The 72,089-nt window shown below is 47.2% G+C and overlaps 1 protein-coding gene and 1 long non-coding RNA gene across 14 annotated transcripts; one reads left to right on the plus strand and one right to left on the minus strand.

The window, feature by feature from the left end:
- The first annotated feature begins 37,846 nt into the window (after positions 1-37,846).
- Positions 37,847-51,246, plus strand: LOC123135852 (uncharacterized). Of its 13 annotated transcripts, none has more exons than XR_006466288.1 (7): positions 37,847-38,911; positions 40,585-40,679; positions 40,839-41,070; positions 41,190-41,282; positions 41,442-43,184; positions 43,688-43,789; positions 49,640-51,246. It is a non-coding gene; the product is annotated as an uncharacterized lncRNA (long non-coding RNA). The 13 variants fall into 13 exon arrangements; XR_006466285.1 differs by lacking the exon at positions 41,190-41,282 and having other exon boundaries at positions 41,283-42,107; positions 43,087-43,184; positions 49,640-51,245; XR_006466290.1 differs by lacking the exon at positions 41,190-41,282 and having other exon boundaries at positions 41,283-42,107; positions 43,087-43,184; positions 43,695-43,789; positions 49,640-51,245.
- LOC123135850 (probable LRR receptor-like serine/threonine-protein kinase At3g47570) lies at positions 43,499-46,964 on the minus strand. Its single transcript, XM_044555082.1, has 2 exons — positions 44,217-46,964; positions 43,499-44,133 (listed from the first exon to the last, which is right to left on the minus strand). Exons 1-2 carry the CDS (start codon positions 46,960-46,962, stop codon positions 43,718-43,720), a joined length of 3,162 nt encoding a protein of 1,053 aa, XP_044411017.1. The 5' UTR covers positions 46,963-46,964; the 3' UTR covers positions 43,499-43,717.
- Positions 51,247-72,089: the final 20,843 nt, after the last annotated feature.

The raw sequence follows: 72,089 nt of genomic DNA on the forward strand, positions 1-72,089 counted from the left end.
ATGCAAAAACACAGAAAAGAACACAAGAGAACTTCATCTAGAGATGGTCGGCGACAAAGTCACCTATGTTAGAGTATATTGACTTAGGAGTCAAGTGAGATCACTTGATCATAGGTCATACTCATTGTTTAAGCTCAAAATGGGATTACCATTTTTCGTTTAAGCATCTTGATGTATTCACATCTTGTCGAGTTGCTTTAGCTCATGACTCGGAGTAAAGCTTCTCTAAGATGGAATAACATACCTTGGTTGGTGGTGTTGATCATGTAGTTGAACTTGTGTGGGTTGCTCTAGGTTGATGTAGCCAAGAGTTGGGAGCACCACTTGAAATTTGAGTCCATCTACCTACATGGGTTAGTTCTTGCAAGGAAGAGCACTTGTGTATCCAAAAATGACAATCATGAAGCTCAACATGGAATTTGTCAAAGGATATGTTTGAATGGTTTCGTGCTTCCTTGTCTTCAACCACCTTTGTATAGAGACTTGGTGATGTAGAGATTGCTCAAGATGTGAGTAGGTTACAATCTCATGGAATTTGATCCAACCAAGTACCTACATGGGTTAGATAACATGCAAGATGCAAATATGTCCAAGATATAAGATGTTCATCATAAGAGAAATATCAAGGATTAGTCATAAGCTCATGTCTTGCATGTATCCAATGGAGTTTCTACTCCAAGTTTGAAGCATCAATGATGTTCAATTCTCCTCTCAACCTGCAAAACACTTTCTCATCAAGAGGTTTAGTGAATATATCCGCTAATTGCTTTTCGGTGCGAACATGCTTAAGATCAATGTCACCCTTAGCAACATGATCTCGAATGAAATGATGACGAACTTCAATATGCTTAGTTCGAGAATGTTGCACAGGATTATGACCAATTTTGATAGCACTTTCATTGTCACAAAGCAATGGAACATGTTTCACATATATCCCATAATCTTTAAGAGTTTGGGTCATCCAAAGTAATTGAGCACAACATGAACCAGCGGCAATGTATTCCGCTTCGGCTGTGGATAAGGATACCGAGTTTTGTTTCTTGGAGGACCAAGACACAAGAGATCTACCAAGAAATTGACAAGTACCCGAAGTGGACTTTCTATCAACCTTGTCTCCGGCATAGTCCGAGTCGGAGTAGCCAACAAGATCGAAAGAGGCCCTCTTGGGATACCAAATGCCAAAATTTGGTGTATGGATTAAGTATCTCACTATCCTTTTCACGGCCTTAAGATGACATTCTTTAGGAGCAGCTTGATATCGTGCACACATGCACACACTTAGCATAATATCAGGACGTGAAGCACATAGATATAACAATGATCCAATCATAGAGCGATAAACCTTTTGATCAACCGGTTCACCATCTTTGGTCAAGTCAAGATGTCCACTAGTAGGCATGGGTGTAGGCATACCTTTGCATTCTTGCATATTGAATTTCTTGAACAAATCCTTAGTGTACTTTGTTTGAGAGACAAAAGTACCTTCCTTAGTTTGCTTGATTTGCAACCCAAGAAAGAATTTGAGTTCACTCATCATAGACATCTCAAACTTCTCCGACATAAGCTTCCCAAACTTTTCACTAAAATGAGGGTTAGTTGAACCAAATATAATATCATCAACATAAATTTGGCATACAAAGAGTTCTCCATTAACCCTTTTAGTAAAAAGTGTAGAATCAATCTTCCCAATTTCAAAGCCTTTTTCTATAAGGAACTTGGTCAAGCATTTATACCACGCTCTAGGAGCTTGTTTAAGACCATAAAGGGCTTTGCGAAGTTTGTAAACATGATTTGGTTTCTTAGGATTGATAAAGCCGGGAGGTTGTTTAACATAAACTTCCTCCTCTATTTCACCATTTAGAAAAGCACTTTTAATGTCCATTTGGTACAAGCTGATATCATGGTGATTAGCATAGGCAAGTAAGATGCGAATGGACTCAAGTCTAGCAACGGGAGCATAAGTCTCACCATAGTCCATACCTTCGACTTGTGTGTAGCCTTGGGCGACGAGACGTGCTTTGTTGTGAACTACTTGTCCGTCATCATCTTGCTTGTTACGAAACACCCATTTGGTACCGATGATGTTGTGGTTGTTGTCGGGCTTCTCAACCAATGTCCAAACTTGGTTCCTCTCAAAGTTGTGTAGCTCTTCATGCATAGCATTTATCCAATCCAGATCTTCCAATGCTTCTTTGACCTTCATAGGTTCAATGCTAGAGATGAAAGAATAGTTTTCACAAAAGTTAGCTAAACGAGTTTTAGAGCGAGTGATTCTCCCGGTTTGAATATCATTGTAGATTTGCTCGATGGGATGGTCTTCAGCAATTCTTGCTCGAACTCGTGAAAGCTTTTGCTTGGATCTTGGTTGAACTTCTTCTTCATATTGTTCTTCTTCTTGGCCTTCTTCATTGTTGGCGTTGTCGTACTCTTCTCGTGGTGGAGAAGAAGGTTGTTGATGTTCATCTTGAAGCACTTCCTCGTTTTCTTCATCTTGGTGTGTCCCACTTGTGGATGCTTTCGTATCAATTCTTGGTTCACCTTGTCGTGATGTAGAAGCTTCCACTTGGACGGACGATGTACTCTCCTTCACCTCCGTTGGACGGACCTTGCCAATAGATAAGTCTTGGATTGCTTCCGAAGGATCTTTGTCTCCTACATCAATTGGCAATTGCTCTACTTGCGAGCCGTTAGATTCATCAAACTTCACATCTACCGTCTCTTCAACCTTTCGAGTGAAATTGTTGTAGACACGATAAGTGTGAGAGCTTGAGCCATAACCTAGTAGGAAACCTTCATGAGACTTAGGAGCAAATTTAGAACGACAATGCTTGTCAAGAATGTAGCACTTTGAGCCGAATACTCGAAAGTATCCAACTTGAGGTTTGTTACTGGTGAGGAGCTCCTATGCCATCTTGCCTAGTAGCTTGTGAAGATACAAGGGATTTGTTGCATGACAAGCTGTCTCAACCGCTTCTGCCCAAAAGTGCTTCGGTGTCTTGTACTCATCAAGCATCATTCTCGCCATTTCGATGAGCGTCCGGTTCTTCCTCTCAACAACTCCATTTTGTTGAGGTGTGTAGGTAGCCGAGAACTCGTGTGAAATACCTTCTTCGTCAAGAAAGGTGTCCACATTTGTGTTCTTGAACTCCATTCCATTGTCGCTGCGAACCTTCTTGATCTTCACTTCAAATTGATTTTGGGCCTTCCTAGCGAAGTTTTTGAAGATCTTTTGGACCTGTGATTTATCATCGAGAAAGAACACCCACGTAAATCTTGAAAAATCATCAACTATAACTAGACCAAAAGAATTTCCACCGAGACTCTTGTAAGAGTTGGGACCAAAAAGATCCATGTGTAGTAGCTCGAGTGGCCTCCTTGTGGTCATGATGTTCTTCACGGGATGCCTTCCTCCAACCAGTTTACCTTCTTGACAAGCACTGCAGAGTCTATCCTTATCAAATATGACATTGTTAACACCAAGGATATGATTTCCTTTAATAAGCTTGTCAAGGTTTCTCATGCCAACGTGACCTAGTCGTCTATGCCATAAGCAACCTTCTGAGGATTTAGCAATGAAGCAAGTTTTAGGTTGAGCCTTTTTAGTGAAATCAACTATGTATAGATCACCTCTACGTATACCGGTAAAGACCATTTTATGATTGTCTCGATGAAACACTTGGCAATCTACTTCAGTAAATAGGACATTGAAACCGAAATCAGCAAGTCTAGATACTGAAAGTAAGTTGTAGCCAAGAGACTCAATGAGCATAACATTCTGAATGGATCTATCATGTGAGATGGCCACCTTACTGAGGCCAACCACATTACCCTTTGAGTTGTCACCGAAAGTGACATACTTTCGAGGACTATCATTTTCAGCAAGCTCGCGAAACATGTCTTTATCTCCGGTCATGTGATCGGTACATCCACTATAAAGAACCCATTCCTTTCCTCCTGCCATATATCCCCGAAGATTTTCCATAAGACCAAAATGTCTCATTGCATCATCAAGATCAAAGTCATCATCATCATCCTCATCATAGTATCCATGTTCAACATCGTCATGTGGTGGATCAATTCCTAGTGAGAGTGATTCATTAGTATGAGTTCGACAATAATCTCCTCTATGAATTCTAGTAGCTCCGGAAATGATATCGCTAATAATTCCAACATTTCCTTTGGCACGCATAAGGTTTGTAAGTTCAAATAGATGATCACCAAACATAGGATCACTAGTATTCATCTTACTCAAAGCAATAGACTTATGAAGAATTTCATCAAGATTTTTCAAAGAATAATCAGGAAATCGTTCCTCAAGAAATTTCCATATAGTGTAGGCACATTCAAGAGTAGGCAGTTTTCCAACCAAGTTTCTAGGCAAGCCTCTAGTAATAAGATTAACAGTTCTAACATTCCTAATCATGTCAATAGACTCATCAAGGGTAGGATGCATAGGATCAACATAAGATGCACAAGGACTAGCAATGTACTTGTCCAAATTATATTGATTGAAAATTACAAGCATCTCATTTTTTTCGCTCATGAAAGTACTCTCCATCAAGAATAGGCACTCTATGTCTAAGACTCCCCAAAGTAGACTCATCCATCTTCCTCCAATGGTGATTAAACCAAGGCAATGGAGACCAAAGCTCTGATACCACTTGTAGGACCTTGAGAAGAGGTGTCTAGAGGGGGGGTGATTAGACACTAAGTACCAAACTTGCAGTTTTTAACATCTTTAAGTTTAAGTGGAGTTTAGGGACAAATTTAACATTCACAACATATATCAAGCAAGCATGCAAAGAGTATATGAGCAGCGGAAAGTAAAGCATGCAACTTGCAAGAATGTAAAGGGAAGGGTTTTGGAGGATTCAAACGCAATTGGAGACACGGATGTTTTTGGCGTGGTTCCGATATGTGGTGCTATCGTACATCCACGTTGATGGAGACTTCAACCCACGAAGGGTAACGGTTGCGCGAGTCCACGGAGGGCTCGACCCAAGAAGGGTCCACAAAGAAGCAACCTTGTCTATCCCACCATGGTCGTCGCCCACGAAGGACTTGCCTCACTAGCGGTAGATCTTCACGAAGTAGGTGATCTCCTTGCCCTTACAAACTCCTTGGTTCAACTCCACAATCTTGTCGGAGGCTCCCAAGTGACACCTAGCCAATCTAGGAGACACCACTCTCCAAGAAGTAAGAAATGGTGCATTGATGATGAACTCCTTGCTCTTGTGCTTCAAATGATAGTCTCCCCAACACTCAACTCTGTCTCATATGATTTGGATCTGGTGGAAAGAAGATTTGAGTGGAAAGCAACTTGGGGAAGGCTAGAGATCAAGATTCGTATGGTAGGAATGGAATATCTTGGCCTCAACACATGAGTAGGTAGTTCTCTCTCAGAAATAGGATACTGGAAGTGTAGGTTCATTCTGATGGCTCTCTCTACGAATGAAGAGGAGGTGGAGGGGTATATATAGCCTGCACACAAAATCTAACCGTTACACACAATTTACCAATCTCGGTGGGACCGAATCAACAAACACGGTCTGACCGATTTAGTAAACCTAGTGACCGTTAGGATTTTCGGTGGGACCGAAATGCAACTCGGTAGGACCGATATGGTTAGGGTTAGGGCATAATGTAATCTCGGTGAGACCGATTACACAAACTCGGTGAGACCGATTTTGGTAATTAGCTAACCAGAGAGTTGGTCAGGCAAACTCGGTGGGACCGATTACTCAGACTCGGTGAGACCGATCTTGGTAATAAGTTAACCAGAGAGTTTGCATTGTAATCTCGGTAGTACCGATTAAACAAACTCGGTGAGACCGATTTTGCAAGAAACTCATTAAGTAACACCTCATCCCTTGTTGATAGTATTGGCTTTTCCTATAGACTCAATGTGATCTTGGATCAAGAAAATGTAAAATGAAGAGTCTTGAGCTTGAAGCTTTAGCCATTCCTATGTCCTTAGCATCTTGAAGGAGTTCCCACATCCTTTAGTCCATGCCACTCCATTGTTGATCTTATCTGAAACATACTAGATAAAAGTGTTACTCCAAGAAGAGATATGTTGTCATTAATTACCGAAACGACCTAGGGAGCACTTGTGCTTTCAGTATATCGCCGGAACGCCCCTACAGGTTCACTGAAAGGATAACTTCCTTTGAGCCAAAAGCCATCCAACTAGTTGCCCGAGAGGCCATAGTTCAACTCCGACACTTATTGCCCAGAGTTAACTGTCGCTCATTCTACTACTACCCCAGCCGTGACGGGTATGGTAGACCACCCCAGGTTGCCAACGGAGATCACGAGACGGATCCTGCATTGCTGCATCTGGTGCGCTATGTAAGTGCACTAGAGGAACTGTTCGATCAAATCACCCTTGATCTGATTGCAGCTCGTGGAGAACTAGTTCACCGAGCCATGGAAAGAAGAGAAGATGAGCCCAACACCGACAACCTAGTCGTGCTGTTCGGACAACCGATCGAGTCCTTGAGGTCTGCCCCAGCCATCGACCAAAATGCTTTGGTGTCCCCAGAAGTGCTTCGTCGCCTTTTAGGAACACGCTCCAACGGGATTGTGGCCAACAACCCCCGCGATGGTTATCATCGCAACCCCGACCCTGCAGTTCCTCAACCCCCTTCCAGCTAACCCCGATGGTGAGACCCGTGGAGAAGCCTCGGCGTCCACAAGGCACGCCCACTTAGATATTAACAAGGTAGACTAAGTCACTCGAGTAGTACCGAGTCTTAGTATGTCCACGCCCTGTAACTGTGTGATCCTAAATCACCATAGTTAAATGTTGTTTGCTTGTGCGCCCCTATTTTAAATAGTAGCCATGCATAAGTATGTTGGTGTGCGATTGTATTTTTAATTCCGGGCGTAGCTACCAAAAACCAACCCCGACGACAACCACAGTAATACGTCGCTTTTGCGAGATATGCGTATCTGTGGCTTTGACCCCGATCTCACAGAGCAGAACCACAAACTAGTTGCCCCTCACCACGATTAATGACTCAGCCTAGATGCTATATAAAAGGCCACCTCGTGACCTTGCCAAGTACCCCAGTACCAGAGACGTTTTCTCAGGACCTTGTCCATTTACTGTTTTCATTATATACATCACTGCTATGTTTATTGTCCCAGCATTTATTTATGTGTTGCAGCTCATGCATTGTACCCTAAGTTTGTGCTATGAGTAAACTATTTGGTTCCAGCTAATAGGAGTAATATTTTCAAAGCAATCCTTAGCAAATCTCGAGGACGAGATTTTTCTTAAGGGGGGTAGTGTTGTAACACCCCAAAAATTTAACCATGATTTATTGATTAAAATTTTGCCTTGGTAAATTAAATTTGTATGTTCTAGATTTATCTTTTGATTTCAGAACCTCTCTTTTCTTTGATATTGTGGAGTTTTTACCCCAAGTGAAAAATTTCCAAAAATATTAATGGACTTGTATACCCTCTCAAGAAAACATTTTTTTTCATTAGTAGATTTATTTGCATAATTGTTTTTCCTGAGCTTTATTCTTTTAAAAATGATGTTTCATAAGTTTTGGAGCCTCTTTTACACTGCAACCATTTCAAATATTTATTTAAAAATTCCACCAAAATTTGGGGATGACATATGAGGTCCCTAAATAACTTTTATGCAAAAACCTCCCTTAATCATTTGGGGATATTGAGTCCTACCTCAAGTTTTCAAATCTGGATCAGTTTGTGGTTTGCACTGCAACCTATTTAAATATATCTTTAAAAATTGCATAAAAATTTGGAGATGTTAGTAGATGCATATAATTCAACTTTGTGCAAAAACCCACTGGTGTTCGTTGAAAAATTTGAGCAAATCGTCCTCTTTTGCTCTCTGGTCCAGTTTGGCATTTTCTACTGCAACCCTATTTTATTTTGCTCTAGTGCCCATGATCTTTCTCCTGCTTATAAACCAGCCTACAAAACCCTTAAGTCCAGGAGAGTGGACCCATTGGAGTATTTTTAGTCCATGCAATGATAGCCTTTAGTTTCTGTCCAGTTTTGGTTTTCTCAAAAACTTGCACTAACCAGTTTCTGGTTTTGCCCAACTAACCTTGCCACCCTCTTTATCATCCAAAGAGACTATGATGTGGAGTTTTTGGCCACTCCAAGAGTTGCCTAGATGCCCTTAGCATTTTGTCAAACACGTTGTGTGCATGGCCAGTTTTGGCTTGATTTTTAGTTTGCATTGTGGACTTGATCCCCTGGCCAAACTACCATGTCCACTAAGCTCCTAGATAACCCTAACCTGGACCTGTTAACCCCAGCCTCTTCCAAGCCCTCTAGCACGCGCTGGCCTTGCATCAAGCACCTGGCGTGCGTGCTCTGGGCGTGGACAGAGCGCGCGTTTTGCACGTGCGTGCGCCTGAGTCGCCGCGTCTCGTTGCCGCCTCCCCACGTTCGTTCTGATTCGTGCCCTCCCCCAGCCAACGCGCCTGACCCCTCCCTCGTCGCAGGGCCGCCCTGGCCCCCTCTTGGCGCCCTACAGCGCCCCACCGCAAGCCGCCACCACTGCTCCGACAGCCTCTGCATTGGACGGCGCCGCCCGAGCCACCCGCACTCGCCAGCTCGCCCCTGGAGCAGTACCCGCTCGTCAGCTAGCCTCTGCCGCCACCCCCAGCCTCGACACATCATGCTGCAAGCTACAGAACGGCGGTTCGCCGTTCTTATCCACTACCGCCGTCGATCCTATCCATGGCCGCCGCGGGAACCGACCTCTCCGGGCTATAAATAGCCCCCCCCCCCCCCGATCATTCCTAAGCTCGTCAGCAGCCTTGTGCAAGTGGTAGGAAGCCCCCTTCTTCTCCAGCTGGGCTGGAGGCCATCATCTCCCCCATCTCCGGCAAGATCGGCCGCCGCCACGCTCCGGTGTCGTGCGTCGCAAGCTGAACCCCACAAGTCCATCTAGTGCCACAATCCTCTCCCCCTCGATCTTGCGGAGCTACCCAGCACCTCAGCCTCGACCGGGAGCCACGGTAGCCCAAACCCCCAATTCTCCCAAAGCCACCGCCTGCCGCAGAGCTCACCGCCGGCGACTCCCTTCACCCCGCCAGCTGTTCGACCACCGGGAGGACCTCCCTGGACCAGCGGATCCATCCCCGCCCTTAGAACCCCGTGGGAAGCCGCCGTTCGCCGGCGTTGATCGCCGGAACCCCGCCACCGCTCGGACAGAGGAGGAGGGAGGCGCGGTGACTGGTCAAACCTGACCAGTGGGCCCAAGGGACCCACTGTCAGCGACCCCGAGCCGATCCACGCTGGAGTAAGTGGAGGCGTAAACCCAGAGTACGTCTCCTACGTGTTTTTATTCGAAACGTTTTTTTTCTTTTTCTGTTTTATTTTTAAAACAGAACTTTGACTAAACTTTGACTGGAGATATCTTTTAAAATAAAACTCCAATTGAGTTGATTCTTTTTCCTACTCTCTCAAATTTCACCTAGTTTATTTTAAGATTTATTTCAAAAATAATTAGCCAAACTTTTTGTACTGTTTTTAAAGTTTGTGTTAATTTGAATATTTTCAAAAATAGGATTTTGAAGAAGAAGGCAACTTTCAAAAAAATGCACCCCACTTGCATACTCTTGAAGGCAAGCATTTTGAACCCTGGCATAATATTTTTGTGTGTTGCTTGATACAGTTACAACACCTCCTTGACATGGAGCATTCGTTATTTTATGTGATGATTCGATCATACGCATGAGTGCATAATGAAGATTATTTGCTATTGGAAATGGATATGCTTGTGATAGTAACCATCCTCGTATGCCTTCCATGCCTACCGGGAGGAAGCCGGGAAAGTCTCTGTCTTGGGTAGACACGAGCTTGTCTCTAGTTCCTCGTCGAGACGGTTGTATCCGGTATGGCATGATGAGGTATGATGAGTGGTGATTCTGTCTGTTGGTTGGAGATATATTTGTTATGTTAATCATGCAGGGAATACTTAGACCTCCTGAGTCGACCATAGATCGAGTCTTGTTCCAGTAACCCCCATGCTTGTTTCGTACTACCACTTGTCCCTGCCGCAAGTAGGGTACAATTTAGTAAGTTGTCAACCCCTTTCTTGGCACACACACCATACAGAGAGGCCATGGTGGAAGATACCGGCTACATCCGGTAGGCATGCCACTTGGTCTAGGGGCATGGGTGTTTTCGGTTGGGACCGAGAGGGGGGCACCCCTTAGTAGCGCGCGGTATAAATTTGATCCCATGCTAATCGAGGTTATAGCCTCCCCACTTAGAGTTTTGCTTGACAAGTGTCGTGGGTGATTCCAGACACCGGTAAGTTAAGCTGGTGTGTGCGGGTCAGGTGTGTTTTCAATTGAAAGACCGTAAATGGAATTAGTCCCGATGGACTAAAGGAATCCGTTACTCGTGGGTAAAGAGTACATCCTCTACAGAGGTTATATCTATTCGAATAGCCATGTCCATGGTTAAGGACTACAGTCTGGGATAGGTCAAGTGTCAGTCTTAGTGTCGGTCTTCGGAGGAAAAACTGCTAAACCAGAACATTGATTATGACCTGTGACACATGATGATTATGATTATTATTATTGTGGGCTAACCATTTATATTATTTGAATTCTTGAGTATCCCTGGGACGGTTCTACCTCCTGGATATTCACTGTGATTATTTATTTATAAGCCCTTTATGCGGTGTCGCTAAGACGCCCGACTGTGGCATGCTTGTCATTTAAATTATTTATAAGCCCTTTATGTGGTGTCGCTCAGACGCCCGACTGTGGCATGCTTGTTATTTAATTATTTATAAGCCCTTTATGTGGTGTCGCTCAGACGCCCGACTGTGGCATGCTTGTTATTTAATTATTTATAAGCCCTTTATGTGGTGTCGCTCAGACGCCCGACTGAGGCATGCTTTAAAGTATTATCCTTTTGAGGCGTCGCTTCAGACACCCGATCGGTGCATTCTATTCCTACTCCATTATTGCATGGTCATGTTGTATATGAATAACCTGCTTGCGTGCATCATGGATTTTATTTTGTGACTGACGTTGTGATCATGAAATATTTCAGAGCATGATTATCATTCATTATGTTATACCTGTGTTCATAATGTTTGCGAGTACATTCAAAAGTACTCACTGGCTTGTCCCTGGCTATTGTCTTGGCCAGATTTCTTGCATGGAGAGGAGCGTTGCAATGACAGCCCAGAACCTACGCAATGGGGATAGCAACCTCGCGAAGATAGGAGTTATCTTGATCAGCTGTTCCTGTGGGAAATGGAGTCCCATAGACGCAGATGAACCACGAACCGCTTCCGCCATCAGCCACTAGAAACCAATTGTTGTACTCATAGGCTAGAATGGTCTTGTGCTACATATTTTATATTTTGCTTGGAATTTCTGTATCAAGTTGGTGCCTCATCAGCTAACAGTAATCCTGGGGCTGGTGAGCACAAGGACCATTTTCTGGGAAATTGATATACCGAAAATCCGGTCCTGACAGTCACCGAAGCTCACCTCGTCTTCGGAGGGAGGCATATAGTTATCGTCCTCCATGTATCCGTCCGTTGCCTATTCGTCTGGGCTGGCCTGCCCTTGTTCCTGTTCGGCTTGCTCGAAGGTGGGTTGATCAGGATCATATTCCTCTTTGGTACCATCTGGATTTTCTTCTCTAGTGTCGGTGTTGCTGCGGCGGGGCTTGGAGCGGCGCCGGTTACGTCCATGCTTTGATTTCTTCCCTGAGAGGTTATCTCCTGTTACCTCATCGCCATTGTTTTCTTTGGGAGTATCCACCATATATATATCATATGAAGAGGTGGCAGTCCAGCGCCCTGTGGGCGGTGGTTCCTATTCTGCTCCCGCATCGTCGTCTATACCGTCGATGTCTTCGGAATCGAAGTTAAGCACGTCAGTCAAGTCATCGACTGTGGCTATTAAGTGGGTGGTGGGTGGGTAACAAATTTCTTCATCGCTAGCTTCCCACTCGAGCCAAACATGGTTCGGTCAGGAATCTCCTGACAGAGAGGGAGATACCTTAATAAATCTAGCACGTCTCCGAAGGGTGAGTGCTGAAAGATATCCGCGGCGGTGAACTCCATAAACGGAGCCAGATTAGATTTAATGGGAACGAGTGCGCGTGGTCCGGAACACATGGACGAAGACAAGTCCGGGGGTCCGGAGACACATATGTCCTTAGGAGCGGAGTCTGTGTTCGGCTCCAACGTCGATGAGTATGCGGCCTCCGGGGTGGGGTCCATCCACCCGTCCTCGGAAGGCACGACCTGCTCTGGAACGAAGTCTGGAGCCATAGCAGGTGCGATGTTTCGAACACTGGTCGACTGCAGATCTAGGTCATGCAAGTCGTGATCGTTCGGCGCTCCTGACACGGGCCCACATCTGTCGAAGATCAAGTCTCCGCAGATGTCGACAGTGTAGTTTAGGTTTCCAAACCTGACCTGATGGCCAGGGGCGTAGCTATCGATCTGCTCCATATGGCCAAGCGAGTTGGCCCGCGGTGTGAAGCCACCGAACACAAAGATCTATCCGGGGAGAAAAGTCTCACCCAGAATGGCGTTGTTGAAGGTTGGAGAAGCCATCGAGCCTTATAGCGACGACACAGAGGAACTCCCAATGAAAGCACCAATGTCGGTGTCAAAACCGGCGGATCTCGGGTAGGGGGTCCCGAACTGTGCGTCTAAGGCTAATGGTAACAGGAGACTGGGGACACAATGTTTACCCAGGTTCGGGCCCTCTCGATGGAGGTAATACCCTACTTCCTGCTTGATTGATCTTGATAATATGAGTATTACAAGAGTTGATCTACCACGAGATCAGAGAGGCTAAACCCTAGAAGCTAGCCTATGGTATGATTGTTGTTGTGTCCTACAGACTAAACCCTCCGGTTTATATAGACACCAGAGGGGCTAGGGTTACACAAATTTGGTTACAGAGAGGGAGATCTACATCCGAATCGCCAAGCTTGCCTTCCACGCCAAGGAGAGTCCCATCCGGACACGGGACAAAGTCTTCAATCTTGTATCTTCATAGTCCAACAGTCCGGCCAAAGTATATAGTCCGGCTGTCCGGATACCCCCTTATCCAGGACTCCCTCACTTGGGCCTTTTAAAATCATAAGCGTAATCACTCTCATCATTAATAGTATGGATAGCACCAATAGTATAGCAATTACCATCATCACAATGAGTAGTAGGAGCAACATCATTTGGGAGGGATACCTTTTTACCTTTGCTGCTCCTTCTCTTCCTTTTCTTCTTCACATTATGTGTGGGTTCAACCCTCTTCTTTGAGCTCTTTACTGATGAGATTGGTTGAATAGAAGGCTCCTCCTCGATACCTGATTCATCATAAGAAATAATAGGAGAATAATGGGAAGTCTCTTCCCTTTCATTAGTATTCTCTTCATCTTCTATTTGTTTTCTTTTCTTTAGGTAATTGGCAATATAAGGGTTTTCAATGCAATTCACCACACAATACATATAAATTTCATCTAGATAAAAATCAAAGAGCTTCTCAAGGGCAAATTCTGGAAGATGCTTAGTTAAACGTTTCATTTCTTCATAATCCAAAAGCAAACTAAGTTAATTATAATGTGCAAGGGAAATCAAATCGTCACAATTTTTGGACACGATTCGATCATGAAATAATTTGCATCGGAGATGTAAATGACCACATTCATTGCAAAGTTTTCACAAGTACGGCAAAGGAAATGTAATTTATCAGCACTCACATTTAACCTTTCTTGCAACAATTTAGTTTCTAAATGCTTATGCCTCTTGCAATATCTATCTTCTCTATTTGGTGTGTTCATGCAAACATGCACTCCACAAAAGTTGACATGCTTATAAGAGACATTTTCATCATAACTAGTGCAATCATCATTAGTACTATGGATATTCAAAGAGTTCATACTAACAACATTGCAATCATGCTCATCATTCAAAGATTTAGTGAAAAACATTTTATAGATCACTTTTTCTAGCACTTGAGCACAATTTTCCTTACCATCATTCTCACAAAAGATATTACAAAGATGAAGCGTATGAGACAAACTCAATTCCATTTTTTTGTAGTTTTCTTTTATAGACTAAACTAGTGATAAAACAAGAAACAAAAAGATTCGATTGCAAGATCTAAAGGTATACCTTCAAGCACTCACCTCCCCGGCAACGGCGCCAGAAAAGAGCTTGATGTCTACTACACAACCTTCTTCTTGTAGACGTTGTTGGTCCTGCAAGTGCACATGTTTGTAGGACAGTAGCAAATTTCCCTCAAGTGGATGACCTAAGGTTTATCAATCCGTGGGAGGGGTAGGATGAAGATGGTCTCTCTCAAACAACCCTGCAACCAAATAACAAAGAGTCTCTTGTGTCCCCAACACACCCAATACAATGGTAAATTGTATAGGTGCACTAGTTCGGCGAAGAGATGGTGATACAAGTGCAATATGGATGGTAGATAAAGGTATTTGTAATATGAAATTATAAAAACAGCAAGGTAACTAATGATAAAAGTGAGCACAAACTATATTGCAATGATAGTAAACAAGGCCTAAGGTTCATACTTTTACTAGTGCAAGTTCTCTCAATAATAATAACATAATTGGATCACATAACAATCCCTCAACATGCAACAAAGAGTCACTCCAAAGTCACTAACAGCGGAGAACAAACGAAGAGATTATGGTAGGGTACGAAACCACCTCAAAGTTATCCTTTTTTATCTATCTATTCAAGAGTTCGTAGTAAAATAACATGAAGCTATTCTTTCCGTTCGATCTATCATAGAGTTCATACTAGAATAACACCTTAAGACACAAATCAACCAAAACCCTAATGTCACCTAGATACTCCATTGTCACCTCAAGTATCCGTGGGCATGATTATACGATATGCATCACACAATCTCAGATTCATCTATTCAACCAACACAAAGTACTTCAAAGAGTGCCCCAAAGTTTCTACCGGAGAGTCAAGACGAAAAACGTGTGCCAACCCCTATGCATAGGTTCATGGGCGGAACCCGCAAGTTTATCACCAAAACATACATCAAGTGGATCATGTGATATCCCATTGTCACCACAGATAAGCACGGCAAGACATACATCAAGTGTTCTCAAATCCTTAAAGACTCAATCCGACAAGATAACTTCAAAGGGAAAACTCAATTCATCACAAGAGAGTAGAGGGGGGAGAAACATCATAAGATCCAACTATAATAGCAAAGCTCGCGATACATCAAGATCGTGCCATAGAGAGAACACGAGAGAGAGAGAGAGAGATCAAACACATAGCTACTGGTACATACCCTCAGCCCTGAGGGTGAACTACTCCCTCCTCGTCATGGATAGCGTCGGGATGATGGAGATGGCCACCGGTGAGGGATCCCCCCTCCGACAGGGTGCCGGAACAGGGTCTCGATTGGTTTTTGGTGGCTACAGAGACTTGCGGCGGCGGAACTCCCGATATATCTTCTCCCCCGATGTTTTTAGGGGTATATGGGATTATATAGGTGAAAGAAGTCGGTCGGGGGGGGGGGTGCTCGAGGGGCCCAGGAGACAGGGGCGCGCCCTATAGGGGGGGCGCCCTCCTATCTCGTGGCCTCCTCGACGCTTCCCTGTCTTGCACTCCAAGTTCTCGGGAGATCTTCTGTTCCAAAAATAACTTTTCTGAAGGTTTCATTACGTTTGGACTCTGTTTGATATTCCTTTTCGTCGAAACACTGAAATAGGCAAGAAAACAGCAATATGGGCTGGGCCTCCGGTTAATAGTTTAGTCCCAAAAATGATATAAATGTGTAAAATAAAGCCCATAAACATCCAAAACAGGTAATATAATAGCATGGAGCAATCAAAAATTATAGATACGTTGGAGACGTATCAGTGTGCCAGTCTCTCAGACATGACCTTGCCAACCTCCTGCATCGCCGACTCCTTCCCTTTCTCCCTTGATGAGATCCTGACCTTAACTCCCTTCTTCTCCTCCTCCGATAACTTAAACCCCTTCAGCATCTCGGCCACGTCGTCCAGCGCCATGATTTACCCACCCCACACGCCCCCGACCTCCTCCTAGGATTAGGTGTTTTACGACCACACGCCCTAGGAAAGCACGCATAAGGGCTATGGTGGATGGGTGAAAGTGCAACTAATCCCTCGGTGGTTTTGGTAATTCTTAACAACATATAACTCATTGAACTAATAACCTTTCAAGATGATCATTTCAGAAAGTTCAATGATTGGCATGGCATGGACTAGAGATGTGGACCCCTCAAAATGCAAAGGATACATATTGGCAACAAGCTCAAGACTCTACATTTTTGTTTAAGTGATCCAAGATCACATTGAGTCTATAGGAAAGTCAATACTATTAAAAGGGGATGAGGTGTTGCTTAATGGCTTGCTTGCTCAAAATGCTCAGTGATATGCTCCAAAACCCTCAGCCACTTTCTCATTTCCACATATGTCCTAAACCTAAAAGTCAAACTCGGCCCCACCGATTTGATCTATCCGGCGCCACCAAGTTTATTTGACATAGCCACTGCCACAAATCCTAATCACTTTGGTCTCACCGATAGGTATCTCGGTCTCACCGAGATGAGATTGCAAACTCTCTGTTTCCCTTCGTAACGTTTCGGCCTAACCGAAATGAGCGATTTGTCCCACCGAGTTCGCAATGCAAACTCTCTGTTTCCTTTTCATAACGTTTCGGTCTCACCGAAATGAGCGATCGGTCCCACCGAGTTTTTCTGACCAACTCTCTGTTTGCCTATTACTGAAATTGGTCCCACCGAGTTCATGTGATCGATCTGACCGAGATCAAGTTATGCCCTAACCCTAGCATATCGGTCCCACCGAGTTGATCATGTCGATCCCATCGAAAAGCCTAATGTTGACATTTTGAACTGAATCAGTCTGACCGAGTTTTACAGTTCGGTCTCACCGAGTTTGTGAATCTGTGTGTAATGGTTAGATTTTGGGTGGAGGCTATATATACCCCTCCACCCACTCTTCATTCGTGGAGAGAACCATCAGAACATACCTACACTTCCACTACTCATTTTCTGAGAGAGAACCACCTACTCATGTGTTGAGACCAAGACATTCCAATCCAACCATATGAATCTTGATCTCTAGCCTTCCCCAAGTTGCTTTTCACTCAAATCATCTTTCCACCATAGCAAAATCTGTGAGAGAGAGTTGAGTGTTGGGGAGACTATCATTTGAAGCACAAGAGTAAGAATTTCATCATCAACACACTATCTATTACCTTTTGGAGAGTGGTGTTCCTAGATTAGTTAGGTGTTGCTTGGGAGCCTCCGTCAAGATTGCGGAGTTGAACCAAGAAGTTTGTAAGGGAAAGGAGATAGCCTGCTTCGTGAAGATCTATCCGAGTGAGGCAAGTCCTTCATGGGCGATGGCCATGGTGGGATGGACAAGGTTGCTTCTTCGTGGATCCTTCGTGGGTGGAGCCCTCTGTGGACTCGCACAGCCGTTACCCTTCGTGGGTTGAAGTCTCCATCAACGTGGATGTATGATAGCACCACCTATCGGAACCACGCCAAAAATCTCCGTGTGTACATTGCGTTTGCTCCCTCCAAACTCTTCCCTTTACCTTCACATGCAATAATTTACATTCCGCTGCTATACTCTTTGAATTGCATGCGTAGGTTGATTGCTTGACTAGTGCTAAGTTGCTAAAATCTGTCAAGAATTAAAATTGGGAAAAGCGTAAGTTTTTGTTTGGTCAAGTAATCTACTCACCCCCCTCTAGACATACTTTTAATTCTACAATGAGACGTGGATGGAGGAGCGCGATCACGAGGAAGGCTGAGAAGGCTAGACGGCGGCGGATTGAGAAGAACCCTAGGCAGGCTAGCCCCGATCTCGATCGCCCTAGCAATCGCCTCCGGATTTCCCGGACAGGACGCCAACTGTCACCTTAGCGGGACGGACTCTTAAAATGGATTGGCACGGATTGTATGTTTCCTTTGTTTGTACTACTCTAAAATAATTCCATGAGCATGATTGTATGTTTCTTATTATTCTATGATACACATGGCAATCCAATCTATGATTGGCACGGATAGCAAGAAGATCAATGTACCAAACAGGTTATGCGTTCACGTAGGTCCTGACGAATGCATCAAGGGTGGAACTTGCTTCCATTGTTTGCTAAATGACGCCCGCTACTCCACCATGGATGAGTGCATGAGAGAGTGTAGCAAATCCTCGTCTTTACGGGACAAGCTAGTGGCCATGACGACGCCCCATCCTCCTCCTTTACCAGCTCCTTAATTTTTCAGCCTACCTAGTTCATTTGGCTTACATTTTTACAAGAATGTCCCCAAAAACAATGCCTGATGTGCGAAAATACTGTTCTGTAATAAGAGCAGTACTCTAATAGTGCTTGCTGAGTATTTTGGTTTGGCAAATTGCATTCTAACTTTTACTAGCCATTGTAAATCTGAGCGATACTACTTAGCTTGGGATCTATGTAGGGTTTTTTTTTTTTTTTGCCATATATACATTCTACGATACAGAAGTGAATACATCTGCAGGTGGCCCATAGTTACCAAAGTACTCAGTCCCGGCACGTCTCCTCTCTTCAAGTCCATGGTGTAAAAGGAAGTCCATTGATCTGTCTGTCCTATGGCTATGGGTGACTGGGTAGGCCGCCCACAGCCAAGATGCAGCGACCGCTTCTACCTGGTCATGGAAGGTTCACATCCACCCTGCCTCTCACAGACGATATCTCGATGTGAACTTTTCTAGGTCTCTGTCTTTTTTATCTCATTCTTGCAAGATCTGTTGCTACTGCAAGATATTTTGGCTTGCACTCATTCATGTATTATTTTCTCCGATCGAACTTATGCTCATGAAAGATCTACTATGTGCAAATTATTGTTCATTATATTTTGCTCATGTTGATCTTTCGACTCGCGGTGCAAATTATTTGTGTTATGTTCTGTTGTAGTGGGGGAATTATTTTATTTTATTTTGTATTGCAAAAAGAAGCACTCGGCTGAAAAACGTGAACTTGGTTAATTGATTGATTCTCTAGTGACTTGCACAATTGTATTTTGTTGATGCAAATGAGATCCTTATGTTGTGCGACTGTTAGTTGATCCTTGGTAATGGACTGGGTTTGTGTATGTACGCACTAATCACAAAGGGAAAATGGGTCCCTTAATTGTGTATTTGTACCATTAATTTTCATATCTCGGTGTGTGCTCTTGATGGTTGCTTTAAGACTTGAAAGAGTGATTTCTCCAGAAAATTCCATAGTTAGAGAGGGGCAGGAAATGGAGCCTTCTCAGATATTTTCGCTTCTGGTTCGCTTCGGATAATTTGTAGATCGACACGAGTCGTCGGATATTTTCACAGATAGCAAATGTCGGATATTTTCGTGTATTGGTGGGGCAGTTTTCGGACTCGACATAGGGTATAAAGTTCATTGGTGAGCACTCAACACGTTTAGGCACGTTGTCATTATTATGGCTATGTTGCCGGGAGGGACTTGTCATCGTGATTCAAAGTAACGCACGCTAAGACATTTGGCCTAAGAGGTTGTCTTTCCTCCTCCTCAAGAAAAATCTCCTTCCTCCTTCCGTAGGTGCTATCCGCCCCACCTTTAATGGCCTCTGGGCCATGGAGGTGCCCAGGATATCGGTCCCACGCAGGCGGGAAAGACACAGTTCTCATCTTACATCTTACATTCTTAAGAAGTTGATCCCCACTAATAGCAATTCACTCTACATGCACACTATCCACATCAACATGATGCCACATCAGCTTTCTTTCAACATGCAACATCCACCTCAGCAGGGAAAAAGATTTCAACAAATCGTTTCCAATCTGAGTGGGTCATCATAGTTGTTCTAGGCATTGATTCAATATAGCCTAACCAACTGCAGCCATTTGATCTCTTCTCATCCTTGTGTTTCATCTCTTCTGCTGCACGCGGCTAATCCCATGGTCATCGAAAAGAGCGGCCCCTTCCTCTTCTGCGTCCCGTAACTGACGGTTCAATCAAGGCAGAGACCCACCCAAGGTTGCCCAGCTTATAAAACTAGAGTACAGAATGGTCGTCTCTCTCCCTCGATTCAACTGAGCCCATCGACCTCCTTTCCCCCATGTACAGGCCGGCATGGTCGAGATCCCATCTCACTCCTCTCCGGTAGGACTGCCGACTTGGCTCCACTCTGCAATTCCCCAGGGTTCGCTCGGGGTATGTTCCCTGTCTCGGTGTGGTTCCTGAGTCCGTGGCTTGAAGGTCCTCCTGAGCTGCCGGTCCATATTCATGGGCCTCATCGCGTGCTTCAGACAGGGCGGCGGCGGCCGCTATGATGGAGCAGGAGGTGCGGCCTAGGCCGGGGCCGGTGCGGCAGCGGTGCTCAGGGGAGAACCTGCGGTTGCTGTCTTTGAAGGACCTTCGCAGATGCTGGCTATGACAAGGTTGTAAGCCATCACCTGGACGAGCTCAAGTCCGTCACAAATCCACCTCCAACTTCCTCGGTGAGGTCGGCTTCGGCCCCATCGACATGGTATCCATCGACGGCGGTCTCTGCCCCGTCCTCGCTAGCAGCAGGTCGCCATCAAGTAGCTCAGCTTCGACAACAACGACATCCAGTGGCACCACAAGTTGTTGGTACGTCGCCGTTATTCGGTGCCATTTAAGAGTCCAGTCATCGACCACAGATTGTTGGTTGATTCATTGATTTTGTCTTTGTGATGACTGATTGATTTTTTGTTTGGTCGAACAAGCGAAGGTGATGTATCTGCGGATACTGAGAGGGTGTTTGTTTCCAGGGACTTATTGGCTTAGTGACTTAAAAAAGTCCCTATAAGTCCCATCTAAACCAAACAGGAGGGACTTATAGGGACTTAAAGTGGGCATTTGGGACTTATGAAATAAGACTCTCAAGGAAGGACTTATAGGGACTTATAGTTGTAATATGGTCTTATAGGGACTTATAAGTCTCAGGAACCAAACAGGTAGGGACTTTTTAGGGACTTGGGACTTATAAGTTGGGACTAAAAAATGTCTTAGGACTTATGAACCAAACAAGGCCTGACTTACTGCGCCACCTGCTCCTGCCGTAATGGACTAATGGTAGCCATTCCCCAGCTAAGCTTCTCCATATTAGTAAGAAGTCATGTTCATGTGTATCCGTCATGGACTTGCGTCAAGGGTCGCGAACTTTCGGGGTATGTCGACAGGTTCTGCACTCCGTTCTTCAGGATTTTTCTGTCTAAAGTATTTTATTTTCATGAAAAAGGTCCGATCGAATCAGCCCTCGCTTGCCTTCCATTACAGCCATAACCCATTGACTGATCGAGCCAAAAATAATCGTACTGCAGTGCGTCCTACGCCAGTTTTTCATCTCCCCCACTTAGCTTTTCATTATGGTTTTTAATAAACACAAGTGCATATAGGAATCCGAGTAAATAGCAACGGCAATTATTAAGAAGTTACAGATCTTTTCCCTTCGTCTCCCTCCTACCTTGATCGGAAACAATTCTACCCCACAATTAAATCCCTCTATTGAAACCGCTCTATAGGTTCATTATCTCTTTAAAGTGAGCCACGAGAAGGAGCCACCCAGGCTGGTGTACATCGCCCCTGGCTACGAGGAAGCGGTCAGTTTTTCCCGTACACACCTATTTGACTACAATTTCAAATTGAATTTGTTTTTTGCAAGAATTTGTAACTGCAGGACGCACGTTCATCTTCCCCCAACCTGCACGGCGAATTTGCAGGATAGCCATTGTTATAGACCCAGACAGGATAACTATGCTTTCGTGGACCTATACTTCTCTGCATGTTGTTTCAGGCAGACATTGTTAGAGACCCATCAAAAAATAAATTACTACCATTTTTGTTCTACACATGTCCCCTGTGAAATGGCTTTTCGTTGTACGTGGCTTGGATTTTTTTTTGATTTCCTAACTGTTTGATCATATGAATGTTTATGGCACATGTAGTTCTTAGTACACAAGTGTAAGCTGCAGATATGGTTGATGGAAGTATGAGGTATGCTCTCCACATTTTTGAAGATTGAAAAGTTCTATTGGCATAGCTGGAGTGGTGTCTTTTTTATTTACAATGCATATACCGTTGAATGATGACTTGTGGCTGTATGCCCTTCGTATATTTGATGCATTTACCTACGATTAGTAATGATATTTTGTATTCCTAAATTAGTCTCAAATATACCTTTGCAGGCTATGCATTATGATACAAAAGGGAGATTTGACAAAATTGTTATTTTTCAACAGAGAGGTTTCTTCAACGGTTGTGAAAAGTACAATATTTAACATGTGTTTTTTTATTTGTGTTTTCAACCAACCAATGTATCCTCAAACAGTCTCTATTCCAAAAACTACAATGGACATAGGCTGGCATCCTCCTGTTCGTGTGTGTCAAATATCTTTAGAATTGTATAGTCACTCGCCTTATTAATCTTTTCACCTCCAGAGAGGCTATGTTTGTGAGCATGTTTTATCCCAATCTGCTATTTATTAGGTCGCCACTCATTGGTGCATATTTTGCTAATCGATTCAGACAAAGTCCACTTTTGCTTGAGTTTATACCATGAGAAGTTATGAAGCCAAACATGTTGTTATTCTTAGTCAATGGGGATTGAAAATCTACTCCCATTACTCAAAGGAAAAAAAAGTATAATAAGTCTTTCTTAGTATCAAGGCACCGTTCCATGTTTTGATACTTTGGTACACCACTTTAGTGCAATTCACAGAATTCCTGTTGGCACTCAAGCATTGGTCATACAATAGGATCAAATGTTGACATCTATACTCTGGCCATACATCCACAAGACACAATCTACTGGTGGAGAAACCGTTCTCTTTGTTGTTACATTGTTTACCTAAGAATATAAAGTGCTGATTTGCGGTTCTATTAAGTTTTCTATGTTCCTTCTATTGTCAGCAAAGAGATCCCGCAGCAACGCGCGGGGTATCATCTAGTTTTTGTTAGGTTTAACATCTTGGTAAAGGCCATTGGAGGTGCCTAGGATATCGGTCCCCCGGAGACCCCGTTCTCGTTTTTGTTAGGTTTAACGTCTTGGTTGGGGCTGTGTGGCGGTGGCGATGTCCTACTAGTAGAAAAATGACTTTTAGTACCGGTTCGTAAAGACCTTTAGTACTGGTTCTGGAACCGGCACTAAAGAATGGTGACTAAAGGTCGCCCCCTTTAGTCCTGGTTCAACACGAACCGGGACCAAAGGCCCACCACGTGGCACGAGGCGCGCCGTGGTCTGGGGACCTTTAGTCCCGGTTGGTAAGGATATTTTTTATTTTTATTTTTGAAATAAAGCAAAAACAGCCCGCCTACTGGGCCGACACGGCCTGCATACGACTAGAAACTCAATCTCTAGTTGGGCCAGGATGCAGGCTCGTACGGCCCAGTAGGCCTCACAGGGCAGAAGACTTGCAATAGACCCACAAAGGCATGCTAAGAGAGGAGCTCGACACAGTAGCCGCGGCGGGGCTTATAAACCGGTGCGAGCTCCTCTCAACTAGCGAGGTGGGACTAAACATTGTGCACTGCGGGTGGCAGCGCACCACCTTTAGTACCGGTTGGTGGCTCCAACTGGTACTAAAGACTCCCCCCTTTAGTACCGGTTGGAGCCACCAACCCGTACTAAAGGCCACCACCTCTTTAGTACCGGTTCGTGGCACGAACCGGTACTAAATGTTCGCCACGAACCGGTACTAATGAGCGCCGCCGGCCTGGCCGCTGGAACCGGCACTAATGGTCACATTAGTGCCGGTTCAATTGCAAACCGGGACTAATGAGTTTCACATTAGACCATTTTTCTACTAGTGTCCCTCAGTAAGAATAATGTCTCCCACGTCATGTCCCCACTTCAATGGTGTGAATATCATCATCAGAGGATGTGTACATATGTGTCTCTGTTGGATCTCACGGAATTCGGCTGGTGCTGGTACTTGGTGGATCTATTTGAATTCAGTTTTTGCTCGTCTTCGTTCATGTGGTTACAGGTTTAATCTTTTCAATGTACAACTCTCTTCATCTGCGATGGTTGCTGCTCTCATGCGCCGGTCCTTTGGGGCCTTAGCACAATGACTTCCCGATTGTCTACTAGAACAAGTTTGCTCGGCTTCGGTTAGGGAGGGGCAATACTGGCGGTGTGACTTGGGCTCACTCGGTGCTTGTAGTCGTCGTTAGGTGGTCCATGGACCTGATTATAATTTTTATTATCTCTAGTATTATCTGTATTGCCATGATCAATGAATATATTGAAAATTTCTCTCAAAAAAATCATATCAAATATTAATTTCAGCGCTATCACGTAATTAACAAATAATATCCTACTACCATCGTTAACACATTTTAAAAGTTGTTTCAGCTTGAAAAACATTTTTATATCATGAGACGGAGGGTGTACTTTGTAGTATCTACGTGTAATTAGTATACCAGAACAACTCTACGCTCGAGGCTCCCTCCCTAGGGTTCCTCCCTCCCTCCCCCCAGCCGCCGGCTTTCCTAGGCCCCGCCAGCTGCTGGCCATCCCCGCCCCCTCCCCGTCCCCCCTCTCCCCCTCCGGATCCGCTCTGTGCCGCCTTCCCGGGAGGTGGCCGGGGCGGCACGAGCCCCGCCCCCCCCCCTTCGGCCGCCCCCTTTTCTCCTGCCCTCCCTGTCGCCGCCAACGGGCTCCCCTGGTGCTGGCCGGGTGGTGTTGGCAGCGGCAGGGCCTGCCTGTCCCCACGCGCGCGGCTCCCTGCCCAGGCCATGGGGGCCGCGGCGGTGCTCCTCGGCTTGACGACGGCCCGGCGTCCTGGCTTCGGTGGCCGGCGGCACGCGCGGTGGTGGTGCGGCTCCTTGGCGGCGTGACGGCGTGGTGGCGCAGGTTGGCCGCGCGCCCACTGTTGGGGAACGTTGCAGGAAATTAAAATTTTTCCTACGGTTTCACCAAGATCCATCTATGAGTTCATCTAAGCAACGAGTCAAGGGAGTGAGTTTGCATCTACATACCACTTGTAGATCGCGTGCGGAAGCGTTCGAGGAAACGGTGATGATGGAGTCGTACTCGACGTGATTCAGATCACCGATGACCAAGTGCCGAACGGACAGCACCTCCGCATTCAACACACGTACGGAACGGACGACGTCTCCTTCATCTTGATCCAGCAAGGAGGAAGGATAGGTTGAGGAAGACAGCTCCAACGGCAACACGACGGCGTGGTGTTGGTGGAGAAGCAGTACTCCGGCAGGGCTTCGCCAAGCTCGTGACGGAGGAGGAGAGGTGTTGGGGAGGGGAGGGGCTGCGCCTTGGCTTGGGATGTGCAGCCCTCCCCTCACCCCTCTATTTATAGGGGAAGGGGCAAGGGGGGCCGGTCCCTCTAGATGGGATCTAGAGGGGGGGCGGCGGCCAGGGAGGGGGGACTTGCCCCCCAAGCAAGGGGGCGCCCCCTCTAGGGTTCCCCCCCAACCCTAGGCGCATGGGCCCAAGGGGGGCGCCCAGCCCTCCAGGGGCTGGCTCCTGCTCCATGCGGCCCATGTGGCCCCCCGGGAGGGGTGGCCCCTCCCGGTGGACCCCCGGAACCCCTCCGGTGGCCCCGGTACAATACCGACATGCCCCCGAAACTTTCCGGTGTCCGCATGACAATTTCCCATATATAAATCTTCACCTCCGGACCATTTCGGAACTCCTCGTGACGCCCGGGATCTCATCCGGGACTCCGAACAACATTCGGTAATCACATACAAGTCTTCCTAATAACCCTAGCGTCGCCGAACCTTAAGTGTGTAGACCCTACGGGTTCGGGAGACACGCAGACATGACCGGGACGGCTCTCCGGTCAATAACCAACAACGGGATCTGGATACCCATGTTGGCTCCCACATGCTCCTCGATGATGTCATCGGATGAACCACGATGTCGAGGATTCAATCAACCCCGTATGCAATTCCCTTTGTCAATCGGTATGTTACTTGCCTGAGACTCGATCGTCGGTATCCCAATACCTCGTTCAGTCTCGTTACCGGCAAGTCACTTTACTCGTACCGTAATGCATGATCCCGTGACCAAACACTTGGTCACTTTGAGCTCATTATGATGATGCACTACCGAGTGGGCCCAGTGATACCTCTCCGTCATACGGAGTGACAAATCCCAGTCTTGATCCGTGTCAACCCAACAGACACTTTCGGAGATACCTGTAGTGCACCTTTATAGTCACCCAGTTACGTTGTGATGTTTGGTACACCCAAAGCACTCCTACGGTATCCGGGAGTTACACGACCTCATGGTCTAAGGAAGAGATACTTGACATTGGAAAAGCTCTAGCAAAACGAACTACACGATCTTGTGCTATGCTTAGGATTGGGTCTTGTCCATCACGTCATTCTCCTAATGACGTGATCCCGTTGTCAATGACATCTAATGTCCATAGTCAGGAAACCATGACTATCTGTTGACGAACGAGCTAGTCAACTAGAGGCTTACTAGGGACGTATTTTGGTCTATGTATTCACACGTGTATTACGATTTCCGGATAATACAATTATAGCATGAATAAAAGACAATTATCATGAACAAGGAAATATAATAATAATGCTTTTATTATTGCCTCTAGGGCATATTTCCAACAGTCTCCCACTTGCACTAGAGTCAATAATCTAGTTACATTGTGATGAATCGAACACCCATAGAGTTCTGGTGTTGATCATGTTTTGCTCGCGGAAGAGGTTTAGTCAACGGATCTGCGACATTCAGATCCGTATGTACTTTGCAAATATCTATGTCTCCATCTTGAACATTTTCACAGATGGAGTTGAAACGACGCTTGATGTGCCTGGTCTTCTTGTGAAACCTGGGCTCCTTGGCAAGGGCAATAGCTCCAGTGTTGTCACAGAAGAGTTTGATCGGCCCCGACGCATTGGGTATGACTCCTAGGTCGGTGATGAACTCCTTCACCCAAATTGCTTCATGCGCTGCCTCCGAGGCTGCCATGTACTCCGCTTCACATGTAGATCCCGCCACGACGCTCTGCTTGCGGCTGCACCAGCTTACTGCTCCACCATTCAACATATACACGTATCCGGTTTGTGACTTAGAGTCATCCAGATCTGTGTCGAAGCTAGCGTCGACGTAACCCTTTACGACGAGCTCTTTGTCACCTCCATAAATGAGAAACATGTCCTTCGTCCTTTTCAGGTACTTTAGGATATTCTTGACCGCTGTCCAGTGTTCCTTGCCGGGATTACTTTGGTACCTTCCTACCAAACTTACGGCAAGGTTTACATCAGGTCTGGTACACAGCATGGCATACATAATAGATCCTATGGCTGAGGCATAGGGGATGACACTCATCTCTTCTTTATCTTTTGCCGTGGTCGGGCATTGAGCCGAGCTCAATCTCACACCTTGCAGTACAGGCAAGAACCCTTTCTTGGACTGATCCATTTTGAACTTCTTCAAAATCTTATCAAGGTATGTGCTTTGTGAAAGACCTATGAGGCGTCTCGATCTATCCCTATAGATCTTGATGCCTAATATATATGCAGCTTCTCCAAGGTCCTTCATTGAAAAACACTTATTCAAGTAGGCCTTAATGCTGTCCAAGAATTCTATATCATTTCCCATCAAAAGTATGTCATCTACATATAATATGAGAAATGCTACAGAGCTCCCACTCACTTTCTTGTAAACGCAGGCTTCTCCATAAGTCTGCATAAACCCAAACGCTTTGATCATCTCATCAAAGCGAATGTTCCAACTCCGAGATGCTTGCACCAGCCCATAAATGGATCGCTGGAGCTTGCATACTTTGTTAGCGTTCTTAGGATCGACAAAACCTTCCGGCTGCATCATATACAGCTCTTCCTTAAGATAACCGTTAAGGAATGCCGTTTTGACGTCCATCTGCCATATCTCATAATCATAGTATGCGGCAATTGCTAACATGATTCGGACGGACTTAAGCTTCGCTACGGGAGAGAAAGTCTCATCGTAGTCAATCCCTTGAACTTGCCGATAACCCTTAGCGACAAGTCGAGCTTTATAGATGGTGACATTACCATCCGCGTCCGTCTTCTTCTTAAAGATCCATTTGTTTTCTATCGCTCGCCGATCATCGGGCAAGTCAGTCAAAGTCCATACTTTGTTTTCATACATGGATTCTATCTCGGATTTCATGGCTTCTAGCCATTTGTTGGAATCTGGGCCCGCCATTGCTTCTTCATAGTTCGAAGGTTCACCGTTGTCCAACAACATGATTTCCAGGACAGGGTTGCCGTACCACTCTGGTGCGGAACGTGTCCTTGTGGACCTACGAAGTTCAGTAGCAACTTGATCCGAAGTACCTTGATCATCATCATTATTTTCCTCTTCAGTTGGTGTAGGCATCACAGGAACATTTTCCTGAGCTGCACTACTATCCTGTTCAAGAGGTAGTACTTCATCGAGTTCTACTTTCCTCCCACTTACTTCTTTCGAGAGAAACTCTTTTTCCAGAAAGGATCCGTTCTTGGCAACAAAGATCTTGCCCTCGGATCTTAAGTAGAAGGTATACCCAATGGTTTCTTTAGGGTATCCTATGAAGACGCATTTTTCCGACTTGGGTTCGAGCTTTTCAGGTTGAAGTTTCTTGACATAAGCATCGCATCCCCAAACTTTTAGAAACGACAGCTTAGGTTTCTTCCCAAACCATAATTCATACGGTGTCGTCTCAACGGATTTAGACGGTGCCCTATTTAAAGTGAATGTAGCTGTCTCTAGAGCGTATCCCCAAAATGATAGCGGTAAATCGGTAAGAGACATCATAGACCGCACCATATCCAATAGAGTGCGATTACGACGTTCGGACACACCGTTTCGCTGAGGTGTTCCAGGCGGCGTGAGTTGTGAAACGATTCCACATTTTCTTAAGTGTGTACCAAATTCGTGACTTAAATATTCTCCTCCACGATCCGATCGTAAGAATTTTATCTTTCGGTCACGTTGATTCTCTACTTCATTCTGAAATTCCTTGAACTTTTCAAAGGTCTCAGACTTGTGTTTCATCAAGTAGACATACCCATATCTACTCAAGTCATCAGTGAGAGTGAGAACATAACGATATCCTCCGCGAGCCTCAACACTCATTGGACCGCACACATCGGTATGTATGATTTCCAACAAGTTGGTTGCTCGCTCCATTGTTCCGGAGAACGGAGTCTTGGTCATTTTGCCCATGAGGCATGGTTCGCATGTGTCAAATGATTCATAATCGAGAGACTCTAAAAGTCCATCAGCATGGAGCTTCTTCATGCGCTTGACACCAATGTGACCAAGGCGGCAGTGCCACAAGTATGTGGGACTATCGTTATCAACTTTACATCTTTTGGTATTCACGCTATGAATATGTGTAACATTACGTTCGAGATTCATCAAGAATAAACCATTGACCATCGGGGCATGACCATAAAACATATCTCTCATATAAATAGAACAACCATTATTCTCGGATTTAAATGAGTAGCCATCTCGTATTAAACGAGATCCAGATACAATGTTCATGCTCAAACTTGGCACTAAATAACAATTATTGAGGTTTAAAACTAATCCCGTAGGTAAATGTAGAGGTAGCGTGCCGACGGCGATCACATCGACCTTGGAACCATTCCCGACGCGCATCGTCACCTCGTCCTTCGCCAGTCTCCGCTTATTCCGCAGCTCCTGATGTGAGTTACAAATGTGAGCAACGGCACCGGTATCAAATACCCAGGAGTTACTACGGGTACTGGTAAGGTACACATCAATTACATGTATATCAAATATACCTTTAGTGTTGCCGGCCTTCTTGTCCGCTAAGTATTTGGGGCAGTTCCGCTTCCAGTGACCCTTCCCCTTGCAATAAAAGCACTCAGTCTCAGGCTTGGGTCCATTCTTTGACTTCTTCCCGGCAACTGGCTTACCGGGCGCGGCAACGTCTTTGCCGTCCTTCTTGAAGTTCTTCTTACCCTTGCCCTTCTTGAACTTAGTGGTCTTATTGACCATCAACACTTGATGTTCTTTCTTGATTTCAACCTCTGCTGACTTCAGCATTGAAAATACTTCAGGAATGGTCTTCACCATCCCCTGCATATTGTAGTTCATCACAAAGCTCTTGTAGCTTGGTGGGAGCGACTGAAGGATTCTGTCAATGACCGCCTCGTCCGGGAGGTTAATGTCCAGCTGGGACAGGCGGTTGTGCAACCCAGACATTTTGAGTATATGCTCACTGACAGAACTATTTTCCTCCATCTTACAACCATAGAACTTGTCGGAGACTTCATATCTCTCGACCCGGGCATGAGCTTGGAAAACTAGTTTCAGCTCCTCGAACATCTCATATGCTCCGTGTTGCTCAAAACGCCTTTGGAGCCCCGGTTCTAAGCTGTAAAGCATGACGCACTGAACGAGGGAGTAATCATCAGCACGTGTCTGCCAAACGTTCAAATCGTCTTGCAGCGCTGGGAGAGCAGGTGGGTCACCTAACGGTGCTTCAAGGACATACGCTTTCTTGGCAGCTATGAGGATGATCCTCAGGTTCCGAACCCAGTCCGTATAGTTGCTGCCATCATCTTTCAGCTTGGTTTTCTCTAGGAACGCGTTGAAGTTCATGTTGACATGAGCGTTGGCCATTTGATCTATAAGACATATTTTGCAAAAAGTTTTAGACTAAGTTCATGATAATTAAGTTCATCTAATCAAATTATTTTAATGAACTCCCACACAGATTAGACATCCCTCTAGTCATCTAAGTGTTACACGATCCGAGTCGACTAGGCCGTGTCCGATCATCACGTGAGACGGACTAGTCATCATCGATGAACATCTCCATGTTGATCGTATCTTCCATACGACTCATGTTCGACCTTTCGGTCTCTTGTGTTCCGAGGCCATGTCTGTACATGCTAGGCTCGTCAAGTTAACCCTAAGTGTTCTGCATGTGTAAATCTGTCTTACACCCGTTGTATGTGAACGTAAGGATCTATCACACCCGATCATCACGTGGTGCTTCGAAACGACGAACTTTCGCAACGGTGCACAATTAGGGGGAACACTTTCTTGAAATTTTAATGAGGGATCATCTTATTTACTACCGTCGTTCTAAGTAAACAAGATGCATAAACATAATAAACATCACATGCAATTATATAGTAGTGACATGATATGGCCAATATCATATAGCTCCTTTGATCTTCATCTTCGGGGCTCCATGATCATCTTGTCACCGGACATGACCACCATGATCTCCATCATCGTGTCTTCATGAAGTTGTCACGCCAACGACTACTTCTACTTCTATGGCTAACGCGTTTAGCAACAAAGTAAAGTAATTTACATGGCGTTCTTCAATGACACGCAGGTCATACAAAAATAAAGACAACTCCTATGGCTCCTGCCGGTTGTCATACTCATCGACATGCAAGTCGTGATTCCTATTACAAGAACATGATCTCATACATCACAATATATCATTCATCATTCATCACAACTTCTGGCCATATCACATCACATGACAATTGCTGCAAAAACAAGTTAGACGTCCTCTAATTGTTGTTGCATCTTTTACGTGGCTGCAATTGGGTTCTAGCAAGAAAGTTTTCTTACCTACGAATAACCACAACGTGATTTTGTCAACTTCTATTTACCCTTCATAAGGACCCTTTTCATCGAATCTGCTGCAACTAAAGTGGGAGAGACAGACACCCGCCAGCCACCTTATGCAACTAGTGCATGTTAGTCGGTGGAACCGGTCTCACGTAAGCGTACGTGTAAGGTTGGTCCGGGCCGCTTCATCCCACAATACCGCTGAAGCAAGATAAGACTAGTAGCGGCAAGCAAGTTGACAAGATCTACACCCACAACAAAATTGTGTTCTACTCGTGCAATAGAGAACTACGCATAGACCTAGCTCATGATGCCACTGTTGGGGAACGTTGCAGAAAATTAAAATTTTTCCTACGGTTTCACCAAGATCCATCTATGAGTTCATCTAAGCAACGAGTCAAGAGAGTGAGTTTGCATCTACATACCACTTGTAGATCGCGTGCCGAAGCGTTCGAGGGAACGGTGATGATGGAGTCGTACTCGACGTGATTCAGATCGCCGATGACCAAGTGTCGAACGGACATCACCTCCGCGTTCAACACACGTATGGAACGGATGACGTCTCCTCCGTCTTGATCCAGCAAGGAGGAAGGAGAGGTTGAGGAAGACAGCTCCAACGGCAGCACGACGACGTGGTGTTGGTGGAGAAGCAGTACTCCGGCAGGGTTTCGCCAAGCTCGTGACGGAGGAGGAGAGGTGTTGGGGAGGGGAGGGGCTGCGCCTTGGCTTGGGATGTGCAGCCCTCCCCTCACTCCTCTATTTATAGGGGAAGGGGCAAGGGGGGCCGGCCCCTCTAGATGGGATCTAGAGGGGGGGCGGCGGCCAGGGAAGGGGGACTTGCCCCCCAAGCAAGGGGGGCGCCCCCTCTAGGGTTCCCCCCCAACCCTAGGCGCATGGGCCCAAGGGGGGGCGCCCAGCCCTCCAGGGGCTGGCTCCTGCCCCATGCGGCCCATGTGGCCCCCCGGGAGGGGTGGCCCCTCCCGGTGGACCCCCGGAACCCCTCCGGTGGCCCCGGTACAATACCGACATGCCCCCGAAACTTTCCGGTGTCCGCATGACAACTTCCCATATATAAATCTTCACCTCCAGACCATTCCGGAACTCCTCATGACGTCCGGGATCTCATCCGGGACTCCGAACAACATTCGGTAATCACATACAAGTCTTCCTAATAACCCTAGCTTCACCGAACCTTAAGTGTGTAGACCCTACGGGTTTGGGAGACACGCAGACATGACCGAGACGGCTCTCCGGTCAATAATCAACAGCGGGATCTGGATACCCATGTTGGCTCCCACATGCTCCTCGATGATGTCATCGGATGAACCACGATGTCGAGGATTCAATCAACCCCGTATGCAATTCCCTTTGTCAATCGGTATGTTACTTGCTCGAGACTCGATCGTCGGTATCCCAATACCTCGTTTAGTCTCGTTACCGGCAAGTCACTTTACTCGTACCGTAATGCATGATCCCGTGACCAAACACTTGGTCACTTTGAGCTCATTATGATGATGCACTACCGAGTGGGCCCAGTGATACCTCTCCGTCATACGGAGTGACAAATCCCAGTCTTGATCCGTGTCAACCCAACAGACACTTTCGGAGATACCGTAGTGCACCTTTATAGTCACCCAGTTACGTTGTGACGTTTGGTACACCCAAAGCACTCCTATGGTATCCGGGAGTTACACGACCTCATGGTGTAAGGAAGAGATACTTAACATTGGAAAAGCTGTAGCAAAACGAACTACACGATCTTGTGCTATGCTTAGGATTGGGTCTTGTCCATCATGTCATTCTCCTAATGACGTGATCCCGTTGTCAATGACATCTAATGTCCATAGTCAGGAAACCATGACTATCTGTTGACCAACGAGCTAGTCAACTAGAGGCTTACTAGGGACGTATTTTGGTCTATGTATTCACACGTGTATTACGATTTCCGGATAATACAATTATAGCATGAATAAAAGACAATTATCATGAACAAGGAAATATAATAATAATGCTTTTATTATTGCCTCTAGGGCATATTTCCAACACCCACGGCCCAGATCGGGGCCTGCGGGGCCCATCTGGGTCCTTGCGGGCCGGCCCCCGGTGTGGCTTCGTCATTGTCTGTGTGGTGAGGAGGAGGAGCAGCTCGGACAGGGGGCAGTGACGCCGTTGGCGTGCCAGCTGCGGCGTGGAGTCGGGAGCTGTCCAGGCCTCTGAGAGCCTGGCTGGGCATGTGGGGCCACGGGCCCAGTAGGCTCCTGCTTTGACGTCCGGTCAGCTACAGTCGTGGACGGTGGAGGTGGGGCCCTCCAGTATGCTGCCGGTGCTGCTGCCCTAGTCCCAGCTCCCGTTCTTTGTTGTGCAGGCCATCTTCGCGGTGCCGTGGTAAGACAACGTGGGAACCTTCATGTCCGTGTTGGCGCAGGGTGGTGGTCGGTTTGGTGGCGAGCTCCAGAGTGCCTGAGGTGGAGGATGGGATCGGGAGAAATCCCTGTTGGCTTGGCCGACACCGACGCGGTGGCGCCTGAGGGTACCACCGGACCTTCCTGGAGGGCGTCGGGGCTACCCTTCCTCTCTCTTCACCGCGTATCGGGGGAAACCCTTGGCAGCAGTGTCGTCATTGTCGCGTCCCTTCTTGGAGGTGTTGATGGGTACCAGCTCTTCAGAGTTTCGGAGCTTGGGGGCGATTTCCGGTGGACGCAGCGGTCGCGAGGCTTCGTCGTTTTGTCGATCCGCCGTTATCGGCATTTGTTTCTTTTTTTCTCTTTCTTTCTTTTTTGGCGTGATTGTGCTGCTTCGCCCCAACACCTATCGTTGGTTGTATCGGATGGTTGCTTTGTAATACAAAGCGGGAGAAACCCTTTTTCGTAAGGTAAATGCTTGTATCCGGCGCGCCGGCCAAACTTTCGGCCGGTCGCGCGGCTCTTCTCGCGCACACAGCACAACGGCTGCAGTGCCGCACACACACCACGTGTTCATGGGTCCCACGCGCACTACCCACGCATCCACGTCCTTATCCCAGCAACCGCCCATCCACAGAAATCTCATCCACTCGTCCTCTCGCTCACGTCTGGCCTACCTCGCCTCTGCCTCTCACTCGGGCCGCCGCATCCTTGCTCCGGGAGCCTCACTACCACCTGCCCATGTTGCTCCGGCAAGCGACCACTATACACCCACCTCGCGCTGCTCCGACAAGCGGCCACTATCCACCCGCCTCGCGTTGCTCCGGTGAGCGGCCGCTCATCCATCAGCGTGACCATGTGGCAACCAGCACTCGTCGCCATGGGCGACAGCAGCTAGTTGCGCTCCTGTCCATGGTCGTGCTCCTATCCATGGCCGTTGTAGCAGGATTTGCTACAACCGTGCTTTTTTGCTGGAACCAGCCCATGTATTTGCTACCACCCACCCATCCAAAATCTGCTACCACGTTAGTTTTTGCCGAAAAAGGCTTTCGCCCCGCTTTATAAATAAAGCAACCACCAAGCACAAAGTATCAAGGTCACAACAACACACCACACTCACTCACTCAAAGCCACCGCAGGCACGGTCTAACACAAACACACAGACAAAGAGACCCAAGTTCCGCTGTGGGCACAGCATAACAAGCCCAACACAAGCACATGACGAGACAACGGAAAAAGAAAGGCGATGGCGATGGCGATGGCAACGAAGATCTAATCTGGTTCTGGAGGTGGTGGGGGAAGCGGTGGAGCCATCCGGAGAGCCATCGTGCAAAGCTGGGTGATGATGGAGGTGATGGCGTCTCTCTCCCTGGGGCGGCTAAGCGGCCGCCGAAGCTGCAAGTAATCAGACCATTTGAACAAAGCGCCAGTAGCACGACGAAGAGGGATGCGCTGAATCACAAGTTTATTCCTAACAGTCCATAGCGTCTAGGCCAGCACCCCAATGGCCAGCCACCTAATGTGGCGCACTGCGAGTGGGATTGCCTGGAGTTCGACGAAGAGAGCGGGGAAGTTTTTGTGGTCCCAGCTTCCACCCGCTATCTCGCGGAAACAGCTCCATAGGAACTGCGCGAACACGCAGGTGAAGAAGATATGATTCGAATCCTCTTCCAGCCCGCAGAGCAGGCATCGCCCATCACCCAGACCATTGCGCTTTAGGACCTCGACGCCAGACGGGAGGCCACCGTGGATCCATTGCCACAAGAAAATCCTAATCTTCAGGGGAAGGCGAATCTCCCAGATGAAGGTGAGCGCCTCATGGCCAGGCGAGGGAGCAATGGCCTGGTATAGGGACTTGGTGGAGAATTATCCAGAAGGCTCTAGACGCCATCTGGAGATGTCATCCTCGGTCGTAAGATCAGGCGCGTGCAATGCAATGCAGTCAAGCAGCTCTTGCCAGTCGGCGGTCTCAGCCGGACGAAAGGGCCTCCGGAACGTGAGCTGCCCTAAGTCAATAAGGGCTGCCACGACCAAAATATGAGGGGCCACCACAATGGAGAATAGGTCCGGAAAGCGGGCCGCAAGGGGCAAGTTGCCGGACCATCTGTCGAACCAGAACAAGGTGGCGGTGCCTGATCCGACCTCTATCGAGGTCCCAATCCAGAGGACAGGGAGGAGCTGGATGCATGACGGATTGCCAAAACTGGGATCCCCCAGACCGCTGGCAGAAAGCGAGAGGCTGGCCATGGAGGTATTTCTGCTGAATGATGCGGAGCCACAGGCCACCATCTCCGTTGGCAATCCGCCAAAGCCACCGAGTCAGGAGGGCAATGTTCATGCGTTTGGAAGACATGATCCCGAGGCCGCCCTGGTCGCGAGGCTTGCAGATTTCTGACCACCTAACCATGTGGTACTTCTACTTGTCTCCCTTACCGGCCCAGAAGAAACGGCCCTGAACAGTGGCGATCTCGTGATGAAGCGTCTCCGGAAGGCTGTAGAAGCTCATGATGAACAAGAGCAAGCTGAAGAGGGACGAGTTGATGAGCACCGTACGTGCTGCTTTGGAGAGCCACCGACCTTGCCAAGGCTCGATACGGTGCTGAAGCTTCCCCACCGTGGGGCGCAGTTCAGCCACCGTGAGCCTAGAATCACTAATGGGTATCCCCAGATAAGTCATTGGGAAGCTCCCAAGCTAGCAGTTAAGCCGATCCGCTATACTCTGGCGCTCGTCTTGGGAGTACCCCAAGACCATCACCACGTTAGTTTTTGCTGGAACCGGTGAACCATTTTGCTACAACCGTTTTGGTTTTTTGTTACTACCGGTGTTTTGTGCATTTGTGCTACATCCATCTTCATGACATTGCTTTTTTTCCAGTCTTTTCTTGCTACAACCATGTTATGATTTTGTTGGAACCGAAGATAATTTTTGCTGGAACCGGCTCATGTTTTTGCTACCACTCACCCCGCCCAAAATCTGCTACCACCGTATTTTTTCTAGAACCGGCTAAGGATTTTGCTACAACCATATTGTTTTTGTGTTACTGCCGGTGTTTGTCGAATTTTTGCTACATCCCATCTCCATGAACATGCGAGACCCGCGACTGTGTCTTTTGATGCAACTTCTTTGTCAGTTTTTTGTTATCACAGGTGTCGATGATTGCTACATTCATTCTCACGAGATGCTACATCCCTGTTTCTTTCGGTCAATTTTTTTTGCTACAATCATGTTTGATTTTGCTGGAACCGAAGTCAATTTTTGCTACTTCCATTCACGGCGGCGTTGCTCGACGGTGGCGATGGATTTTTTTTTGGGACCCACGGCTACCCCCCGAAAGCGAGAATGGAGTGGCGGTGAGCTTCGAGGCCGGCGTCGAGCTCGTCCATGGCGGGGGAGGGGTGGGGTCAGCGGGGGCTCAGTCGTCGGGCGGAGGTTCTTTCGTGTCTGGCGTGCGGCGACGCGAGGTGGGAGATGCGGGGTGGACAAAGAAAAAAGGAGCTCGATCAAACGGTTGATAAGACGCACATCTGACGGCTGGGGGTCGACCGGTCAAACGGCTCGGTCGGTGCGCCGACGCCTGCTGATAAGACGCATATCTGACGGCTGGGGGTCGACCGGCCGAACGGTTCGACCGGTGCGCCGGCGCCCAGCACTGTCCTTTTCGTAATTAGTATACCACCATTTCTCTGTTTTCTCTGCCGACTGTTGACCCCGAAGGCCATGTTCGGTTGACAGGGTTGTGGAGGGGTTCTGACAGGGATTGAGGTGGATTAAATCCTCTACAAGTCAAATTCCCCAAATCCCCTCCAATCCTCTTAGGGCAGGGTGTAACCGAACAAAGCCGAAAGGACTTTTTTTTCCCCACTCGCCCCTCTGTCGCCGCCGCTCAAGGGATCTCCAGCCACCGGAGTCCCCGCCCCCTCCGACGCATCCATCTTCTTCAACTCCTACGCCGCCAGCCTGCTCTGATTCGCCTCCGACTAAGCCGACTGGTCGCCGCAACGATGAAGGTACGGCCATCCCGATATCCCCCGGCCCTGAAAATCTCTCCCTGCCCCAGCGCGTGCCGCCGCGGCAGTGAATCCATGAATCCGCTGCGTGCTCCTCCCAGCGCCCTCTCTCTCTCTCTCTCTCTCTCTCTCTCTCTCTCCCTCTCTGAACCACTAGAAGCACCAGTAATCTTTGACACTTGGGTGGAAATTTTGCACTGGTCTCTGTTTGCCTTCATGCTTCATTACACGGAATTCAGTTTGCCTTCTCATATGTGACGAATCATCATGCCATTTAGATGTGTAAATTTACTTTTTATTTCTGTATTGTCAACCCGTCTCTGAAACTTAGGTACTACAAGAACGGCAAGTGAACCCTTAAACTGTATTTATAGTTATATGTATGTCAACTACTGTAAGAGACAGGATCAGTCTATCTATGTGTATACTGTTTTTTTAGAAATCCTCACGAGTAGTGTTTCTAATTTCTACCTTAGAAATTCTCATTATTCCCAGACCCTTGGGGATCATATTCTTGTCAATTTCTCTGACTGACAAGTACCACATATATCAATAGTCTCTTAGTTGTTTTTGGACTACCACGTATCCTTATAATCATATAACTGTTTTTGATTACTAATTGTACTGTTTTTGGTTACTAGCAATATTGTGCATCTTTATGTTGTGCATATGTTCCGGTCTTCCAATTTTTTATAGCCTTAAAAAGAAAGAGCAGGTTAGCAAGGAGGAGCAAGTGTCACAGCAAGGGTTAAACAATACCAGTTAGGCTTGCGGCCCAGCCACTCTTCTCTGCCGTCTCCTCCGGCTCTCCAAATGCACAAAGGCCGGCCAGCCTGCCGGCACCAAGCACCCATGACCATATCAGCGGTAAGGTCCAGATACCCTGCTTAGTTATCTACTACATGTACTTTTGCTGGTCGCTCTGGTTAGTCTGCTGCCCCTGCTGCTTTTGGCTGAATGAGTGAATGTTACTGACTGCGTTTCTAGTCTCAGATTCCTGTTTCTTTTGTTACAAAATTGCCTTTATGTGCTGTCAAATATATGCTTCAATTTGTTACTGGGTATGTGAAAAATTTATTAGGATCGATTTCTGCTACTGCTAACAAACAGCCTGACTGACTGCTGATTTTGCTTGGAGACACAAACTGATTTATTAGGATCGATGGTTTTTGTGAAGTTAATGTAGTAAGCTGACAACTACCATTTCTAAACTTCTGTTGCACAACACTGTGATGATCTTACATTATATTTTTCTGATATGGTGCAAAGAAAATGAAGCTGCTTCTGTTATTAAAGGCGATGCATGAACTGATTCACATTGCTGCTAGTGTCATGATTGTGATGATGCACTATTGTTGGGAACCTAGAAGCTGCTTCCTGGTTGTACTACTGTGTTTGGCTTGTGTAATTATTCTGAATTTCTGATGATGCAGTCTGTAGTTGGGTAACCTGTTTTTGGAAGGAAACTGTGCCCTGAATGAATGAATGAATGATACAGATGCATACTAGTTTGTGATTCTTTTGTTTTTGTGGGACAAATTGCTTCTGCTGTATGTGAAATATTCCTGCTGCTGTTACTGCCTACTGCTACCCTGTCCCTGATGCTTTCTGGACTGTGATTTTTAATTTATGTTTTGGACAGAGTTCTTCATTCTTATTTCAGAATCAGATTTTGGATAGACCGCTTGTGCTGTCGAATATACACAATAAATATTTTTTGAGGGAAAGCCATCATGGCTACCTTTATTGAATTAAAACCCGGATACATCATTTATGAGCCTACCGACAACAATGTCAGGGGGCTCGTTTAACCAACTAAAAGAAGACTTATTACAATAGCTATGGTTTGCTAACACGTGAGCCACTTGATTACAAGAGCGAAGACAATGCTTGAAAGTGACAGAAACAGGGTCGATTTTCTGCTGCTGCTACTGCCTACTGCCCCCAATTTTCTTTTTCTGAACACATGGATAATATATACTGCAAAACATTTGTCAGGCTCGAGCCAAGGCTCCTCTTTTCCTCTGCTCTTCTATATGCTTACAGGCAAACAGGAGGGGCGCATCTCTACCGCTGCATCTCTTATCATCTATGCTCTCGAGGCCGTGTGTCTTTGAGCAGGAAATACCAATCCTAAAGACAGAAACCAACCACTCATGGATTCTATCATTATATATGTATCTAGGAGGGAGCCTTGATGATGGCTGTAGGTTGTACGACATTTGTTGACAAGGATATGCTGTGGCCAAGCCAGCGACTGTAACCAGTCCAGACACACTTCCCTCGGTGATATGATATCTCTCCAATTTAATTTCTGACTCTTGTGAGGTTGACACCGGGTCAAGTCCTACTCTCCTATCAAACTGTGTCGAAGTTTTCAGACTTCACTTTCTTGTAACTGTTCATAGGCCAAGACGTGTTCTTGGATTAGTATGGTACCACATTTATTTGATACAGTTGTAAAACAACATAGCTCTGAGAACAATTACTAACTGGAGCAATACATAATCTTCTTACTACATAATGTTTTCCTATTGCAGGATCATATCTTGTACTAGCTTGTTTATTCAACGTTGCTCTGAATTTCTCGAGTCGAGGCTTCTCTTTCTGCTCCATGCTCCCCCATAAGCTTGAGGTACGCATCTCTGATTGCGTGTATCTCTGCCGCTGCATCTCTCGTCAGTGCTTGGTCTCGAGGCTGTGCCTTGGAGCAGGATATGCCAAGCCTGAAAACTGAAACCAATAACTCCATGATTCTAATACTTGTATTGTTATCCCATTTTCCGCTGTGCAGCCACATTGTTGGGTCAGCTATCTCCAGGGTCCTATCTTGAAGTGCATCCTCAACAAACTTATGAAGATCCAATGAATCTCTGAACATGCCTTCTGTTGGGCTCCTTCCAGTAAACATCTCAAGCAGCAATTTGCCAAGGCTATAAATATCACCAGCTGTAGAGACTGCAGAGCCTTCTCCATACTCTGCAATTATGCAAAGTCTTGTGGTTAGCATGCCTTGATTGACCAAGGTTAAACTTCCACTTCAAAACTCCTCGAATACCTTGATTGAACAACAAGTAATGATCTTAATGAGATAACGCTTGAACGATTACTAATTGAAATGATACATAATTTTATTATTATGTAGGATCATGTCTTGTACCAGCTTGTTTATTCAATGATGTTCTGAATCTTGAGTTGAGGCTTCTCTTTCTGCTCAATGCTCCCCTGTAAATTTCAGGTACGCATCTCTGATTGTGTGCATCTCCGTTGCTGCATCTCTCGTCAGTGCTCGGGCTCGAGGTTGTTGCTTTTAGCAGGATATGCCAAGCCTGAAGACCGAGACCAAGCACTCCTGGATTCTAATACTTGCAGTGTTATCATGTTGTCCGCCGTGCAGCCACATTGTTGGGTCAGCTATCTCAAAGGTTCTATCTGGAAGTGCCTCCTCGACAAATTTATGCAAATCCAATGAATCTCTGAACGTGCATCCTCGACATCATCTGGAAGTGCATTCTCTGGTGGGCTCCTTCCGGTAAACATCTCAAGCAGCAATATGCCAAGACTATAAATATCACCAGCTGTTGAGACTGCAGAGCTATCTCCATACTCTGTATTACGCAAAGGTTTGTGGTTAACATGTCATATTTGATTGAAAAGGTAAAATATGAAGTTAGAAGAATTTTAGTCACCTGGAGCAATATAGCCTATCCAACCTTTAATTCCAGTTGAGCCATATGAAGTTTGCATCCCCTTGCTTGTATTTTCTTGACGGATCCTTGATATGGCAAAGTCTCCAACTCGTGCGTTCATGTCTTCAGCAAGAAGAATCTTGCTTGGCTTAAGATCACAATGAATCACCAATGGTTGGCAGTAGTTGTGCAAATATTCTACTCCATCCACAATGCGTCCAATGGCCATGGCGTCCTCTCTCCTCCTTGGCCCCCACCCTAAAACCAAGGCGGAAACCCCTCTTCCCTCCTGCCTGTGGCCTTGCCCCTCTCCTCCACCAAGGCGGCTCCCTCTCTCCAGATCCACCAAGGACGGCCAGCATCCTCTAGGGCAGGTATGGCTGTGTGGCCCAGAGAAATCAAAATTTGATGTGAATCGATGCTAGATGGTTGGTCTGTAGTTGGTAATCTGGGTTTAATTTTGGGACAAAATGCTTCTTCTCTCAAATATACACATTACCTGCTGCCTGCTTCCTACTGCCAAGTTAACATCCTGCTGATGCTCTGCTGCTTTTGGAGGTGAACTGTTCCCTGATTGATTGAATGAATGACACCAATATGCATCTGGTACAACTCCTCTGCTCTTCGTTGTGCTGTAGAATAGTTTGTCTCGCGGCAAATTGCTTGTGCTGTAAAATGAACTACTTTCTCAATGTTGCCAGCCTACTTCACTGAGGATGCGATTTTCCTGAATCTTTTAAATTACTTACAAGCCATGTAGCAAATATACTGACAACTGCTATTGCACAACACTAGGATTTTACCTTTTTACATTACACTACATTTATTTGATACTTGTTCCAAAGAAAATAGCTGCATTAAAAATAAAGCTTACTGGAAAGATTGATTGTTGATAACGTCCTCCTAGCTAGTAAAGGTCCTCTGGACCTGCTGCTACAGTGCTATTGCACAACATTGGGATGGTTTTACTTTAAATTTGTTTTTCTCATATGCTCTCCAGATTCACATCCTCCTAGGTACATATCTAGTTCCTGTATTTCTTTTTACTAATAAGGGAATTAATAGAAGGTGGATGGTTAGTCTCTGGTTATAAGGATTACCTTGCTGCTGCTTCTGCAAGCTGTTCTCTGAATGGATGGTACTGATGCTTTCGAGTCCGTGATTCTGATTAATCTTTGGACACATTAATTTATTTTTCTGAGAATCAGATTTGGGCAGGCTGCTTGTGCTCTAAATTCTAGTATCTGTTTCTGCACATGGAAAGCATATACGCTGTTAACAAGCAGCCTGACTTTACTACCTCAAGACAGGATATGCTTTCTAACCTGTGATTTCTGTTTATTTTATTGACAGATAACTTTTTCTCCTATTGAGAATCAGATTTTAGACAGATTGCCTGTGCTCTCAATGCGCATTAGTTTGTACCCCAAGTTTGTTTCTGCACATGGACGGTATGTACTCTTTAACAAAAAGTCTGATTGTACTACCTAAAGACAGGATATACCAATTCTGAAGACAGAAACCAAGCGCTCTAGGTTGTACTACCTTATTACTACTTATTAATTAATGAAGGAAGAAAGCTTGTTCACAAAGGAAAATCTGTTTGTGATTATTATAGTGTTATTAATCTGATCCGATGCACTTTGTTTTCGATATAAAAAATAAAATCGGATTGTTTTGCTTACAAAAGCGAGGAATAATAAAAATAAGAAAAAAAATGAAACTCTCTGCAACTTCAGGTCTACTGAAGCATGAAGCAATAATGTTGCCTCCATGTGTACAGTTTCGATAATGGGAAAACAATTACACTGCCTGATTTATGAATCAACCTACAACCTGCTGTTGTGCTATTATTGCACAACACCATGGTTTTGTATTTATTTCATACAGTTGTAAAGCAACATACATAGCTCTGAGAAGAATTACTAACTGAAATGACACATTATTTTTTTAGTATGCAGGATCAAATCTTGTGCCAGCTTGTTTATGCAACGCTGCTCTGAATTTCTTGAGTCGAGGCTTCTCGTTCTGCTCCATGCTCCCCTATGAACTTGAGGTATGCATCTCTAATTGCGTGCATCTCCGTTGTTGCATCTCTTGTCAGTGCTCGGTCACGAGGATGTTGCTTTGAGCAGGATATGCCAAGGCTCAAGACTGAAACCAATAATTCCTGAATTCTAATGCTTGTAGTGTTATTGTGTTGTCCGCTGTGCAACCACATTGTCGGGTCAGCTATCTCCAAGGTTCTATCTGGAAGAGCATCCTCGACAAACTTATGCAGACCCAATGAATCTCCGAACGTGCCTTCTGTTGGGCTTCTTCCCGTAAACATCTCAAGCAGTAGTATGCCAAGACTATAAATATCACCAGCGGTTGAGACAGCAGAGCCTTCCCCATACTCTGCAATTATGCACAGTTTTGTGCTTAGCATGACATATTCGAGCAAAAAGTAAAAAAAATAAAATTAGAAGAATTTTAGTCACCTGGAGCAACATAGCCTATGGAACCTCTAAGTCCAGTTGAGCCATATGAAGTCTGCATCCCTTCGCTTGTATTTTCTTGAAGGATCCTTGATATGCCAAAGTCTCCAACTCGGGCGCTCAGGTCTTCAGCAAGAAGAATGTTGCTTGGCTTAAGATCACAGTGGATTACCAATGGCTGACAGTAGTTGTGCAAATATTCTACTGCGTCCACAATATCAACAGCAATATCAAGCCTCTGGGCAAGGCTGAAAGTGTTGTTTGTAGTGGCTTCTTGAGATTTTGGATGAAGCCAGCCATCCAAGTTACCGTTGGGCATGAACTCAAAAACCAATGCCTTAAACTCTTGACCTTGGTGGTTAACGCTCGAACAAGAAGTAATGATCTTAATGAGACAACGGTGTCGTATCCTTCTCATAGTCTCACACTCAGCCTCAAAACTCTTGGAATATCTTGATTGACCCAGATTGAACACCTTGACAGCCAATGTTCTTTCTTCAGTGTCCAAAACACACTTATAAACTGCACCATAACTTCCTCTCCCAAGCAAGTTGGCTTCTGAAAACTCGTTAGTTCCTCTCAATAATGCATGATACGGGATTCTCTTGTAATGGTCATCAACAATTGAATGTTGTGCTAATGTCTTTTGTCTTGGTTTGAGCTTCTTGCAAAGTATCCAAACAAGAAAAATAACCAAAAGTGAGAACAAGATTGCTCCAGCTGTCGCTAGTGAAATTACAATAGACTTTGGCATCTTTCTTTTGTTCTTGCTTAAGTGCCTTGTGGAGCATGGAGCCAAATGAAGTTGAGGTGTACCGCCACACAAATTTACATTCCCAACAACTGCTAAGTAAGTGATGTTTCTGAAAACACCTTCATTTGGCACCTCACCTTGCAAATTGTTGAAGGATACATCCAATTCAAACAAGGATGTCAAATTCTGTAGAACTAGTGGGATTGGCCCTGACAAGTGGTTATGTGCTAGGTATAGTTCCTGCAGGTTTCCAATATTGCCCATGGCATCAGGAATATTACCAGATAACTTATTCATGGTCAGATTCAATACTCTGAGCCCCTTTATGTTTGCTAGCAACCGAGGTATGCTTCCTTCAAATGAATTGTTGTCTAATGATAGCCTTTCCAACACTATGCAATTCTTAATACTATCGGGTATCTTGCCAGACAACTGGTTTCCTGATAGAGCCAGGTGGTTAAGATTTGCCAAACTACCAACTTCATTAGGAAGGGGTCCAGAAAGGGAATTGTATGACAGGTCCAAATACCAAGAAAGGCTAGGTAATTTGAAAATCTCTATGGGTATTGAACCATTGAGTCTGTAGTTAGCTGACAAATCAAGTAAGAATAGGTTTTTCAACTTCCCCAGGCTTGCTGGAATGGTCCCCTCCAAGTTTCCATGGTCTGCGACAAGCCTAGTCAACTGCGAAAGGTTCCCTAGAGATGATGGTATGAGGCCAGACAAGCTATTATTGTACACGGATAGCTCGATCAAGTTCTCTAGCTTACCGATGCTCTCTGGAATCACTCCGTAAATGGAAGTATTTGCTATTCCAAGTATTTCCAGACCAATCAGATTTCCAATATCTGCAGGGATACTTCCATAGATCCTATTATCCATTAAGTATAACCCTGTGAGAGTCGTTGAGAGGTTCACAATTGAACCTGGCAGTTGTCCTCCAAAATTATTGTTTGCGAGTACCAATACCTGCAGTTGGCTGCAGTTTGCCAAAGAAGTGATGAATTCCCACCCCTTGTTGTCATTTGCTTTGAGCTCATTTTCACCCAAGTGCAGTCTCTGGAGAGCTATGAGCCTCCCCAAAGTGGAAGGCACATAACCACTAAATCTATTTCGCCCAATATTAAGATTCGTGAGACTAGACATATTGGACAGTGATGAAGGGAGGGCTCCACTGAAGTGATTACGAATTAAGCCGAGATATTCCAACTTAGGGAACTTGTCGCCAATATCATCCGGAATGCTTCCGTACAACATATTAAACCCTACTGAAAATACTTCCACCGATGACCAGTTGTAGAGAGAAGGTGGGAGCATACCAGAGAGGTTATTTCCGACAAGGCTGAAGAACTGCATGCGCTGGAATCTTCCGAGCTCTGGTGGGATTGAGCCCACAAGCTGATTAGTGGTGAGATCGAGGTATTGTAGATGGGACAGGTTGGCCAGAGATGTCGGGATGAACCCTGTGAAGTGGTTGTCTCTCAGTGAGATCACTGCCAGGGACGTGAGCTTCTTGCCGAGGTCAGCCGGGATGTGCCCGCCAAGCTTGTTGTTGGGCAGTGCCATTATGGTCATGCTGATGCAGGAGGTCAGGTTCATAGGGAATGTACCGGAGAAGGAGTTGTGGCCCAAATCGAGCCTCTGCAAGCGGCGAAGGCGGTCGATGCTCGCCGGAATCTCCCCGTGTAGCGAGTTGAAGCTCAGATTGAGCGTTCGCAGGAATGTGAGGTTTCCGATGGCCGGGGAGAGCACTCCAGCGAGCGTCTTGCTGTCCAATCTCAGCTCCACCACTCTCTCAGGTCTCCGATGGCTGCAAGTCACGCCTTCCCAGTTGCAGAAGCCAACGCTGCTGTTCCACGAGGCCAGCGAGTCACCATCGCTAACCTGCGCTTTGAAAGCAAGCAACGCGGCCTCGTCGCTAGCGGTCACCATGGTGGTAGTCAGGACGGCTAGAAATGAGCATAGCAAACTCATGACCCCCATTGCTATTGCCATGCCCATCGTGTTTTGGTTGGCAAGTACTGGCAGTAGCCTACTCTCCACTCCGTATATATGCTTTCAGTCTCGCGTGATTTCCTTGTGTGCCTGTTGCAAGTGTTGTGCTAATATTATTCCAAGAACGTCTAAATCATTATTTATGTCTTTCGCTTTCATTCCCCCAAAATAGTTTAGAACTTTGTCCCCTTTTGACAACTTGGCAATGACAATACCTCAAGTGGTTCAGCCAGACTTTTTCAAAGGTGCGGACCATCCCTCGACAATGATTGCTAAGTAGGAGGATGCTGATCAGTATGGTTCTAGTTGGCAATTGTAATCCTGTTAGCTGTTGTGCTTACAATGAAGTGATAAGTGATGCTATATCTGTGGTTCTGTACTGTGCGTTTACGTGTGTTCAGAGGGATGTTGGCTGAACCTGTAGACATGTAGCATGTGGCTCTATATGAATGGTATGTGTACTGCACCCAACAACACAAGTGATGCTACTGCTGTACGTGCGCTCCTTTTACTGCAGTTGAGTGCAAGGAAATTTGATTGGTCATTTCAGACTGCCGTTGTAGATTCCTTTTCCCACTTTGTCTAGAATTACAATTCAGTGCAGATTCATATATACACTTAAACCTTCCTGTGATTAGGATCCCGAGAGCAAGCGACTCTAGGAACAAATAAAATTCTCCTAGCCTATCCAAGTGCCGTTTATAATAATTAAGGCACATTGTGAGAGTCCCTTAAGATTTTTGTTATATGTAATGTCTCAAAAGTCACCGTACTCGATCGAGCTGTTCAATTACCATTCACGCATACTTCCGCTGTCCCATAATACAAGATAAGATGTTATTACAATCAATATGTGAATATATTGGATGTAATAACACCTTATATTATGGGACAGAGGGAGTATGTACATACATGCACCTGCATACACTAGCTATTTGTTTGACCTCACGATTGCATCATCTTTGAAGCGACAGGTAGGTCGTTGATATATGCACAACTTGTCATAGGCATTGAGTGTGTTTCTTTTTATTGACTAGTTTATAGCTGCTGCGTTATTATTGATGCAAGCTGCCATGATAGCAAATGTATATGCACAACTTGTCATGAGCATCTTTGTCTATATTGAGTATTTTTATAGCTGCATCATTATTATTAATGCGATGCCAGCTAGCGATTTTGCTTGGCCATGAGACATTTGCTTCTCAACTTTTTAAGGTATCATTTCCTTAGCAAATAAAGTTTTTTTTTTAAAAAAATTGGGCGCTGCCCTGGCACAACTTGTTATTTGGCATTTCTTTTTATTGAGTACTCCATCGTTTCTAAATATAAGCCTTTTTAGAGATTCCAATATGGACTATATACGGAGCAAAATAAGTGAATCTACACTCTAAAACACTTCTATATACATCGGTATGCAGTCTGTATCGAAATCTCTAAAAAGACTTGTATTTAGAGACGGAGGGAGTAGTTTTATAGCTGTTGCATTATTGTTGATGCAACTCAAGTAATTGAGTACGTCATGCCACCAAGTTGCAGTTGGTCCTAGTCAATCCAATCAAGATAGGTCCCATCTGTTCAAAGGCTGTTGAATGGAAATATTCTCTGCCCAGTTCACCTCTTGGTTGTTGACCAGAAACACTGGCATGTTGTTGCTGCTTCTCAATATGTTAAAGAAAATTATGTTTCCGTTCTGCATGTATAGTCTCCAATAAGAACTTTTGACCATTAAGTTTACATAGCTAACCAATTATGTAAACTTTGTATTATGAATCCATTTTTTTCATGGCAAATCTAAGGGTACAAATTCACATAGCGTTTTATTAATTAGTACGTGGTAGGAATTCGAACAGTGTTTTATTAGTTAGTGGTCGAAGATAGATGTTTCTGTGACTACAACCATAGATTAAAGCAGCTAGCCTTGTATTAGGAATGCAATGTCCTGGAAGATGATACCAGTGTAGAGACATGGTTTTGGTTCTTTTTCTTTGGCAAGTCGTAATGTGCCTATGATTAGTTATCTGAACTAGAGACCGGGCCAAGTGGCTGCTACTCTTCTTATAGTCTAATTTTCTTAGATCAGATATCTACTACCAATGGTTATTGATATTTTGTATTGTGCGACTCAACCTCTATATTATCGCATCAAGTTCAAGAGAAACCAACAAGAACTACAGATTTGGTCGACAATATCACTTTCAGTCACAGGTCACTAGATGGACAAGTGGTCAACTAGTGGCACTTCGAGACTGAGTCCGTTAATTGCCACCAGCAATACCAATAGCAGTTGTTGGATGCTTAATTTGGTGTGACAAAATTTTCCATGTTTTACTAGACAAGTTGTGCTCAAACTATTACGTAGGCAATAATGCAACCACATGCCTAGTTTCATCTTTTGTAGTCAAAGAAAAACTGTTGTTTTCCACATGAGGTAGGTTGTCTGACTGGTGGAGATCTTTTTTCTCGGAGAGAACCAAAGTGCCGATGGGAGTGACTCATGGAGGTGAGGTCATGTGATGGACGTCGAATTCGACCATTACCGGAGCAATCCGAGAACAAACTAGGAAAGAAAGCAACATGTCTGTTTGTATCATAAATGGAATTCATTTGATTGACAAGTGTTGTTCTGAAGTCTGAATCTCTGAATTACCATGAATGATGGATGGATGGGTGCATGCAGGGAGTTCTGACTGAGAGGACGACGGAGCTGGCTGCCTCGCTATCGGTGGCGGCTGCCCAGTGGATCGTCGAGGCTGACCAGTTCATGAGGGCTGGCCTCTACAACGGATGGCTCCCGCACCTGTGAGTTCTAGGCTGATGTACTACAACTTAGCTTTCGTTTGTCAGCAGCATATACATTTACTAGATCTAGAGGGTGCCAGTCCCAACGTCTTGATCAAACAAGTAATGCTAAGTCAGTAGTAATTCAGATTTTGGCGCCATATGCTTATTTTGTTGCTGACGGGTGATGCCTCGCTAAACACATTACCCGGACATGTAAACAGAGTACAAATTTTTGCAAGATCAAACATAAAATTGTCTTTATAGATAGCATAAATGTTGCCAACACATCTTGGCGCATTGTCTGATCTATTGCACAGGTGCGGCACGCCTAATCCTAAATAATGACATAAGGACAGATCCAAATAGATTGCTATTTGATCGGAAAGCATAAAGACATAAGCAAAGAATAGTAATCGCTCATGCCAATAGGTTGACAACTATACATTCATTACAGAGGATAGATGCTTAACATACCAGAGTAACTACCCTTTGATAGATTTCAATTCGTTCACAAAGGCATAAAGACCCAATTCATACCATACAATGGTTGCCCGCGACAATAAGTTCACTACAATATACCAAAAGCAAAAGATACATCATAATAACAAAAGTGCATCGAAAGGTGTAGCGGCTGCCGATGCGTCTGAAGCTCGTAGGAAGCACAAAATTTCTCAGGCAGAGTATATGTCCCGACAAGAAGAGAAAAGGAGGTGGAGCACCCGAAAATCCCGGTATCGCGAACCGTCAACTGGTCAGAGCAAGTATAATAGGTTCTAGTCAGCTGGCTGCAAGCTATTCCACGTCATTGAAACCTTAGCTGGAGGGAAGAGAAGGGAAGAGAGAGAAGGGAATGGGCGCTTCGCATACAGCCCGGCCGCAGCGCAAGGAACAAGAAGTAACAACGCTTCTGCCGTTTCAGCATGGTTAATAAGAGAGGCAACAGCCGGCTCTATAGCTATGTCCATGTCATCTATAGTCTTCATACAACCAAGACCATATTGTTTTGAATCAAAAATGATCGAATCAATCGATCGATGGTTACAGGCCCCCTTTTATATGTCCCGAGGAGACACGACGATCCCTCGAGGAGGCGTCGGTTCCAGGAGATCGAAGGGAGGCGTCGGTTGCGGGACAAACCGCAACGACGGTTTGGGCAAGGGGAGATTTTCCCCTAATTACAGAATTATTTTAACACTCCCCCTAATCTACGCTTGACCATGTAGATCATCTTCACGATTGTCCGGGAAGCTCTATCATCTCAAAAGATTCTCCTTCAAAAGTTCTTCATAAAATCTTTGATGAGATCCTGAAACATATACTCACAAAGAAAGATAGCATAATGTGATGTCATTAAAATGAGGATATCTCAAGAAGAGACTCCCCCTGACACCTGCAAGTCCCTAAGTCTTCGCATACCAATTCCATGAACACATTTCTGGAATGTAGAATTTGGTAGAGACTTGGTAAATAAATCAGCAAGGTTGTCGCATGATTTGACTTGCAGAATGCTTATTTCCCCGCTTTTCTGAAGATTATGGGGGAAAAACCATTTAGGAGAAATATGTTTGGTGATATTACTCTTGATGTATCCTATTTGCATCTGTGCAATACATGTCGCATTATCTTCATAGATAATGGTAGGTGATTTTATCGAACCCATTCCACATGACTGTTGTATGTGGTTTATCATTCTGCGAAGCCATACACATTCGCATGTTGCTTCAAATAATGAAATTATTTCAGAATGATTGGTAGATGTTGCCACCAGAGTCTGTTTCGAAGACTTCCATGATATAGCAGTGCCACCATGTAGGAACACGAAGCCGGTCTGAGATCTGGCATTATGGGGATCAGACAAATAGCCGGCATCTGCATATCCAATCATATCAGAGTCCTGATTTTTCTGGAACTGGAAAAATAGGCCAAGATCCTTTGTGCCTTGGAGATATCGAAAGATATTCTTCACTCCAGACCAATGACGTTTGGTGGGAGCTGCGCTATGTCTAGCAAGTAGATTCACTGCAAATGCAATATCAGGTCTTGTGCAATTTGCAAGATACATAAGCGCTCCAACGGCACTGAGGTATGGAACTTCAGGTCCCAACACCTCTTCTCCATCATCCCTTGGTCTGAACGGATCTTTCTCTACGTCTAGAGATCGAACCACCATGGGAGTTTTAGATGGATAGGATTTGTCCATATTGAATTTCTCCAATATTTTCTGGATATAGGCAGATTGGTGTACCATGATTCCTGAGGGAAGATGCTCAAGTTGAATACCTAAGCAAAATTTGGTTTTACCCAAATCCTTCATCTCAAATTCCATCTTTAGGTGATTGCGTGCTTCATCAATGTCTGGTGTGCTGCCGATGATGTTGAGATCATCAACATACACAGAAATGATGCAAAATCCTGTAGAGGACTTCTTGATGAAAACACATGGGCAATCAGCTCTATTGGAGTAACCTTTCTGAAGAAGGAACTCACTGAGTCGGTTGTACCACATCCGTCCTGACTGCCTTAAGTCATATAATGACTTATTCAGCTTTACACAATACATGTTGCGTTTTGCATTTTTATTTGGGACAGAGATTCTATCAGGAACCTTCATATATATGTCCGAATCTAGTGACCCGTAAAGATATGCGGTCACGATGTCCATCAACTGCATAGATAGACAATTTTGCACTGCCAAAGATATAAGATATCGGAAAGTGGTTGCACTCATTACTGGAGAATATGTTTCGGTGAAATCAATGCCGGGTTTCTGCGTGAAACCTTGTGCTACGAGCCTTGCTTTATATCTCACCACCTCATTGTTCTTATTCCGTTTCCGGAGAAAAACCCATTTGAATCCCACAGGGAAAACACTGGGAGGTGTAGGTATTGCTTCAGTGAATACCTTTCTTTTGTTAAGCGAGGCAATTTCTGCTTGGATTGCATCCTTCCATTTAGGCCAGTCGGAGCGCTTTTGGCACTCAACGATAGACCTTGGATCATGATCAGTGAGAAGGGTATCTGCAATCTTTTCAGCAAAATATATGTCGACAGTCGTAGTCTTACGGTCAAATGATTCTCCAGAATCAACATAGTTGATGGAAATTTCCTGCACCCCTAGTGACTCTTCGTGATTTCCCAATACGATCGAGTCTGGGTGTTCCGATGTCCCAGTCAGTTTGTGCATACTGGAACTGGGTTGTGGAGGTTGCCCTTCCACTGGGTGTATACTAACCATCAGGTGTTTGTCAACGTTGAGTTGACCTGCATTTACTGACTCCGAGGTTTTTCTCCTCGATTTCCTTTGCTGCTTGCTAGAAGCATGCTCCGGGTCAGAGGCCGTACTACTCCCCCTCTTTTTAGGAATAGGGAGTTGAGTGGTTTTTATTGGTACCTCCACTCTTTCTGGCGCATTTCTGGCCGGGTTTAAGGATTTTGTAACACCTTTCAAATCAGTAAATGAATCTGGCAGATTATTTGCAAGATGTTTCAAATTAATAATCTTCCGAACTTGAAGTTCGGTCTCATGAGTACGTGGATCAGAGGATGAAATGGCATGAGCATTCCAATCAATTTCCAGGCATTCTTTCTGGTACTTGAAATCTCCCCCTAATGCCGGAAAATGTTCCTCATTAAATATGCAATCAGCGTGACGGGCTGTGAACAGATCCCCAGTCAGGGGTTCCAGGTACTTAATAATCGACGGCGATTTGTACCCCACATAGATCCCCAACTTCCTGTGTGGGCCCATAGATGTCCGCTGTGGTGGTGAGATCAGTATGTATGCAGCACATCCGAACTTATGCAGATGGGAAATGCTTGGAGGATTTCCACGTACCAATTCCAGAGGGGAAGAACTCTGATATGCAGTTGGCCTCAATTGTATCAAGTCAGCAGCGTGTAAAACAGCGTGACCCCAACAAGAGGTTGGCAAGTTGCAATTCGTCAACAAAGGTCTTGCAATGAGTTTGATCCTCTTAATCAATGCTTCAGCCAAACCATTTTGTGTATGGACATATGGAACAGAGTGCTGAACTTCAATCCCCAAAGCCATGCAATAATCATTGAAAGCACGTGAGGAGAATTCTGCAGCATTGTCCATTCGAATTGACTTAATTCGACTTTCAGGATAATGGGCTTGCAACTTAATGACTTGCCTCATTATCTTGGGAAATGCATGGTTTCGTGTGGATAGAAGACACACATGTGACCATTGTGTAGATGCGTCAATCAGAACCATGAAATACCGGAAAGGTCCAGATAATGGCTGAATGGGACCACAAATGTCTCCTTGAATACGTTCAAGGAACTGAAGTGGTTCAGCTTGTATTTTGAGGTGTGAGGGCCTCAAAATTAGCTTTCCCGTGGCACAAGATGTGCACACAAAATCAGAAGATTGAGGAAATTTTGACTCAAGCAAATTATGACCAATGGAATTGCTAGTAATTTTTCTCATCATCCCTATTCCAGGATGGCCTAAGCGGTCATGCCAGGTTTGGAATGCGTTAACATTTTGAAAAATTACTTTGTATGCAACATGTTCCACGGGTTTGATGTACGTATAGTACAAACCAGACGATAGAGAAGGAATTTTCTCATGTACCTTTTTGCCATATCTGTCATCTTTAGTAAAGAGTAGATACTCCTCTTTGTTGTCTTCATGGGTTTCAATATGAAAACCATTTTTACGGATATCTCGATAACTGATCAGGGTACGTGCAGAATCGGGATACAGTAAAGCATCCTCAATTGTCACATATGTACCACTTGGGAGGGTGAATATGGCACGTCCAGTACCAACAATCACAGTATCGCGTCCAGCGATAGTTAGAATATCTCCATTTGTCTTTTTCAGAGTTTGGAAATATTTCATCTCCCTCAGTATGGAGTTTGTGGCACCACTGTCCACAAGGCATAATTCCTCTTCCATCGGATTGTCCCCGTAGAAAACTATATAAAATAAAGAATTTTCAATAAGAAAACCTCATAGTAATATATAGAATACAATCTTTATTATATCAAATGTGTTGATACAATACAATATAAAGACAACAATAAACTTATGTTCTTATTACAATCATCACAAATGGACATAATTAAGTAGATCACTAAGGAGATTGAGGGACTAGTCGAAGTCGCCAAACACGTTGTTTGCAGTGTACTCAATCAACGTGTTCTCCATTTCAGCAGTAGCCTCGGGCAGATAAGGAACCACGGCGTTGCTCGGTCCAGGAGGAACATCGTGCGAACCACCAGCTCCTTTTGCTCTATCCGGATGAAGGTTGAAGTTGGCTTCAAACCTTTTCCCTTGAGATGCTTTGCATCCCTGAGATTGCTGGTACAGCATAACCAGATGCTTGGGCATTTGCACTTTTCAGTAGAATGCGTGGAGCATCCACACTTGTTGCAAAGCTTAGATTTATCAAACCTGAGCTTTGAAGTGCCTTTTCCCTTGCCTGGGTGTCTAGATCTCCTCTTCCCATTGCGCTTTCGCTTATGCTCGAAATTGGATTGTTTACCCCGAGGGGTACAATTAAACTTTTGTCTATTTGCAACATTCAGATGGACTTCAGGTAAAGGTTGTGCCCCAACTGGGCGCTGAGAGCCATTTTTAGCGAGTAGCTCATCATGCTTCTCAGCCTGAAGTAACATGTGAATAAGCTCGGAATAGAGAGTGTAGTTTCGAGCACGGTATTGCTGTTGGAGGATTCTATCTGAAGGGGGCATAGTAGACAAAGTTTTCTCGATCTTCTCCCCCTCAGTAGGTTCCTTCTCACAAAAGCGCAGTTTGGAACATATCTTATGAACAACATGATTGTACTCACCAATGGACTTGAAATTCTGAAGACGGAGATGAGTCCAATCATGGAGTGCTTCTGGCAGGACTACTGCCTTCTGCTGTTCATACCTCGTTTTGAGGGCCAGAAACAGGGTACTAGGAGATTCCTCCTGTAAATACTCGGACTTGAGATCTGGATAACTATGGTGCCTTATGATGAATAAGGCAGCATAGTTCTGCTGTTCTGTCAGCGGCGTGGCCCCATCCGGGAGAGGAGTCTCCGGGGGTTGTATTGCACGCGCTATCCCACGGGACGCAAGACTGATCTTGATGTCCATAGCCCATGTAGGGTAATTGTGGCCATTGAGGGCAAGCTCCTCAAACTCTTTGGTAGCCATCTTTGCCAACATGGGAAAACCAGAGATAATTAATTTACATGTGGTAAATTAAAAACCATCATGGTTCTGTAATAAGAATGCAAAAAATTGATACTCAAGTGTAAACTTGAAAAATTCCCAACCTCAATTGTGTGAACATAACACTTTGAAGATCATTTAGATCTCACAGTAATAGGCTATATCGCCATTACCTTGTGTATGCTACAATTTAGATATAAGGAATACACGTTGGAGGTAATTGCTTGTCGAGAATGACAAAGCGTAGACCTCACAGTAAGAGGGGATAATCTGCAAATGAGCAGTAGATCCCAACTCATTACCTTGTGATTCCAAATATAATGAGGGAGAAATATTCAAAAATTTGCAAGTTTGGTGTGCGGGAGAAGATGATCTCGATCGCTAAAACATGTTCAAGAGAACTTGATATGTGGTAAACACATGGAACATGTCATACTTCCCAGATGAAATCCGGTACTTTATTTATATTATCAATCCATTACATAATATAAACACACTAATAACACAAGTCCTAGTCAGATGTAATCTAGAACAGGACTTGAATGTAAGTAGCAGTCAAACTAGGTACTAAACAATACTAAACATAGTCTAAAACTGCACTAATACAATAATTAGTACTAATGATCAATGAAACAGATAAAAAAAATCGTAGCCACCACGAGGACCCGTATGCGCCTGGGCCTAGGCTTGCACGGCCTTTGGCCAGCCCATCCGCCGCCGCACCGCATAAAGCAGAGGGGGGAGAGCGGTTACGGATACGGGTCGGATACTCTGACCCCCCGCACCACTGCTCGATCCCCACCTCTGGTCACAGCGCCGCCGCGAGGAGGAGTGGCCGCCGCCGCATCCCTCCTTCTCCATTGGTTACCGGCGCAGCCCCGCCGAGTTCTCCTCGTCCGAAGAAGAAGCAACGACGACGGGGTCCAGGCGGACTCCTAGAGGCGCGGCACTGGCGAGGCCAAGACTCGCCGGAGCCCACGAGCCGGCGCGGCAGACGGGACGGCGGTCGAGGGCTGCGACGGCGCGCCCGAATAGGCGGCCGAAGCGCTGCTTAGTGCGGCTGCTCGAGCCCGCGGCCGTCTCCTGTTGAGGCGTGGCAGTGGCGGTACCGTCCTCCATGCCTGCTCCAAGGTGGACGACTCCGGAGGCACCGGTCGGCGTGGAGACGAAGGCGAGCGCCTCCTCCTCGTTCACGACGGCGCGCATCGGCACGGGGCAGTATCCGGGCGGGCTGGCGGCCTCGGCGGCGGGCGCTGGCGTCGAAGGCGCGAGCCACGCGGCCGGTGGAGGAGGTGGTGGAGGCGGAGATCCAGGGGGCAGTGCAGGCACGGCTGCAGCCCTATGCACCATGGAGGCGCTCGGGCCGGCCACTAGCCAGGGGTCGAACCCCATGGGCGCCTGGCCACGGGCGCAAGGAGCACCGTCATGGGCGCGTCCAGGGGCGAGGGGAGCACCGCGGGGGGCGCGTCCAGCGGCACAGTGGTGGCCAGGAGCGCCACGTCCAGCGCCGCGGTGGTGGCCAGGAGCGCCACGTCCAGCGGCGAATCGACGGATGGCTTGCATCCGGCGACGGAAACGGCGGTGGCCACCAACTCCATGGCGGCGAAGGGCAATGAGGCGGTAGCGGCGACCGTCCTCGCGGATCAGACGGAGGAAGAAGGAGACGAGGCCTGTCATCTCACCGGCGGCGAGTGCTTCCTCTCTTCTCCTTTTCTCTATTGCCTTTCGCTCTCGCTGGCTGTTCTACGTGCGTGATAACGTGTTTTGAATCAGAAATGATCGAATCAATCGATCGATGGTTACAGGCCCCCTTTTATATGTCCCGAGGAGACACGACGATCCCTCGAGGAGGCGTCGGTTCCAGGAGATCGAAGGGAGGCGTCGGTTGCGGGACAAACCGCAACGACGGTTTGGGCAAGGGGAGATTTTCCCCTAATTATAGAATTATTTTAACACATATAATAAGATAGCTATAAGTTGGCTGTTGGTGGATTTAACTATTAATATCTGCATGCTGGGATTGGGAGGAAAGACAAATCGCCAGTTTATAGCTAGCAGCCCGGGCTGCAAGCCAGCTGCTATGCCTCGTGCCTTGTGTATAGGCGGGCGACTGCTCAAGCGCCCGTTCTGCTCTCTCTCCTCACTTCTCTCTCTTCCACCTAGGATTTTTATGACATGGCAGATCTTATAGCCTGCTGAGTAAGACTTATTATACTTGCTCTAAGTGTCGTGGTATTCTCATGGGGTATTGCAAGACGACATATGCCACAAGGGCTTAGTGTGAGGGTAAGACTGCTGTTGATAGGCCCGGGAGCGGGTATGCGAATAGCACGCGGTAGTTTACCCAGGTTCGGGGCTCTCCGGAGAGATAACACCCCTACTCCTGCATGTCTGAGTATATCTGATATATATGGTACAGAGTGCTCCTAGAGTTGTATCTGAGGTCAGTGCCATAGGCATCTGGCCTCGTATATGCATATGAGCACAAGTGAGAGAGTGGCTAGCTAGTGGCCGAATGGAGTGGCCGTGGTGGTGCTTGTGTGCTCATGCGTGAGTGTCTTGTGTGTGCCCATGGGAGTCCATCCCATGGATGGATGGATGTGTGCCTTTATATAGGCAAGGCTAGCTTACTATCTAAGGTATGTGGTGGTATGGGAGCAAGGCATGGTGGGTGTCATGCTTGTCCCCTGGGTCACTTCATAAATAGTGCCAGGGGACAAGTGACACTATACATGATGGCATCGAGGTACAGCCGTCTCGTCCGCGGTATGGCCGCCACGTCGGGGTCTTGTCGGTGTCGCTTCAGGCTGCAGTCGGCAGCCGACTGGTTGGTGCAGTCGGCAGCCGGCTGGTTGGCGCAGTCGGCAGCTGGCAGCCGGCCGGGCAGAGCAGTCAGACAGGGAGCCGACAGGAGCGGCCGGGCAGTCGGACTGAGGGGCTTTGCTAGCCCCGATGTCTTGAAATATGGTCTTGCCGTCTTCGGGGTACCTGTGTCCAATTACTCCGACAGTAGCCCCCAAGCCTCTGGGCAACTTGGCAAAGTTGGGCGGAGGTTTTTTGGCGAGTGTTCATGGAAATAATCATGAAAAAAGACAAAGATAGTCCATGCAGATATATCAAGTATTTGCTTTTAGCATTGCAAGTTTTATGCGGAGGGTGCCGACTCGGTTTCGTCCGAGCCCCCTTCTATCTTTTTCATGTCCCCTCCGCTCTTTGGCTTGTGCTCTCGCTAGCCGGACAGCCGCTCTGCGGTCTGTGGCTGAGAGTGGGCCGCGGAGTGGAGCGTACAATACTCAGACTCTGGGAGCGAATTTAACCGAGTAGATACTCGTAAAGGAAACGGTCGGGTCGCCCGAAGCGTTTTTCTTTCTGGACGTTTTTCGCGTGGGTGGCCTCCAGCGTTCACTCTTTCTATTCGGGCAGCCGCTCTGTGGTCTGTGACTGAGAGTGGGCCTTTGGTATCGCGCACGCTACTAAGCCGTCTGCGGGAACTAACGTCTCAGGCCAAGCGGCCAGCCCCCGGGCCAACTCGGGCTGGCGCCGGGGTGAACAGTAGTGCAACTGTAATAAATGCGGAGATAGCTCCCGAGAATCGCTCGGGGTTATCCATGCTTGCGTGATGCAAAAATATGCGGGTGAGGAGCTCACATTGATTTTCGTGTAGTCGCGGAAGAGGTTGTCGAAGACAGCCAGCACGACTCGGCACTCGCGGAGCGCATCGGCACACCCGCTGGGTGTAGCCTTCGAGCCCCCGGGTGCTCGAAGGGGGGTCTCGGCCGGTCAGGCTCGACCGGCCAGGCGGTGAGGCGTCTTACAACGCCCTTTTTTCTTCTCTTCTGCCGGCTGCTAGGAGCCGGACAAAACTCTTCTCTTGTCTGCAATCTTCCGTGGGGGCGCGCCAGCGTACCCATTGGGTGTAGCCCCCGAGATTCGGGCCGACTGCTGGGCAGTCGGGCCGGATCTTCTGATGATGACTTTGTCTTCTTTTCCTCGAGGGGGCGCGTCAGCGCACCCGCTGGGTGTAGCCCCCGAGATTCGGGTCGACTGCTGAGCAGTCGGGCCGTATCTCCCGATGACTACTTTGTCATCTTCTTTTTCTTCTTCAGCCGGCTGGGCGGGCGGACCCTGACACAACAGTCGGGCTCTTTGCAGCTGGCCAGACAGCCAGCAATCGAACGCATATTTTCTTCTTCTTTTTCTCTGCCGGTTGGCTTTGGGCACCCGGCCTTTTCTTTGGCCGGCGCTGGGGAGCCGGATGCGCACACCTCTTCTTTTTTTTTTGCAAGTCGACTGTGGGCAGTCGGCCTCCTTTTTCCAGCCGGCCACTAGGCAATCGGCATCTTCTCTTTCTTTCTTCATCTTTTCTCCGACTCCCCGTGAGCAGTCGGACCCCACCTTTTCTCTTTTTTTTCAGCACCCGGCATCTCTCTCTCTTTTTTTTCAGCACAGCCGGGGCCGACTCTTTCTTCTGTCCTTGTTCTTTGCTTCTTCCTCAGCCCGAGCAGCAGGGCAACCGCAGATGACGCACGACTGGTGACCCAGAGCCGGACCCGGCCAGGCACGGGCGGTGACCCGGAGCCGGCTTGGGGCAGGCGGAGCCGGACCCTGCCAGACGCGGGCGGCGACCCGGAGCCGGCTTGGGGTGAGCGAAGCCAGACCCGGCTAGGCACGGGGCGGCGCCGGGGGCCCGGGCGAGCTGGCACGCGGGCAGGCGGAGAGGCGGCCGAGCGCGGTGGAGGCGGCAGGCGAGGCGGAGCCGGCCAGCCGAGATGCGAGGCGGAGTCGGCCAAGCGCAGGGTCGCCGGGTTGGCGGGCGGAGCCGGCCAGCCGGGATGCAGGGCGGAGCCGGCCAAACGCCGGGTCGCCGGCTGGATGTTGCGAGGCCGAGCCGGTACGGGGCCGGGTTCCAGGGAAACCGGCCAGCGCGGGAGCCGGCCGGCCGGGTCACGCGGGAGGCCGAGGGAGCCGGACGGCAGCAGCCCGGGCGAGGAGGAGCGGCTAGAGGAGGCCGGCCCACCCACTGGATGCGACGCGGACGACCGGGCCATCGCGGGCACGCGGCCCCAGGCGAAGGAGCGAGTGGGAGGGGAGGCGCGCTCGGTGTCGTGGCGTGGACGGAGCAGGCGGAGGGCGACGGGGCCGGCGCCGCGGTGCTGTTGGAGGCCGGGCGATGGGCCGCCGGCGTCCGGGAATTAGGCAGCCGGCGCGAGGGCAAAGTCGAGCGCAGGATTGCCCAGGCGGCCGGCTCGGGCGAAGGGCGGCGAGCGAACCCGGCCGGAGAGGCGCGTGGCCAAGCGCGGAGCCGGCCCGGGCGAGAAGCGGCACGCGGACCCAGCGCCGGCAGGGTGCGCGGCCATGGGGACGCAGCAGCAAGCGGCAGGCGGGGCTGCAGCCGGACGCCGCGAGCAGGGGCCGAGCGGTGCACGCGCTCGGAGAAGGCGTCGCGCAACGCGGAGTGCTGCTGCTGAAGTTGGTTGCAAGGCGGAGCAGGAGCTGGCGACGCAGGAAGGCCAGGCATGGGATGAGCTCGTGGCCAGCAGCTGCTCAGGAGAAGCGGGGAGGCGGAGAGCTAGGTACGCGGCACCGGCGCTACTGGATTTTGCCACGGCCGCGGTGGTCTCAGGCGGAACGCGCGGAGCAGAGTGAGCACTGAGCAGCGTGGAGATAGCAGCAGCAAAACCAAACGCCAGGCATGATCAGTGTTTGTACGGGTAGTGTATAGGCAATATCTGGCTATTATCTGGCTAATGGTTTGACCATTATTTGACTTGCTCTAGCTAGCTTGCATATATGGAACGGTGCGTTTCAGCCGGAGCAAGGCACGACGCAGAGGGAAACAGATGCGAGTGGCGCATGGTGGCCACGGCCGACCGAAACGAGGCCCCACGCGCGGACGGACGGCCGGCGTCGCAACGGTGGTGATGAAGGCAAGGCCAACGGCGAGGACGCGACGCCCTTCACGGCCATTCTGGGGGCATGTCGATGTCGAGCCCCCGACCGCTATCGCAGGGACGGCGTGACGCCGCGGTGGTGAAGTCGAAGAGGATGACGGCGAGGGCGCGCCGTCTCACGCGGCCGCTCCGGGGGCGGGTTAAAGTCGAGCCCTCGAGCGCTACCGGAGAGACGGCGCGACGCCGCGGCGGAGATGACGAAGATGGTCCCGCCCGGACAGCGAAACCAGCAGCTGCGTGGTAGCATAGTAGTAGTACCGCCCCACGGTGGGCGCCAAATGTCGTGGTATTCTCACGGGGGTATTGCAAGACGACATATGCCAAAAGGGCTTAGTGTGAGGGTAAGACTGCTGCTGATAGGCCCGGGAGCAGGTATGCGAATAGCACGCGGTAGTTTACCCAGGTTCGGGGCTCTCCGGAGAAATAAAACCCCTACTCCTGCATGTCTGAGTATATCTGGTATATATGGTACTGAGTGCTTCTAGAGCTGTATCTGAGGTCAGTGCCGTAGGCATCTGGCCTCGTATATGCATATGAGCACAAGTGAGAGAGTGGCTAGCTAGTGGCCGAATGGAGTGGCCGTGGTGGTGCTTGTGTGGTCATGCATGAGTGTCTTGTGTGTGCCCATGGCAGTCCATCCCATGGATGGATGGATGTGTGCCTTTATATAGGCAAGGCTAGCTTACTATCTAAGCTATGTGATGGTATGGGAGCAAGGCATGGTAGGTGTCATACTTGTCCCTGGGTCACTTCATAAATAGTGCCAGGGGACAAGTGACACTATACATGATGGCATCGAGGTACAGCCGTCTCGCCCGCGGTATGGCCGCCACGTCGGGGTCTTGTCGGTGTCGCTTCGGGCTGCAGTCGGCAGTCGGCAGCCGACTGGTTGGCGCAGTCGGCAGCTGGCAGCCGGCCGGGCAGAGCAGTCGGACAAGGAGCCGGCAGGAGCGGCCGGGCAGTCGGACTGAGGGGCTTTGCTAGCCCCGATGTCTTGAAATATGTTCTTGCCGTTTTCGGGGTACCTGTGTCCAATTACTCCGACACTAAGTCTACTTTTTATGAAAGCTCTAACTGACATGTCACTATCATGGAGCCGGCAACGGGCTCTTCTATTAGCCATGCTCTCATGGGATATGTGATGTACACGGTATTGCGGGGTGTCTATACTGGATAAATTAATGCGTGTGTGAACGGATGCAGGACGTTGACGCGCTGCGTGCAGACGGACGTTGGAGAGACAGGGGACGGGCGTTTACATACTGTACCAACGGCAGAAGCGCATTAACACTTGTTTGCATGTATTCAATTAAAAGCAATGCGTTGTCACTGCCCATCATGTGCTGCCCATACGTATACGGAGTAGAAGAAATTGATCGACAAGCAAGATGCACATACTGATGAAAAACCAACTTAAATTATTCCTCATGGCAAGGCACTAAACGAATTTTCTTTTCCAACTGAAACACATTAAAATGAAAATGTAGGTGATCATGCACACATCACATTACATCCAAGCGACCTTACACATATATTGTTCATCAGTCATCACACACAAGAAAACAAAGACGCACAACTGGTTACAGCAGTATAGACTGACCAAGCAGTTTATTGTTGAAACAGTCCTCCTTAGAGAAATGGCTACTGAGCCCTCAACTGCAGACTACAAATTTTTCATTGTAACCAGGGTCAGATGCAGATCGCATGCTGCTCTGAAGTAGCATTTTCAACATGCAGAACAACCTTAGGGTGATTGCATGTGTTCTTCCTGTGACCACCGATGCCATAGTTTCAGCATTTTGCTTCTTTCCTTCTTTCCGAGGAAGATCACCCCTTCGTGGGCATTTGGTGCTCTTGTGACCTGGTTCCCGACACATGCTACAGAAGCGGGTTCGCTTACTTGTACCACATCCATCGGCAGGTTTTGCAGTTGCTGCTTGCTTGTACTTTTTTGCTCTTTGCGCCTCGGTCATCATATGGAGGCTTGTCCCCGCTGGTGGTGGGTCGGCCTAGCTTACGCTTTCGTTCTGGAGCCTTTAGCCCCCGAAATTACCAATTCTGCTACCTTTTTGCATCACGGGCACACCCACTGCAGTGGTGTCAACTCTTTTTCTTTCTTTTTCTCTGCCTTAATCCTGTCTTCCAGACCTATCCCACCACGGAGGTGTTAATTTATCCATTGTTTTCCTGAGCATATCCATTGCACAGTCATACGCAGTTGTATTTGCATCCCACAGGTGGACAACCTCAAGGGCATGGGTCTACAGGTTTGAATGTCTAAATGAGTTTGCATCAATATTGTCCTTCTGAAGAAATACCAAATGCTCCGGCAGCATATTCCTTGCATCTTTTGTCCAACGTTTCATAATGTGCTTTGCTGGTATCTTGTCTATACCAAGGAAATCAAGGACATGCAAAACGGCATTGTTTGTAATTGCCATGGTTAATTATCTGGCTAAATAAACATGTTTGCTTTCGGGCGCACACACACAAGAGCAACAACCCAATGAATAAAAAAATATACATCTTCGGCATAATATTCTTTTTGTTACCTTAAGTGCATGACAGCACAGCAAGCCTGTGTGCTCAAAATCACCACGCTCACACGAGTTCAGCGATGTCATCAACAACTTCCAATTTGTACACAACCCTGCACCGTTTGTCATGTTTTTCTGGGTGGTAGGGCCGCGCAAAATATGTTTTGCCTTTGCTGGTCTCCTCTATCTTGTATTGCCCAGCTTCATACATGACCTCACCAAAATTTTCAAACATCGCTCGAGTGTATATATCACTAGGATGCTACTCAAGTGGTGTGTTCACTTTCATAACCGGAGAAATCTGGACAAAATTATTTGAATGAGTAATATGACATAAAGCATTATTTATGATGCATCAGCTTTTGTCTTGCTGATGGTTAATCGAAAAATAGTACTAACCGAACAGACACAAACTATCTCCTGCATACATTTGGTCCTCCCGATGTTCAATCTGCTTTTTCCATATCTAACTCCAAAACCAATTTCCCAGGAATTCAGTGTAATAGTCATAGCTTCTCCAAATGAATCAAAATTGTCTCCAACAGTAGGGATCATGACACTTTCAGTCTTCTTCTCTGCATAGGTCTCAATGTTTTTTCCAGGGCACTTATCCTTCCAGCACAGGGTGGACGTTCAAGAGGTGCATTCTCAACACGGATTCTGTGTAATTTAGAAAGAAATCGACACATGCACTGAAAATTATTATTTTTAACTACTACTGTCCGGCATATAGGAGATGTATGGCAGTAAGCATTTCTTATGTATAGCATTTCTTATGCCATGCATTGTATTTGGAAAAAAGAACAAACATAATTGATTCAGGAGCAGAGAAATGGATCTGTGTACCTCGTCGTCCAGCCGGGGGCTTGAGGATCATCCTTCCCAGTTGACTGCTCTGGGTTGGGCGCTGACAAACTGAGCCCTTCACAACTGATGTTCGAATTATTTTTTGACAAATCTGTTGTTCAAATCTAATTGTATTGTCAACACCGTGTCGCCTACATCGCCAATGGTGGACTGGGCGGCTGTGCACAACAGAGTTTTGGTGGGTTCGGCGGGCAGTATCGACTCGCCGCCACCAAGATCCAGCACGGGAAACCTATGCCAAAGAAGGGAACAAAGTACCAAGTTGTTAGACGTATTAGGGTTTGGAACAATGCTTGATACCCTTGGTGGGTACGGCTGTCATATATTTATAAGAGGGAACCGTACAAATACAAGTTGTGTTACAACACGTATATCTAATATATACTTAGTCTAACACCCTCCCTCAATCTTAACTATGTCCTGAAATACTCAGAAGGTTAAGATTGCGTTGACATCCTTCAAAAGAAGGCAAGGGCAAAGGTTTAGTGAAGATATCAGCAAGTTGATCCTTAGAAGAAACAAACTTGATCCGAAGAAGCTTCTTTGCAACGCGTTCCCTGACAAAATGATAGTCAACTTCGATGTGCTTTGTTCGGGCATGAAATACCGGATTAGATGAAAGATATGTGGCACCGATGTTGTCACACCAAAGGACAGGCGACTGAGTGGGAGAGACCTTCAACTCTCGAAGTAATGACTGCACCCATATGATCTCAGCTGTGGAATTAGCAACTGCTTTGTACTCAGCTTCAGTACTACTTCGGGACACTGTAGCTTGCTTGCGAGCTTGCCAGGCGATCAAGTTAGGTCCAAAGAACACAGCATGTCCCCCCGTGGATCGCTGATCATCAGGACAACCAACCCAATCGGCATCAGAAAAGGCTGAGATCAGTCCAGAAGATGCAGGCCGAAGATAGAGACCATATGAACCGGTGTGACGAACATAGCGCAAGATGCGCTTAACAGCGGACCAGTGAGGTCCACGAGGTGCATGAAGGTACTGGCACACACGGTTGACCGCAAAAGATATGTCTGGTTGAGTAACGAGCAAGTACTGCAGCCCACCAACAATATTGTGATACTCCGTAGCATCCTCAGGAGAGAGCAAGTCACCATCAAGAGCTGTCAGCTTGTCTGTGGCAGACATAGCAGTCGTGGCAATCTTGCACTGCAACATACCAGCACGACGTAGAAGATCCTGAGAGTACTTCCTCTGAGAAAGGGCCAGACCACCATCAGAATGAAGCACCTCCAAACCCAGGAAATAATGGAGTCTCCCAAGATCCTTAACAGCAAACTCAGCACCAAGAGAGGACACAAGCCGGTCCGTAGCAACAGCAGATGAACTGACAAGAATGATATCATCAACGTAGACCAGAATATACATAGTCACCTCAGGCCGCTGAAGAATAAACAGAGACGTATCCGCTGTAGAAGGCACAAAACCATGCGCACGAAGAGCAGCTCCAAGATGTGCATGCCATGCACGAGGGGCCTGCTTCAACCCATAGAGAGCCTTGACAAGACGACACAAATGATGTGGCTGATCAGGATCAACAAACCCTAGCGGCTGACGCATATAAACCTCTTCTTCCAGAACTCCATGGAGAAAAGCATTCTGAACGTCAAGCTGTCGAAGCGACCATCCTCGAGTAACAGCCAAGGAAAGAAGAACACGAATAGTAGTTGGTTTAATAACAGGACTGAACGTGTCTTCGTAATCAATGCCATACCGTTGTTTGAATCCCTTTGCAACCAGGCGTGCCTTATACCTCTCAATGGAGCCATCAGCATGCTTCTTCACCTTAAATACCCATTTAGAATCAATGATATTGACACCAGATGGAGGTGAAACCAGACGCCAAGTGTTGTTCTGCTGAAGAGCATGGATCTCCTGCTCCATAGCAGCACGCCAATGTGGAATGCGAAGTGCTGCCTGAAAGTGTCGTGGTTCAGTCGTAGGATCTGCCTCAGCATGCGTCGCGCATGCTGCAAGCCATGCGACAGTCCCGTCAGTACGCTTCTTCGGTTGGAAGATGCCACTCTTGCTGCAAGTATGAGGGCGCAGGACAACATGCGGAGGTGGCGATGGAGCTGTCACCACACGAGAGCTACTGTCCAAGAGTGGCGAAGAGGACGCGCCTGCAGGTGAGTCAACAAGTGCGTCTGGAGGCACAGTCAAGCGCAGCACCTGGCCTGGAGTTGTCGATGAAGAATGGCCAGGCGTGAGTGGCGACGAGGAACCAGGCGACACGAGTGCACCGGGCGACACGAGCGCTTCAGCGAGCCCACGTGCATGGGACATGCATGCATCCTCGATCGGCGAGGCCACCGGCCCAGGGGACCGAGCTGCGGGGTCAGCTGACCCAGGCGACTGCGGGGCCGCAAGCCCAGGCGTCGAGGCCACCGGGGCAGCCAGCCCAGGCGACGCGGGCATGCCAGCGGATCCACGTGCATGGGGCATGCACGTGTGATCAACGTCGGCGGAGGCCGTCGTATCAGCGGGTGCAGCCGGCGTAGCAACAACTGGCGTAGGTGGCGCACCGTCATCATCAAGCAGCTCCAGTCGGGCACCTCGTCCAGCACCTGCACCGTGGTTAGGCAACAACAGAGGAGAGTATGCATCATCTACAAACTAATCAGGCAATACTGGAAATGAGTGCAACTCGGTGACAGGAGTGTCAGTGGGCGACGTGAGCGTGGAAAAAGGGAAGACAGTCTCATCAAACACAACATCATGGGAAATGTAAACACGGTTTGATGGAACATGGAGACACTTGTAACCTTTGTGGAGAGGACTGTATCCGAGGAACACACATTTTTTCGACCGATACTCAAGTTTATGCTTATTGTACGGGCGAAGATGTGGCCAACACGCACAATCGAACACTTTGAGAAAGGAGTAATCTGGAGTTTCATGAAGCAACACTTCTAGAGGGGACTTCATGTGAAGAAGTCGTGTGGGAATCCTGTTTATCAAAAAACAAGCAGTAACAAAGGCATCGCTCCAGAACCGAAACGAGACAGAGGCATGTGCAAGAAGTGTTAGCCCAGTTTCAACTATATGACGGTGCTTACGCTCAGCTACACCGTTCTGCTGATGTGTATGAGGACAAGACACATGATGTGAGATACCAAGCTTCTGAAAGAAGGTGTTAAGATTACGGTATTCACCTCCCCAATCAGACTGAACATGAATAATTTTGTGCTTGAGTAACCGTTCAACATGTGCTTGGAATTGCATGAAAACATGAAACACATCAGATTTGCGCTTAATAAGATAAAGCCAAGTAAAGCGACTGAAAGCATCTATGAAACTGACATAATAGTTGTGCCCACTAACAGAGGTTTGGGCATAGCCCCACACATCGGAAAACACAAGTTCAAGAGGAGCCTTGACAACACGACTTGATACAGAAAAGGGCAACTGATGACTCTTGCCTTGTTGACAGGCATCACAAACTAGAAACTCCTTATTACTGGACTCAACGGGAAGACGATGATGATGAAGCACATGGCGCACAATGGGAGTGGCAGGGTGGCCAAGGCGAGAATGCCACTGCGACGACGACACCCGCACACCACTGAACACCTGAGATACTCGTGGCACATCAGGCACTCGTGGCACATCAAGCGCATATAAGCCGTCGCGAGCTCGACCACTAAGAAGAACGTCCCTCGTGTCCCGATCCTTAACAAAAAAATGGAAAGGGTGAAACTCAACAAACACATTGTTGTCAAGAGTTAATTTAGGAACCGAGAGTAAACTACGTGTGACTGAAGGAACACGAAGGACATCAAGGAGACGCAAGGTTTTAGTGGTACGAGAAAGAAGAGATGCCTGACCAATATGTGAGATGGGCATACCTGATCCATTGGCAGTGCGAACCTGATCATGGCCGGTGTAGGGCTGTCGAGTGGCCAACTTGTCAAGCTGGCTCGTCAAGTGGTCCGTGGCGCCTGTGTCCATGTACCAGGCAGGATCCACAGAGTATGAAGGAGTGAACCCGGGCTCCTGTGTGGCAAGAGCAGCTTGCTTCTCGTTGCCCTTCCCATTGTTCCCGATGCCAAGGAAATCACGTTTAAACCGACGATGACACCGAGACGCCAAGTGCCCCTCAATACCGCAAAGCTGACACTCGACACCACCACCACACGCCTCGCAGTGAAGTCGCTTGCGACCAGCCGTTGGAGGAGCGGGAGCGGGCGGACGAGGCTGGTTGCCCGAGGGCGGCGGTGGCTTCTGCTTGGCACCACGGGCACCTCCGCGAAGAGCAGCATTCGCAGAAGGGCCCTCCGTGTAGACTCCGACAGAGCGACGAGCAGCGAGCCGTTGTTCCGTGTTAAGGAGGCGGGCGTAGAGGTCACGGGGTGGCATCGGCGTGTCACGCCCGTTGACATTTTCAACCAGAGAGTCATAATCCTCGTCCAGTCCATTTAGAATGAATGAAGTAAACTCCTCATCACGGAGCGGCTTCCCAATGGAGGACAGTGTATCGGCCAAGCTTTTGACTTTGTTGAAGAAAGCAGTGACAGAGAGATCATTCTTCTTGACCTCACCCAGCTGATTGCGTATAGCAGACGAACGTGCGAGCGACTGTGAGGAGAAGCTGGAGTCAAGCATGGTCCATGCATCCCTCGACGTGGCGGCAAAGACAACCATGCCAGCCACGGATGGAGTGAGCGACGACTGAATAGCACCCAGGATGGCTTGATCTTGAGCAGTCCACCGACGATGAGCAGGGTTGGGGACCATGACAGAGCCACCATGGGACGAGGGCACCGGAACCATAGCCGGAGGGCACGACAGGGAGCCATCAACATACCTTCAAGGTAGTGGCTCCGCATCAGCGGCAACACTTGAGCGCGCCACAGGAGATAGTTATCAGCAGAAAGCTTCACCGTCACCAGATGGGCGAAGTGAAACGGCCCTGGTTCGGCCATCGGCGCGGAGAGCGGCAGATCAGGCGGCGGACCAGGCGGCAGAACAGCACTATACGGGACTAGTGCCTCGGCTGATGGTTGTTGATGATGGCCGTAAGCCGTCGAGGAGTGCGCACCATACGGGAGCGCAGGAGGAGCGGTGTACGGCTGGGCAACAGCGTAGGACGTCGGGGCTGTAACAGAATACGGCGCATACGACGCAACCGGCGGCGCGAGGTAGGGCGCCGGGTACGGGCCGCCGTACGACGCCTGGATGGGAGCGCCATAGGGCCCCGAGGCCAGAGGTGCATCGTGGTACGGGGGGCCGTAGGAGGCCGGTGGTGGAGGCGTGCCCCGCGACTGGATCGGGGTGGCCGCGATCGGAGGCGCAGCAGGCGACCGAGGCGGCGGCAACATGGCGGGCGATCGATGTGGCGCGGGAGGATGTGATGCCGACGCAGTAGATCGGGCCCAGGCAAGTGGAGGCGATGCCAGGAACGGCGACTCCATCGCCAGAGTGGAGAGAGGCGGTGCGGCGGGGGAGGGGGGGGGGTGAGACGACAGCAGAGGAGGCGGAAGCGTGACGCGGATCGAACGCGTCGTCTGATACCATGTTAGACGTATTAGGGTTTGGAACAATGCTCGATACCCTTGGTGGGTACGACTGTCATATATTTATAAGAGGGAACTGTACAAATACAAGTTGTGTTACAACACGTATATCTAATACTCCCTCCGGTCCTTTTTACTCTGCACATTGGTTTTGCCGAAAGTCAAACTTTGCTAAGTTTGACCAAATTTTTATTAAAAATTATTAGCATCTATAATATTTAATAAATATAATATGAAAATATATTCCAAGATGAATCTAATGATATTGGTGTTGTTATGTGAATGTCTATAATTTTTTATATAAACTTGGTCAAAGTTGGATGAGATTGACTTCAGACAAACCTAATATGCAGAGTAAAAAGAACCGGAGGGAGTATATACTTAGTCTAACACAAGTTCACGCGGTGAGCCTACGCTGCACGAGCGGGAGACATGGAAGGTACCTGTCAACAGGATCTGATGGAAACTTGAAGCCATCGGCTCCCGTCCCGCCTCCGCCGTCGCCATGGCATTGCCTCTGCTTTTGACTGTTGCGATCGTCCAAAAGGGTAAATCTTTTTTTGGGTACTACTACAGGCGTAAGGTGGGGTGTGGTGGAGCTGCTGTGACATACATGCTTATCCATTGCAAATCCACCAGACGGAACACGGCCAGCTGTCATGAACCGGCACTCCCGTTCTGTACCATGGGAACAGTTTGCCCGTGCGCCGTGACCGAATCGTCAGATGAAATGTCGACCCGACCGTATAACACTGTTCCACGTTACGTATGGGTCTCCTGACATATACGATTGCATTCAAAGCCCGGTGGGGAGCGACTAGAATAAAAGCATGACTTGTCATGCAAAAATAGAAAAACGAATATGGGCCGTCGGATCCATTGTGGATGGTACAGATTCAAGTTGGGGATCCTAGGCCACTTAATGTGTATTTTATGAAAACCCCCCTGCTACTAGTTAGATGTAAAAGAGACTTTTGCAGTAACTACCTAAACTTTTTTCATGTTGAAACGTTTTGTTCTTAGTAAATACTAAATACTGTAGTACCTATGCCATATCTTCACAGCGCTCATTCCTGCCCCCTCCCTTCATATGTAAACTAATTATGCAAGAAACTTGAACATGACCACCACACACTAATATTTGAGTACGTGTAAGCTGGACCATATCAGGCACAAGAAATAGCGTATATGTTAAAATGAACCAAATACTTGAGTGCATGTCAAACTGGACTCTCAGCGCCGCATTTTTTAGTACTTGTCAAAC

The sequence above is a fragment of the Triticum aestivum genome, chromosome 6B (assembly GCF_018294505.1).
Source record: "Triticum aestivum cultivar Chinese Spring chromosome 6B, IWGSC CS RefSeq v2.1, whole genome shotgun sequence".
NCBI lineage: Eukaryota > Viridiplantae > Streptophyta > Magnoliopsida > Poales > Poaceae > Triticum > Triticum aestivum.

What these genes read in the sequence shown, in the direction of transcription:
- LOC123135850 (XM_044555082.1), bottom strand. Translation starts at nt 46,962, where the DNA reads ATGGCAATAGCAATGGGGGTCATGAGTTTGCTATGCTCATTTCTAGCC. An exon ending in CATAGGCTATGTTGCTCCAG is followed by an intron (nt 44,134 to 44,216) that starts GTGACTAAAATT and finishes GCATAATTGCAG; the next exon opens with AGTATGGGGAAGGCTCTGCT.